This window comes from Piliocolobus tephrosceles, chromosome 10 (genome assembly GCF_002776525.5).
Source record: "Piliocolobus tephrosceles isolate RC106 chromosome 10, ASM277652v3, whole genome shotgun sequence".
NCBI lineage: Eukaryota > Metazoa > Chordata > Mammalia > Primates > Cercopithecidae > Piliocolobus > Piliocolobus tephrosceles.
In genome coordinates, this window is record NC_045443.1 from 66645885 (window position 1) to 66717973 (window position 72089).

Below are 72089 nucleotides of genomic sequence, written 5' to 3' on the forward strand. Positions count from 1 at the left end.
GTGTCAATTCCGTCCTTCTAAAGCAGTGTCTCCCAAAGATTTCTGACCGAATCTAACCTGGATGCTTTGCCGTCTATGCCTGTACACAGCTACCGTCTCCGGGGCTCTTTCAGTATCATCTTGGGATCTTATTATTTTCTGTGTTTGATATTTATTGTACTTCCTGTATTTCATAATTTCCTCCTTCTTGGCTTATTCCCTCATTTTGGTGGGTCAGATCTACAGGATCTTCCTGGAAGTACTGAGAAAAGTAAGATAGGTACTATTTTTTATGTGTAGTGATTTAGCACGTCTGAAACTATTCACACACTCGATTGGTAGTTGGATGAGTATTGAAGACTAAATCGGAAGTAATTTTCCCTCAGAGTTTTGAAGACAGTACCGTATGGCTTCCTAGAATCTACCTGAGCAATCTGAAGCCACTCTGATTCCACAGTCTTTATAACCTGGAAGGGTGTGGGATCTCTTTATCCTCGATGTTCGGAAAATTCACAACGATATGCCTTGACATGGATGCTTTAATATTTGTGCTGGGTGCTTGGTAGGATCTTTCAATGTGGAAACTCATATCCTTAACATCTGGACAACTTTCTGAACTCATTTATTATTTCCTTCCTTTCATTTTTTTTTTGGTTTGGAACTCCTGGACTGGTCTTATGATGTGACTGCAGCCGCCAGGCGCGTGCGCAGTGTACACTGCGTGGGCACACGCGAACCCGTTGCGCCTGCGCACGGTGCCGCCGTCGCCCCTCCTTCCGCTGCGCTCTCCACCTGCGCGGGGCTGAATGGCCTTCGGGAGCACTGTCGGCCTGAGGAGTTGACGGTTAGTCAGCGTTACGAGCCTTAGTAACTCGCCCTCCCTCGGCCAGAAACCCTCCGCCTGGGCCCGCGCGAGAGGAGCGCGGCCTCTGAGGGGAGCGGCGACCCCGCCAGCCCCGGTCTCTTTCCCTGGCGGCGGCGGCTTCTTCCGTGGGACAATATGTTCAAGAGAATGGCCGAATTTGGGCCTGACTCCGGCGGGAGAGTAAAGGTCAGTGCCCGGACCGCCCCTCTTCCGGGGTGGCTCTCCCGCCCCGGCTCCTCCCTGAGCGGCGCGGGGAGGTCACAGTGGGTTTCCTTTCGCGCCTTCTGTCCTCAGGTTTGAACCGTGGTTTCAAGGCGGAGAGCGAGTCAGAGTCATTGAGTCAAAAAACGGCGTTCATTGGGCCCCAACTTCCTCGCGTCACTGCCAACTCCCATCCCCGCCAAAAACCAAACAAATCAGTGGTGGCTTGGGGAAACCTGGACGTGGCTGCCGAGGAAACGTGCGAGTCCGAGGGCAGGGAAAGCTCAGCTTGGTGCACATTCGCTGCCAATCTAGGTTATTGGTAAAGCGGTGACGCCACCTCCCTGGTGTGAGGATAACAATAACTGTAGCCAGCAGTCGCTGAGCGCTTACCCACAGTATTTCCAAGTGCGGTAACTGAGGCACCGAGGCATACGAAAGCTAAGAAAATTTGCCGGAGTTCATGGTGTTCAGAAAGCCCCAAAGCAAGGGCATAACACTGCCTGGCACATGGGGAACATTCAGTAAATGTCAGCTTCTTTTGTTTTTAATGAAATTATCATAGAGCCTAGCGTAATGTTTGACATTGTGACATTTCCCTCACACATCCCCTGGCACGTTAATTTTTTTTTTTTTTTTTTTTTTTTTTTTTTTTGAGACGAAGTGTTGCTCTTGTTGCCCTGGCTGGAGCGCAACGGCGCGATCTCGGCTCACCGCAACCTCCGCCTCTCGGGTTCAAGCGATTCTCCTGCCTCAGCCCCCCAAGTAGCTGGGATCACAGGCGCCCGCCACCACGCCCGGCTAATTTTTGTATATTTAGTAAAGACAGGGTTTCACCATGTTGACAGCCTGGTCTTGAACTTCTGACCTCACGTGATCCACCCACCTCGGCCTTCCAAAGTGGTGGGATTACAGGTGTGAGCCACCGCATCCGGCCCTGCACGTTGATTTTTAAGCCAGGGCCCACTGGCTCCTGATAAAACAACTGTTTGTACGCCGTCTGATTTTTATTTATAGAGGAAAGGAAATTTTTCTTTAAAAAGAATCAACCACAGCCGGGCGCGGTGGCTCACGCCTGTAATCCCAGCACTTTGGGAGGCCGAGGTGGGTGGATCACCTGAGATAAGGAGTTTTGAGACCAGGCTGGTCAACATGGTGAAACCCTGTCTTTACTAAAACTACAAAAATTAGCCAGGCGCGGTGGAGGGCGCCTGTAATCCCAGCTACTCGGGAGGCTGAGGCAGGAGAGTTGCTTGAACCTGGGAGGCGGAGGTTGCAGTGAGCTGAGATGGCGCCACTGCACTCTAGCCTAGGCGACAGAGCAAGACTCTGTTTCTTCAAAAAATAATCATAATAATTAGTAGGTTTTAAAAATACTTAGCTGTGTCTTTTTTTTTTTCTTTTTGAGACCAAGTGTTGCTCTTGTTGCCCAGGCTGGAGTGCAATGGCGCGATCTCGGCTCACCGCAACCTCCACCTCATGGATACAAGCGATTCCCCTGCCTCAGCCTCCTGAATAGCTGGGATTACAGGCATGCGCCACCATGCCTGGCTAATTTTGTATTTTTAGTAGAGACAGGGGCTTCACCGTGTTGGTCAGGCTGGTCTCGAACTCCTGACCTCAGGTGATCCGCCCGCCTCGGCCTCCCAAAGTGCTGGGATTACAGGCGTGAGCCACCGTGCCTGGCCGCTTTTCTTCATTTCTTATTGTTGTTGGTTACACTCACTCAGCACTTTTCACATGTGGAAAATCTTGCTCTTTGTCCTTCAGATACATTTCTGTAACGGAGCCATTGGTTTCAGATTCATGTGAAACATTCAATATTTTCACTTAAATTGAAATTTTTTTATCTTTCCGTCATAATCTGTCAATACTCATTGCCTTTGCACTTATCAGGTATAAGAAATATGTATATTAAACTAAGGATAAATGTAGCAAACATGTCATCAGCCGTTATTTAACAAGCTTCAGTCATCCAAGTGACACTTGGCCATTTTTGCCATGTCTGAATTCAACTGTAATATTTATTGTAACATTTACATTTAAATCAATTTATTTTTTATATGCCTTTTTCTAAACGTTAATGTTTTTGAAATTGTAGGGTGGTGTTTTTTTGTTTTTGAAGACAGAGTCTTGCTGTGTCGCCCAGGCTGGAGTGCAATGGTATGATCTCAGCTCACTGCAACCTCCGCCTCCCAGGTTCAAGCAATTCTCCTGCTTCAGCTTTTCAAGTAGCTGGGATTACAGATGCACACCACCACACCCAGCTAATTTTTGTATTTTTAGTAGAGACAGTGTTTCACCATGTGGGCCAGGCTGGTCTTGAACCCCTGACCTCAGGTGATCCACCCGTCTTGGTGAAATTGTAGGTTTTAATTTCTAGTTACAGTTATTATTATTTTTAATACTGATTAAACACGTAAGTAAAAAAGTGAAAAATGTTTGACCTTTATTCTACCTCTCACAAATTACTCTTAATATTTACACTATACTTTGGGAAACACTGCCACAGATTGGGTGATAAGGACATTACCACAGGTGATGCCAGTCAGAATTGGCAATTTTTATTTCAATGCCTAGCTTTCAGGTGTTTAAGTAAAAGGCCTTTTGCATTTCTTTTAACAAAACTCAAAACGCTTTACGTGGTAATTTAAATAAAAGCATTTTCAAAGAGGGAGCATTGTAATTATTCTGGTGTTTTTTGTGTTAATATGAAATGAGGATAAGTGTCTGAAATTGATTTGAGAGAAATCCATTTTATAAGCAAACTATAGATTGTTAGACTGCCATTCTTTAAAACAAGTTTTCAGAGCTCTTATTCTGCTTATTTAGCTAATGGTACAATATTCATTTATTTTAAAATTATTTTTCTTTTAGGGTGTTACTATCGTTAAACCAATAGTTTATGGTAATGTTGCTCGGTATTTTGGAAAGAAAAGAGAAGAAGATGGGCACACTCATCAGTGGACAGTATATGTAAAACCATATAGAAATGAGGTAGGCACTTGTTTTTTCTGTAACCATTTTGCTTAAAGTTGTCTGTAATTTGTTTTGCTTAAAGACAACCTGTAGTTTTTTATAGTAACTTTCTGATTATAAAATTGGTCCATTGTAGGAATGTTGTCAAAAAGTTTTTGAAAAAATAGAGAACCGTCATCTTCATATGATACTGGAATTCAATTTTCCAAAAATGTTTCCTAATTAAAATTCAGATAAGAATTATTATGCTATAAATACAGTACATCTTCCTAACATCATGTCTCAAGTTAACATAGTATTTAATCAGAAGTTTCAGGAATAAGCAGCTAATCCTTAAAGTTATAATGGGGTAATAAGACCATCAAAATATGTGAAAGACAGCTCTGCTGTGTCATCCGATTGCTAGTAATTTTGTTTCACTGTGGAGTCTTTAATGCCTGGAACAGAGCCAGTATATAGTAGGTATTTAACTGATATTTATTGAGTGAGTAAATTATTCCTCCATTTAAAACCCTTCAAAGTCCACCCAAAAATTTGCATATGAGTATTGATACCAGTGTAATTCATAATGGCCAAAAAGTGGAAACAATTCATCTATCAACTGATGAATGGATAAATAAAATGTGGTATATCCATACAATTGAATATTATCAGGCAATAAAAAGTAAAGTACTGATAAAGATGCTACTACATAGATGAAACTTGAAAGCATTATGCTAAGTAAAAGAAGCCAGATATAAAAAAGGCCACATATTATATGCTTTTATTTATATGAAATGTCCAGAAGGGTCAAATCCATAGACAAAGAAAATAGATAAGTGGTTGCTAGTGGGTGGGGCAGAAGGAGTATTGAGGTAAGTGCTAATGGATATGGCTTTCTTTTGTGTGATAAAAATGTTCTAAAATTGTAGTGATTCTTATGAGACTCTGTAAATATAACTAAAAATCACTGGCTAGGCAAAATGTTTCATTCCTGTAATCTCAGCACTTTGGGAGGCCCAAGCGGGAGAATCGCTTGAGCCCAGGAGTTTGAGACCAGACTGGGAACATAGTAAGACTCCATCTCTACAGAAAAAAAAAAGATATCATTATGGTAAGATTCCAGTTTGTTTTTTAAATAATAAAGTTAGATATGAATGTAGATATAAGTAATTTAAAAATTCCTAAAAGTAAATTAAAAGGTTAATAAACATTACTATTGAATGTGACTTATTGCTTTGCATTTTTTATTCTTCTATGATGAATTATATGTTTTAAAAGCCACCTTCGCCAACAGAAGCCCTTTTATTTGCCATAACTAATGAATATACTTCTGTACTTTAAAATAAAGTTAAGAAAATGAGGAGTTTTTGTACTCAACAGTCTTAGATTGCTTTAAATTAGTTGTCCTTAGCTTTATGTAATGTAATTTTTTGTTTGCTTGTTTGTTTGTTTGTTTGTTTGAGATGGAGTTTCTCTCTTGTTGCCCAGGCTAGAATGCAATGGCGTGATCTCGGCTTACTGCAACCTCCGCCTCCTGGGTTCAAGCGATTCTCCTGCCTCAGCCTCCTGAGTAGCTGGGATTACAGGCGCCCACCGCCATGCTCGGCTAATTTTTTGTATTTTTAGTAGAGATGGAGTTTCACCATGTTGGCCAGGCTGGTCTCGAACTCCTGACCTCAGGTGATCCACCTGCCTTGGCCTCGCAAAGTGCTGGGATTACAGGCGTGAGCCACCGTGCCCGGCCTATGTGATATAATTTTGTTCTTTGAAATTGACTATAGATTTGCCTTATATTTCTGTAATAGTACCAAATATGTACTGTTGTTTTAATGAAAAAAATCAAAATTGATTTAGAATATTATCTATAGAGGTTTATGAAAACAAGATTTGCCAAAAAAAAGTGAATTTGGGACATGTATTTCTATATATTACAAATTATGAAAGAATTCAACACAGCCTTCCTTTGTTTTTGTTTTTTAAAAAAAGCAAAATAGCTTCGCAGGTATAATTCATATTTTTTAGAAAATTAGATTCCATAAAATTTGAAGGGAAGTATGTTTTTTATAAAATTAAGTATATAATATGCTCAGTGTATTTTTTCTCCTAGTTTTCATTTGTAGATCATAAAACTAATTCCTTATATTTTAGGATATGTCAGCATATGTGAAGAAAATCCAGTTTAAATTACATGAAAGCTATGGCAATCCTTTAAGAGGTACAGTATAGTCTTTTGATTCACAATATCCAAAGTTAAAAATGGCTAGGAAACTAAACCGATAATTTACTATTTTTTTCTGTCTTTAGTTGTTACTAAACCTCCATATGAAATTACTGAAACAGGATGGGGTGAATTCGAAATAATCATCAAAATATTTTTCATTGACCCTAATGAAAGACCTGTGAGTAGCATTAATCTTTGTAAATATAAAATAGATTTCTTCGTAAATATGAAAATGCAATATACTTAATGAATAGGGTTCATTCAGATGTGTTTTATGTAAATTTATGGTACAATGTATCTTGCCATGAGTTAAGTTTTTCATTTTTAAATGTAGTGCCTTTCAAAATCCTTTTTTTTCAAGTATGGAAAGAAAACATATAATATGAACATATATTGGAAAGAAACCATGGAAATCAGATGATTATTGCAGCAAAAATACTTAAAACTATTATTATCATTTGGGTATTAGTAATAAACAAGTTGAGCCCATATGCTGTGTAAAATGGTTTTTATAGTTTTTGGTAGTTAAACCCTAAGAAACAGTGTTTTTGCTTTTTTAAACTGTCATCAGTACTAGTGCTTCATTTGATATCTTATTTATGAGTCTTTATTTTTATAGCCACTGGCTTTTTCATCTTTTGATCTCTTCTTATCAAATTGTTACTTGATAATGTAAAAAAAATCCCTCCAGGCTTTTGCATTGATCCTTCAGCAACTTTGTTAGGTTGTGATATCCTCATTTTAGAGATCAGGATACCAAGGCTCAGAGGTCAAGTCACTGCTCAAAAACACTCAGTTAATTATGGTAGAGCTAGTTTTTGAACCCAGATGTTTGCATTCATACCTTTTTCTAGTATTTTTTCTTTTGAGTAAAACTACTAGGCCTTTTTTTTTCTTAAGCCCGTAGGGTCAAAACTCAGTAATGGCTCTCACATTCCACATATGTGACTGGGTTTTAACTCCAGTTTCAAGGCTTTCACATTCATCACCATTTTATCTTATTAGAATCTTATCATTCTTTTAGCACCAGACATTTACATTTTAATTATCAGATTATATTTTTTAAACTGTGTATGTATTTTTAAAGGAGCGGAATATCACTTGGACCAGTATTTTTCAGCAAACCAGTTCCTAACTGGCTGCATCAGAAACACCTGAGGTGCTTGTGTATTTATTTATTTATTTTTGTGAAGTGCTTTTTAAAAATTCACACTCCTAGACGTCACCTTTTGGAGAGTCTGATTCAGCAGTTTTGGAATGCGGCCAGCACCCCAGGTGATTTTGATGCACAGTGAGATTTGGGACCCATTGACGTAGACTTACTCTTCTCTTCCTACGTAGGAATTTATTTAGGCAATCTCTCAAATGAAAATCTAGTTTGGGCTTGCATATCTCCAATGTGGAGAAATAACTTATGTCACTAAGTAAAACATTCTATTCAAGGTTGGGGTAGTTTTAGTTTTAAGAAAGCTGTACTTCGTTATGCTTCCCTGAACCTTTTACTGATAACTATTCCTACATTAGTTTCCTTTTCTCAGGAGTGAGCATCCATAGCTCATTTAAACATTTTTCGTGTTTTCATGTGATGAAGTTTTTAGATCTCCTACCATCCGTGTTGTCCTTCAAGAAAACACACTCGTTATGTTTTGTTTGGCAAGAATTTTTTTTTTTTCTTTTGAGACAGAGTTACACTCTGCTGCCCAGGCTGGAGTACAGTGGCATAAACATGACTCACTGCAGCCTCCACTTTCTGGCCTCAAACAATCCTTCTGCCTCAGGCTCCCCAGTAGATGGGACCACAGATGCATGCCACCGTGCTGTGCTAATTTTTTATTTTCTGTAGAGATGGGGCTCGCTATGTTGCCCAGGCTGATCTCAAACTCCTGGACTCAAGTAGTCCTCTCGCCTTGCCCTCCCAAGGTGCTGGGATTACAGGCATGAGCCACCATGACCGGCCAAGAAATTATTAAATGTTATCTCTGCTATTTGCAAGATATTGTTTAAGGGACTGAGAAGGATACAAAAATGAGACACTGACCTTATTGAGAATGGTTTATTAGGGAAAAGAGAGCGTAGAATTTAGCAGATGTTGAGAGGGAGAGAGAAGCAGCCTGTGATGTTACTAGAGTAGAAGCTCTTTTTAACTTTGTAAGATTGCTCTGTTTTCATTTTTATTTTGAGAATATGCTGCCTTACCTCCCTGTCTCCTCATCTGTTACCTCTTATCCCCAGTTGGAAAATAAATCTGTGAAAGAAATCATTATATCCTGTAACCTCATTATGAGACAGCTCTTGAAGTCACTCTTAGGTAAAACAATATAACCTATTGCACTGCTGTAGTGATTAATCTATTGAATAGGTTCCCATATAGATCTACATAGGCCTCAGTTTTATTCTCAAAAAATATTGTAGTTTTTTTTAGTATTTTTTTTTTTTTTTTTTTACTTTAGGATTTTTTTTTTTTTTTTATTATACTTTAAGTTCTAGGGTACATGTGCATAACGTGCAGGTTACATATGTATACATGTGCCATGTTGGTGTGCTGCACCCATCAACTCGTCAGCACCCATCAATTCATCATTTATATCAGGTATAACTCCCCAATGCAATCCCTCCCCCCTCCCCCCTCCCCATGATAGGCCCCAGTGTGTGATGTTCCCCTTCCCGAGTCCAAGTGAGCTCATTGTTCAGTTCCCACCTATGAGTGAGAACATGCGGTGTTTGGTTTTCTCTTCTTGTGATAATTTGCTAAGAATGATGGTTTCCAGCTGCATCCATGTCTCTACAAAGGACGCAAACTCATCCTTTTTTATGGCTGCATAGTATTCCATGGTGTATATGTGCCACATTTTCTTAATCCAGTCTGTCACTGATGGACATTTGGGTTGATTCCAAGTCTTTGCTATTGTGAATAGTGCCGCAATAAACATACGTGTGCATGTGTCTTTGTAGTAGCATAATTTATAATCCTTTGGGTATATACCCAGTAGTGGGATGGCTGGGTCATATGGTACATCTAGTTCTAGATCCTTGAGGAATCGCCATACTGTTTTCCATAATGGTTGAACTAGTTTACAATCCCACCAACAGTGTAAAAGTGTTCCTATTTCTCCACATCCTCTCCAACACCTATTGTTTCCTGATTTTTTAATGATTGCCATTCTAACTGGTGTGAGATGGTATCTCATTGTGGTTTTGATTTGCATTTCTCTGATGGCCAGTGATGATGAGCATTTTTTCATGTGTCTGTTGGCTGTATGAATGTCTTCTTTTGAGAAATGTCTGTTCATATCCTTTCCCCACTTTTGGATGGGGTTGTTTGTTTTTTTCTTGTATATTTGTTTGAGTTCTTTGTAGATTCTGGAAATTAGCCCTTTGTCAGATGAGTAGATTGCAAAAATTTTCTCCCATTCTGTAGGTTGCCTGTTCACTCTGATGGTAGTTTCTTTTGCTGTGCAGAAGCTCTTTAGTTTAATGAGATCCCATTTGTCAATTTTGGCTTTTGCTGCCGTTGCTTTTGGTGTTTTAGACATGAAGTCCTTGCCCATGCCTATGTCCTGAATGGTACTACCTAGATTTTCTTCTAGGGTTTTTATGGTATTAGGTCTAACATTTAAGTCTCTAATCCATCTTGAATTAATCTTCGTATAAGGAGTAAGGAAAGGATCCAGTTTCAGCTTTCTACTTATGGCTAGCCAATTTTCCCAGCACCATTTATTAAATAGGGAATCCTTTCCCCATTTCTTGTTTTTGTCAGGTTTGTCAAAGATCAGATGGTTGTAGATGTGTGGCATTATTTCTGAAGGCTCCGTTCTGTTCCATTGGTCTATATCTCTGTTTTGGTACCAGTACCATGCTGTTTTGGTTACTGTAGCCTTGTAGTATAGTTGAAGTCAGGTAGCGTGACGCCTCCGGCTTTGTCCTTTTGACTTAGGATTGTCTTGGCAATACGGGCTCTTTTTTGGTTCCATATGAACTTTAAAGCAGTTTTTTCCAATTCGGTGAAGAAACTCATTGGTAGCTTGATGGGGATGGCATTGAATCTATAAATTACCTTGGGCAGTATGGCCATTTTCACAATATTGATTCTGCCTATCCATGAGCATGGTATGTTCTTCCATTTGTTTGTGTCCTCTTTGATTTCACTGAGCAGTGGTTTGTAGTTCTCCTTGAAGAGGTCCTTTACATCCCTTGTAAGTTGGATTCCTAGGTATTTTATTCTCTTTGAAGCAATTGTGAATGGAAGTTCATTCCTGATTTGGCTCTCTGCTTGTCTGTTACTGGTGTATAAGAATGCTTGTGATTTTTGCACATTAATTTTGTATCCTGAGACTTTGCTGAAGTTGCTTATCAGCTTAAGAAGATTTTGGGCTGAGACGATGGGGTTTTCTAAATACACAATCATGTCATCTGCAAACAGGGACAATTTGACTTCTTCTTTTCCTAACTGAATACCCTTGATTTCTTTCTCTTGCCTGATTGCCCTAGCCAGAACTTCCAACACTATGTTGAATAGGAGTGGTGAGAGAGGGCATCCCTGTCTTGTGCCAGTTTTCAAAGGGAACTTTTCCAGTTTTTGCCCATTCAGTATGATATTAGCTGTGGGTTTGTCATAAATAGCTCTTATTATTTTGAGGTACGTTCCATCAATACCGAATTTGTTGAGCGTTTTTAGCATGAAGGGCTGTTGAATTTTGTCAAAAGCCTTTTCTGCATCTATTGAGATAATCATGTGGTTCTTGTCTTTGGTTCTGTTGATATGCTGGATTACGTTGATTGATTTGCGAATGTTGAACCAGCCTTGCATCCCAGGGATGAAGCCCACTTGATCATGGTGGATAAGCTTTTTGATGTGCTGCTGAATCCGGTTTGCCAGTATTTTATTGAGGATTTTTGCATCGATGTTCATCAGGGAGATTGGTCTAAAATTCTCTTTTTTTGTTGTGTCTCTGCCAGGCTTTGGTATCAGGATGATGCTGGCCTCATAAAATGAGTTAGGGAGGATTCCCTCTTTTTCTATTGATTGGAATAGTTTCAGAAGGAATGGTACCAGCTCCTCCTTGTACCTCTGGTAGAATTCAGCTGTGAATCCATCTGGTCCTGGGCTTTTTTTGGTGGGCAGGCTATTAATTGTTGCCTCAATTTCAGAGGCTGCTATTGGTCTATTCAGGGATTCAACTTCTTCCTGGTTTAGTCTTGGAAGAGTGTACGCGTCCAGGAAATTATCCATTTCTTCTAGATTTTCTAGTTGATTTGCGTAGAGGTGTTTATAGTATTCTCTGATGGTAGTTTGTATTTCTGTGGGGTCAGTGGTGATATCCCCTTTATCATTTTTTATTGCATCTATTTGATTCCTCTCTCTTTTCTTCTTTATTAATCTTGCTAGCGGTCTGTCAATTTTGTTGATCTTTTCAAAAAACCAACTCCTGGATTCATTGATTTTTTGGAGGGTTTTTTGTGTCTCTATCTCCTTCAGTTCTGCTCTGATCTTAGTTATTTCTTGCTTTCTGCTAGCTTTTGAATGTGTTTGCTCTTGCCTCTCTAGTTCTTTTAATTGTGATGTTAGAGTGTCAATTTTAGATCTTTCCTGCTTTCTCTTGTGGGCACTTAGTGCTATAAATTTCCCTCTACATACTGCTTTAATTGTGTCCCAGAGATTCTGGTATGTTGTATCTTTGTTCTCATTGGATTCAAAGAACATCTTTATTTCTGCTTTCATTTCGTTATGTACCCAGTAGTCATTCAGGAGCAGGTTGTTCAGTTTCCATGTAGTTGAGCGGTTTTGATTGAATTTCTTAGTCCTGAGTTCTAGTTTGATTGCACTGTGGTCAGAGAGACAGTTTGTTATAATTTCTGTTCTTTTACATTTGCTGAGGAGTGCTTTACTTCCAATTATGTGGTCAATTTTGGAATAAGTGTGATGTGGTGCTGAGAAGAATGTATATTCTGTTGACTTGGGGTGGAGAGTTCTATAGATGTCTATTAGGTCCGCTTGGTGCAGAGATGAGTTCAATTCCTGGATATCCTTGTTAACTTTCTGTCTCGTTGATCTGTCTAATGTTGACAGTGGAGTGTTGAAGCCTCCCATTATTATTGTATGGGAGTCTAAGTCTCTTTGTAAGTCTCTAAGGACTTGCTTTATGAATCTGGGTGCTCCTGTATTAGGTGCATATATATTTAGGATAGTTAGCTCTTCCTGTTGGATTGATCCCTTTACCATTATGTAATGGCCTTCTTTGTCTCTTTTGATCTTTGATGGTTTAAAGTCTGTTTTATCAGAGACTAGGATTGCAACCCTTGCTTTTTTTTGTTCTCCATTGGCTTGGTAGATCTTCCTCCATCCTTTTATTTTGAGCCTATGTATGTCTCTGCATGTGAGATGGGTCTCCTGAAGACAGCAGACTGATGGGTCTTGACTCTTTATCCAGTTTGCCAGTCTGTGTCTTTTAATTGGAGCATTTAGTCCATTTACATTTAAGGTTAATATTGTTATGTGTGATCTTGATCCTGCCATTATGATATTAACTGGTTATTTTGCTCATTAGTTGATGCAGTTTCTTCCTAGGCTCGATGGTCTTTACATTTTGGCATGTTTTTGCAGTGGCTGGTACCGGTTGTTCCTTTCCATGTTTAGGGCTTCCTTCAGGGTCTCTTGTAAGGCAGGCCTGGTGGTGACAAAATCTCTAAGCATTTGCTTATCTGTAAAGAATTTTATTTCTCCTTCACTTATGAAACTTAGTTTGGCTGGATATGAAATTCTGGGTTTAAAATTCTTTTCTTTAAGAACGTTGAATATTGGCCCCCACTCTCTTCTGGCTTGTAGAGTTTCTGCCGAGAGATCTGCTGTCAGTCTGATGGGCTTCCCTTTGTGGGTAACCCGACCTTTCTCTCTGGCTGCCCTTAAGATTTTTTCCTTCATTTCAACTTTGGTGAATCTGGCAATTATGTGTCTTGGAGTTGCTCTTCTGGAGGAGTATCTTTGTGGCGTTCTCTGTATTTCCTGAATTTGAATGTTGGCCTGGCCTGCTAGGTTGGGGAAGTTCTCCTGGATGATATCCTGTAGAGTGTTTTCCAATTTGGTTCCATTTTCCCCCTCACTTTCAGGCACCCCAATCAGACGTAGATTTGGTCTTTTGACATAATCCCATACTTCTTGCAGGCTTTTTTCATTTCTTTTTCTTCTTTTTTCTTTTGGTTTCTCTTCTCGCTTCATTTCATTCATTTGATCCTCAATCGCTGATACTCTTTCTTCCAGTTGATCGAGTCGGTTACTGAAGCTTGTGCATTTGTCACGTATTTCTCGTGTCATGGTTTTCATCTCTGTCATTTCGTTTATGACCTTCTCTGCATTAATTAGTCTAGCTGTCAATTCTTCCACTTTTTTTTCAAGATTTTTAGTTTCTTTGCGCTGGGTACGTAATTCCTCCTTTAGCTCTGAGAGGTTTGATGGACTGAAGCCTTCTTCTCTCATCTCATCAAAATCATTTTCTGACCAGCTTTGATCCGTTGCTGGCGATGGGCTGTGCTCCTTTGCAGGAGGAGATGCGCTCTTATTTTTTGAATTTCCAGCTTTTCTGCCCTGCTTTTTCCCCATCTTTGTGGTTTTATCTGTCACTGGTCTTTGATGATGGTGACGTACTGATGGGGTTTTGATATAGGTGTCCTTCCTGTTTGATAGGTTTCCTTCTGACTGTCAGGACCCTCAGCTATAGGTCTGTTGGAGATTGCTTGAGGTCCACTCCAGACCCTGTTTGCCTGGGTATCAGCAGCAGAGGTTGCAGAAGATAGAATATTGCTGAACAGCGAGTGCACCTGTCTGATTCTTGCTTTGGAAGCTTCCTCTCAGGGGTGTACTCCACCCTGTGAGGTGTGGGGTGTCAGACTGCCCCTAGTGGGGGATGTCTCCCAGTTAGGCTACTCAGGGGTCAGTGACCCACTTGAGCAGGCAGACTGCCCCTTCTCAGATCTCAACCTCCGTGTTGGGAGATCCACTGCTCTCTTCAAAGCTGTCAGACAGAGTCGTTGGCGTTTCACAGGCTTCTACTCCTTTAGGTGAGCCCTGTCCCCAGAGGCGCAGTCTACAGAGACAGGCAGGTTTCCTTGAGCTGCTGTGAGCTCCACCCAGTTCCAGCTTCCCAGCGGCTTTAGTTACCTACTTAAGCCTCAGCGATGGCGGGCGCCCCTCCCCCAGCCTCGCTGCTGCCTTGCGGTTAGATTGCCGCAGACTGCTGTGTTAGCAAGGAGACAGGCTCCGTGGGCGTGGGACCCTCCCGGCCAGGTGTGGGATACAATCTCCGGTGTGCCGGTGTTACAGCGCAGTATTGGGGTGGGAGTTACCCGATTTTCCAGGTGTTGTGTGTCTCAGTTCCCCTGGCTAGGAAAAGGGACTCCCTTCCCCCTCGCGCTTCCCAGGTGAGGCGATGCCTCGCCCTGCTTCAGCTCTCGCTGGTCGGGCTGCAGCAGCTGACCAGCACCGATTGTCCGGCACTCCCGAGTGAGATGACCCCAGTACCTCAGTTGAAAATGCAGAAATCGCCGGTCTTCTGTGTCGCTCGCGCTGGGAGATGGAGACTCTAGTATTATTTAACTTTATACTTTTTCAGTAGTTGGCTCTTATAGAAAATGTCAAATGAAGATTTATTTAAAATATATGAGAAAGACAACTTGGTTGGAAGGTAACTTGTGATTTACTTCTGTTACCCAGTAACCTATTATACAGATCAAGCCGCTATAAAAAGAATGGTTGTTTCTAAAAGCAAAATGCCAAACTGAGTTTTCATTCCTAGAAATAGGGATTTCTAGGCAAGTAGAGGTAGTTTCATTGTTCTAAGAATTTTCAAACAGCACTCAAATTAGAGACATCTGTCTTGAAATGTTTTTATTGCCTATATCTGCATGAATGCCTCTAGAAGTCTGAATAATAAATTTAGGGAAGGACAGTTTTATGATGTAATTGTAAGAATTTTTTAATTATAAAAGTCAGATGTGCATATGGTTTTAAGAGAATATTTTTGAAATAAATGTGAGTCTTCTGTATTAGTTTTCTGGTACCACAAACTGTGGGATTAAAACAACAGAAATTGATTCCCACAGATCTGGAGGCTAGAAGTCCAAAATCAAGGTGTTGGCCATGTTTTTTCCAAAGCCTTTAGGGGAGCATCTTTCCTTGCTTCTTCCAGCCCCAGATGTTCCTTGGCTTTTGGCAACATATCTCTAATATCTTCCTCCATTGTCACATGGCCTTATCTTTCTCCCTGGTCTCTGTGTCTTCTTCTCTTAGAAGGACACCAGTCATTTTGGATTATGGTCCACCCTAATGACTTCATCGTAATTATACCTACAAAGACCCTATTTCCAAATAATGTCACATCCACAGGTACTGAGAATTAGGGCTTCATATCTTTTGCCTGCATTTGTAGTCCCAGTTACTTGGGAGGCTGAGGCAGGAGGATCATTTGAGCTCAGGAATTCAGGACCAGCCTGGGCAACATAGTAAGACCCCATCTCAAAAAAAAATTTACCTTTTGCAGGGAGGTCACATAATGTCTTCTTTATCCCATCTTTGACCTCTTTTCCAAGAAAACTACTTTTTAACAGGTACCTGTTTTCATTTCCTCTAGAAATTACTCACTCCCATGCATTTCATATATTTAAATCCCTAATGTTGGATTTCTCAACTTCAGATAGTGTCTTTCAGTGCGTGATGATTATAGATGATCCTTTTTCTTCCCCTTTCCAAGTTTCCTTTTTACATTTTGCTGAAGGAATTTTTTTCAGAAAGGATGCCTGAGAAATAAACTTTCAGAGCCATTGCCCATCTGAAATGTCTTTATTTTTTCTTCATACTTCATTGTTGGGGAGAAAAATTCTAGGTACTAAAGGTAGATATGCTTCTTGTCTATGACTGGAGAGAGAAGGGAAGGTCAAGAGGCCCAGCTACCCCATAGCGTTCTTAACTTTGACACTTGCCAACTCTGAGCTTGGAGCACTGCAGGGCTTCTGGGAGCTCTGGCTCCCACCTCTGAGGCAGTTTTCTTAAGTTTTCAAGTTGTGGTTTTTCTCTGTTATTGTTTATTATCCTTCTTGGTAGACTCATCTGCTTTCTGTCTGTTCCAGTAATTTGTTAAATTATTTGCTTTAAATAATTTGATATGTCATTCATGCTCTCTTATTTTGCAAATTGTCTGTCGTTACTGTTATTTTAGTAAAATTCTGTGCATTTCCCTCCTCCCCTTTCTACATTGTTAGTGCATCATCTAGAGCCTGGAAGATGTCCTTTAAGTAGGATATTTCTGCTTGCTGAGCCATGTCCAGGGAAATCTGACACTCTATTAATTGAGCTAAATTGTCTTTCTGGGGAGTTGATCATGCTTGTTTAAATTCAGTTGCAAGGAATTTTATATTTTCTGACTTTTTCAGTGTACCCTTCCTTGCTCCCTATTTCGTGACTTTTTTGGAGAATAGCATTCTCTTACAATTATGTTAACTAACTTTTTGAAAAATTATTTGAGGTCTCTGGTTTTCAGAACTTTAACATGAACTCTGATGTTTTCCCAACTAGATTTTATTTTGCTAAAATAATCACACATTGTGCTGCAAAGCTTTTCCCTTGATGTCTTACTATACCTGTTTTAAAGTATTTGAAGACACGTTGCTCTTCCCAAAGTGAATTATTACTGACCAACTTTTTATTTATTTATTATGTCATTTATGTAATAATCTTATAGATACCCAAAAAAATTATCTTGCCCTCACTGAACTTTTTCATTCCTTTTGAAAGTATCAAATCTTTTATTCCCCACAGTAAATTTGTAAACTCTAATCTTCAAAAGGAGTTGTCACAACCTACTTGTGTAAGTAAAATAATTCATCTTTTAGTGATTTCTCAGTTTAATTTCTATAACTTTATCTTGTGTTATTTTTATAGTTTCCTCTTTAGAGATTCTTCAACAGACTCTTCATTAGCCTCTAAAGAATATTCATGTTAGGTACATATGAATATATCTACTAGGAAAATAAAGGTACAGAAAATTTGGGTGATTTGCTGCAATCAGTTGCAGTTGCAACAAGATCATGAATTTGACATGTATATACTTACTTCAGTCTCTAATTCAGTTTAAAAAATGCCAGTGTCTTGTGATGATAAAAACCATTGCACAGATGTGACATCTGTTTTTATTTCACAGGTAACCCTGTATCATTTGCTAAAGCTGTTTCAATCAGATACCAATGCAATGCTGGGGAAAAAGACAGTGGTTTCAGAGTTCTATGATGAAATGGTAAGAATATTTTATAATGATAGTTTTAAAAGCATTTGAAGTTGGATAACTTTGAAGTTACTGGGTTTTTGTTCTTTCTATCCCATTAGATATTTCAAGACCCAACAGCAATGATGCAACAATTATTGACAACATCTCGTCAGCTAACATTAGGAGCCTATAAGCATGAAACAGAATGTAAGTGCCATGCATTCCTAATTCTGAAAAATAATGTATTCTGTAATGGTGTAAGGGTTGTATGATTAGTGCCTTTTAAACTTTAAAAAAATGATACAGGTAGGTTTTTTAGGTGTTAAAAAACAGTTTTTATTACAGTAGAACATGTAAGAAGGATGTTTTAAATTGTTCCTAAGTAGGCCTACTTTCAAGAAGGGTGAAAGACAGCCTCTCACATTCTCTGAAGTACTGTTTGTCTGTTTTATTCCCTAATTACATTTAAGTATAGTTTTCCATTAGTCTTGCTTAGCCTATCATTTTCTGTTGACTAGTCTTTACTAACAAAATCCGTGTGACAGACCTTGCAGAGCGTAATTATACTTTTATGTACTGTGAATTAGTTTATCTTGTATTTTTGCTGATGTCATTTTACATAGTTTTAGATTAATGCTCAAGTATTGACTACCTGAATGCCACATTGATAATCGGTCATGTTGTATTTTCTTTCTAAGCTGACATGGTCTCAGAATCCTGTACGCATTAATCCGTGCGTCTATTCTCAGTCATTTGTGATTGGCATTTAATATGAAACCTATTTGCCATCCCTGTGTTAACATTTATGTCACTGTTCAGTCATTTCTTTGATCATTCATTCATTACAATATATAATGAGTACCAGTTACATGCCAAGCATTGTTCTAGGTGCTAGGTGCTGAGGTTAGAGCAGTGTCCGAATCAGACAAAAAGCCCTATCCTCATGGGCCCTACATTCTAGTGGGAGGAAAACAGGTATTAAATAAACAGAACAAGGAAGTATAAGGTAGTGATTAGGTGCTACGGAGACAAAGTGGGGCAGGGAGCATCTTTGGTGGGAGGAAGTGATTGGAGTTTTAGATACTGATATCAAAATATCAGTCAGGAAATGCTTTCTGAGCATTTGGAGACCTAAAGGAGTAAAGGAGTGATCTAAGGGAAAGATGTTATATGTAGAGGGAGCAGTGAGGACAAAGGCCCTCGGGTAAGTGAATGGCTGAAAAACAGCAAGAAGTCCAGTGTGACTAGAGTAGAGTGAACAAGAGGACAAGGAGTGGGAGATGAGATCAGAGAGGTTAACAGGGGACTAGGTCATATAGGGACTTGTGGGTAACTATGAGGACTTCAGATTATTAAACTGAGATGTGAAGTCATTTTTGAGTTTTGAGCAAAGGAATGACATCAGATTTAACTTCTTTAAAATGTTTAATTTTGTGGGTATATAGTAGGTGTATATATTCACTGGGTACATGGGATATTTTGATACGGGCATACAATGTCTAAAAATTACATCCAGGAAATGAGATATCCATCACCTCAAGCATTTACTCTTTTTGTTACAAATAATCCAAATATACTCTTTTAGTTACTTTTAAATGTACAATTATATTATTATTGACTATAGTCATCCTGTTGTGCTATCAAATACTTAATCTTATTCATTCTTTATATTTTTTGTACCAATAGCCATCCTTCACCCACCTACCCACTACGCTTCCCAGCCTCTGGTAACCGTCATTCTACTCTGTTTTCTCTATCTCATGAGTTCAGTTTTTAAACTGTCTCTTTTAAAAGAGACAGAGCCTCGCTCTGTTGGCCAGGCTGGAGTGCAGTGGCACGATCTCGGCTCACTGCAACCTCTGTCTCCCAGGTTCAAGTGATTCTTCTGCCTCAGCCTCCCGAGTAGCTGGGATTACAGGCGTGTACCATCATGCCTGGCTAATTTTTTTTTTTTTTGTATTTTTAGTAGAGACAGGGTTTCACTATGTTGGCCAAGCTGGTCTCGAACTCTTGACCTCAGGTAATCCACCCACCTCAGCCTCCCAGAGTGCTGGGATTACAGGCATGAGCCACTGCGCCCAGCCTACTTGTTTTAATTTTTAGCTCCCACAAATAAATGAGAATATATGATGTTTATCTTTCTGTCCCTGGCTTACTTCACTTAACATAATGACTTTCAGTTCCATCCATGTTGTTTGGAATGATAGGATTTCATTCCTTTTTTATAGCTGAATAGTACTCTATTGTGTATATGTACCATATTTTCTTTATCCATTCATCTGTTGATGGACACTTGGGTTGCTTTCAAATCTTGGGTATTTTGAATAGTGCTGCAATAAACGCAAATATGGAAGTGCAGATATCTTTTTGATATACTGACTTATTTTCTTTTGGATATATACCTAACAGTGGGATTGCTGGATCATATAGCTCTATTTTTAGTTTTTTGAGGAACCTCCAAACTGTTGACCATATTGGTTTTACTAATTTACATTCCTACCAACAGTGTATAAGGGTTCCCTTTTCTCTGCATCCTTGCTATTTGTTATTGCCTGTTTTTTTGATAAAAGACATTTTAACAGGCATGAGATAACATCTCATTGTAGTTTTAATTTGCATTTTTCTGATGATCAGTGATGTTGAGAACCTTTTCATTTACCTGTTTGCCATTTGTATGTCATCTTTTGATAAATGTCTATTCGGATCTTTTTCCCATTTTAAAATCAGATTCTTAAGGAGTTGTTTGAGCTCTTTATATATTCTGATTATTAATTCTTTGACAGATGGGTAGTTTGCAGATATTTTCTCCCATTCTGTGTGTTGTCTCTTCACTTTGTTGATTGTTTCCTTTGTGGTGCAGAAGTTTTTTAACTTGATGTGATCCCGTTAATCTATTTTTGCCTTGGTTGCCTGTGTTTATAGGGTATTACATAAGAAATCTTCGCCTAGTCCAATGTCCTAGAGAGTTTCCCCAGTGTTTTCTTTAGTAGTTTAATAGTTTGAAATATTAGTCTTCATTTTAATTTGATTTTTGTATATGGCAAGAGATAGGAGTCTAGTTTCATTCTTCTACATATGGATATCCAGATTTCCTGGCACCATTTATTGAAGAGACCATTTTTTCTGCCAAGTGTATGTTCTTGGCACCTTTGTCAAAAATGAGTTCCCTGTAGGTGTGTGGATTTGTTTATTTGTTTCTGGGTTCTCTAGTCTGTTCCGTTGGCTTATGTGTCTCTTTTTCTGCAAGTACCATGCTGTTGTGGTTACTGTAGTTCTGTAATATAATTTGAAGTCAGGTGATTCCTCCAGTTTTATTCTTTTTGCTGAGGATAACTTTGGCTATTCTGGATCTTTTGTGGTTCCACATAAATTTTAGGGTTTTTTTTTCTATTTCTGTGGAGAATGTCATTTGTATTTTGATAGGGATTGCATTGAATCTGTAGATTGCTTTGGGAAGTATGGGCATTTTAACAGTATTGATTTTCCAGTTCATGAACATGGAATATCTTTCCTTTTTGTGTGTTCTCTTCCATTTCTTTCATTACTGTTTTATATTTCTCATTGTACATATCTTTCACTTCTTTGGTTAATTCCTAGTTATTTAATTTGTAACCTTGGTAAATGAGATTACTTTCTTGATTTCTTTTTCAGATCGTTCACTGTTGGCATATAGAGATGGTATTGATTGTTTTGTATGTTGATTTTGTATCCTGCAACTTCAGTGAATTTATCAACTCTAATAGCTTTTTTGGTGGAGCCTTTAGGTTTTTCCAAATATAATATCATCTACAGGCTGGGCTTGTGGCTCACGCCTATAATCCCAGCACTTTGGGATGCCAAGGCAGTCGGATCACCTGAGGTCAGGAGTTCAAGACCAGCCTGGCCAACATGGCAAAACCCTGTCTCTACTAAAACTACAAAAATTAGCCGAGCGTGGTGGCATGTGCCTGTAATCCCAGCTACTCGGGTGGCAGAGGCAGGAGAATTGCTTGAACCTGGGAGGCAGAGGTTGCAATGAGCCGAGATTGTGCCACTGCACTCCAGCCTAGGCAACAGAGTGAGACTATCTCAAAATAAATAAATAATAATAATATCATCTACAAACAAGGCTAATTTCACTTCTGCTGAATTTTATCAGATCCTTTTTCAGTATCAATTGAAATGATCATATAGTTTTTGTCCATCATTCTGTTGATATGATGTATCACATTGATTGATTTGTTTATGTTGAGCGGTCCTTGCATCCCTGGGATAAATCCTGCTTGGTCATGATGAATGATCTTTTTAAGGTGTTGTTGAATTCTTTTTGCTAGTGTTTTGTTATGGATTTTTGCATCAGTGTTCATCCAGAATATTGGCCTGTGGTTTTCTTTTTTTGATGTGCCTTTGGTTTTGGTATCAGGGTAATACTGGCTTCATAGAATGAGTTTGGAAGTATTATTTTCTCTGTTTTTTGGAATAGTTTGAGTAGGGTTGGTATTAGTTCTTCAAATGTTTGGTAAAATTCAACAGGGAAGTCATTGGGTCCTGGGCTTTTCTTTGACTTTTTACTACAGCTTCAATCTTGTTGCTTGTTATTGGTCTGTTCAGGTTTTGGGTTTCTTCATGATTCAATCTTGGTAGGTTGTATGTGTCTAGGAATTTATCCATGTCTTCTAGATTTTCCAATTTATTGGCATATAATTGCTCATAGTAACCACTAAAGATCCTTTGAGTTTCTGCACTATCAGTTTTAATGTCTCCTTTTTCATCCTTTATTTTATTTGAGTTTTCTCTCTTTTTTCTTAATCTGGCTAAAGATTTGTCAATTTTGTTTATCTTTTCAGAAAACCAACTTCTTGTTTCATTTTCTTCATTTCAATTTTATTTATCTTTGCTCTGATCTTTTTTCTTCTACTAACTTTGGGTTTGGTTTGCTCTTGCTTTTCTCATTCTTTACAATACATCGTTAGATTTTTTATTTGAAGTTTTTCCTCTATTTTGATATAGACATTAAAAGCTACACATTTCCCTCTGAGTACTGCTTCTGCTGAGTTGTGTTTCCATTATCTGTTTCAATAAATTTTTCAGTTTCCTCCTTCCTTCCTTTCTTTTCTTTTCTCTTTTCTTTTTCCTTTATCTCTCTCTTTCCTTTTTTTTTCTCTCTTTTTTTTCCTTTCCTTTCTTTCTTTTGAGCTGGGGATCTTGCTATGTTTACCAGGCTGGTCTTGAACTCCTGGCCTAAAGTGATCCTCCCATCTCAGCCTCCCAAAGTGCTGGGATTACAGGTGTGAGCCTCCAAACCTGACCCAATTTTTCAATTCTTAATCTCTTCATTGACCCACTGGTCATTCAGAAGCATATTGTTTAAATTCCATGTGTTTGTATAGTTTCCAGAATTCCTCGTTATTGATTTCTAATTTTATTCCATTATAGTCAGAGAAGATACTTCACATTACTTGTTTATTTGTTTTTGTTTTAAATGTTTTATGACTTGTTTTGTCACCTAACATATGGTCTTTATCCTTGAGAATGATCCATGAGCTCAGGAGAAGAATGTGTATTCTGTAGCCATTTGATGAAATGTTTTGTAAATACCTATTAGGTCCATTTGGCCTATTGTGCAGATTAAGTCCAATGGTATTTTTTGTTGATTTTCTGTCTGGATGATCTGTTCAATGCTGACAGTTGGATGTTGAAGACTCCAGGTATTATTGTATTAGGGTCTATCTCTCTTAAGCTCTAATAATATTTGCTTTATGTATCTGACCACTCCACTGTTGGGTGCATGTATGTTTACAATTGTTATAACCTCTTGCTGAATTGACTCCTTTATCGTTATATAATGACCCTGTCTCTTTTTATCGTTTTTGTTTTGCAAAATCTGTTTTGTCTGATGTCAGTATTGCTATTCCTGCTTTTTTTTGGTTTTGCATGCAATATTTTTTTTTTTTTTCATTTGCATGCAGTATCTTTTTCCATCCCTTTATTTTCAGTCTGTGTGTGTCTTTAGAGGCGAAGTGTGTTTCTTGGAGGCAGTACGTCATTGGGTCTTGTTTTTTCATCCATTCAGCCACTCTGTGTCTTTTGATTGGAGACTTTAGTCCATTTACATTCATTGATATTGATATTTACATTCATTAGTATTGGTGAGTAAGGACTTACACCATTTTATTTTTCTGATTGTTGGACAGTCTTCTCTTTCTTCTTTCCTTCCTTCCTGTTTTCCTTTTAGTGAAGGTGATTTTCTCTGGTGGTATATTTTAATTTCTTTTTATTTTCTGTGTTTCTTTTTTATGTTTCTAGGTTTGAGCTTACCATGAAGCTTGCAAATAATATCTTATAACCTGTTGTTTTAAACTGATGACAGCTTAACACTGATTGCATAAACAAGCAAGCAAAAAGAAAACAATGAACACTTTATATTTTAACTTCATCTCCCCACTTTTAACTTTTTGTTGTTTCTATCTTATTGCTATCTATGTCTTGAAAAATTGTAGTTATTATTTTCGATCTGTTCATCTTTTTATATTTCTACCTAAGACATGCATAGTTTACAAACTGCAATTACAATGTAATAATATTCTTTGTTTTTCTGTTTACTTACCAGTGAGTTTTGTATCTTCAGATGATTTCACATTACTTATTAACGTGCTTTTCTTTCAGATTGAAGAACTCTCTTCAGCATTTCTTGTAAGGCAGCTCTGGTGTTGATAAAATCTCTCAGCTTTTGTTTGGGAAAGTATTTTTCCATGTTCGAAGGCTATTTTTGCCAGATATACTATTCTAGGACAAAAGTCTTTTTTTCCTTCAGCACTTTAAATATATCATGCCGCGCTCTACTGGCCTGTAAGGTTTCCACTGAAAAGTCCACTGCCAGATGTATTAGAGCTCCATTGTATGTTATTTGTTTTTGTTTTTGTTTTTCTCTTGCTTTTAGGATCCTTTCTTTATCCTTGAGATTTATGAGTTTGATTATAAACTGCCTTGGGGTAGTCTTCTTTGTGTTAAATCTCCTTGGTGTTCTATAACCTTGTACTTGAATATTGATATTTTTTCCTGAGTTTGGGAAGTTCTCTATTATTATTCCTTTGAATAAACTTTCTACTCCTGTCTGTATCTCCTCTTTAAGGTCAATAACTCTTAGATTCTACCCCCACCCCACCTTTTTATTTTGAAACAGGGCCTGACTTTGTCACCCAGGCTGGAGTGCAGTGGCATGATCTTGGCTTGCTGCAACCTCCACCTCCTGGGCTCAAGCAGTCCTCTCACCTCAGCTTCCTGAGTAGCTGGGACCCACAGGCACATGCCACCACCACGCCCAGCTAATTTTTTTTTTTTTTTTGGAGATGGAGTTTTGCCATGTTGCCCAGGCTGGTCTCAAACTCCTGGGCTCAAGCAATCCTCCCTCCTTGGCCTCCCAAAATGCTGGGATTATAGGTGTGAGCTGCTGCACCTGGCCTAGATTTCCCCTTGTCTAGGTTATTTTCTAGATCTTGTAGATATGCTTCATTTTTTTTTGTCCCCTCTCACTGTGTATTTGCAAATAGCCTGTCTTCAAGCCCACTAATTCTTTGTTCTGCTTGATCAATTCTGCTATTAAGTGACTGATGCATTCTTCCCATATGTCAGTGGTGTTTTCAACTCCAGAATTTCTGCTCAATTATTTCCATTTATTTATTAAATTTATATGATAGGATTCTAAATTCTTTCTCTGTGTTATCTGGAATTTGTTTTGAGTTTCCTCAAAACAGCTATGTTGAGTTCTCTTTCTGAAAGGTCACATATCTCTGTCTGTTAGAGATTGGTCACTGATGCCTTATTTAGCTTGTTTGGTGAGGTCATGTTTTCCTGGATGGTCTTAATACTTGTTGAAATTCATCAATGTCTCGGCATTGCAGAGTTAGTTTTTTGTTGTAGTCTTTGCAATCTAGGCTTGTTTGTACCTGTCCTTGAGCAGGCTTTCCAGGTGTTTGAAGGAACTTACGTGTTGTGATCTAAACTTTTGGTCACTGCAGCCATATCTGCATTAAGGGATACCCCAAGGCCCAGTTAATGCTGTGGTTCTTGCAGATTTGTAGAGTACCACCTTGGTGGTCTTGGATAAGATCCAGAAGAATCCTCTGGATTAGCAGGCAGAGACTCTTGTTCTCGTCCCTTACTTTCTCCCAAACAAACGGAGTTTCTCTTTCTGTGCTGAACTGTCTGTACCTGAGGAGGGATGACACAAGCACCCCTATGGCCACCACCACTGTGACTGCCTTGGGTCAGACCTAAAGCCAGCACAGCACTGGGTCTTGCCCAAGGCCCACTGTAACTGCTGCCTGACCACCACCTATGTTTGCATGAGGCCCTGAGGCTCTATAATCAGCAGGTGATGAAGTCAACCAGGCTTGTGTCCATCCCTTAAGGGCACTGAGTTTCCCCGGGCCGCAGGTAGGTTCCGAGATTCTGTCCAGGAGCCAGGGCCTGGAGTTGGAAACCTTAGGAATAATCCTGATGCTCTGTTTTACTGTGGCCAAGCTGGCACCCAGGCTATAAGACAGCGTCCTTCCCATTCTTCCCTCCCCTTTTTCCAGGCAGGTGATTCTTTCCCTGTGTCCACCAACTACCACAGGCCCACAAGGAGTTCTGTCAGGGTACCACCAATGTTTACTTAAGGCCCAAGGGCTCTTCAGTCAGCTTGTGTTGAATACTGCCAGGCCTGGGACTTTCCCTTCAGGGCAGTGGGCTCCTCTCTGGCCAAGGTAGGTCCAGAGATGCCATCCACGGGCCAAGGCCTGGAATTGGGAAGTTGGTACCAAAGCTTGAGACAAAGTCCCCCAGTTGGTACCAAAGTAAGACAAAATCCCCTTTACTCTTTCCTCTGCTTTTCTCAAGTAAGAGAGGTCTCTCCTTGTCACCACAGCTGTGAATATGCTGGGTCACATCTGAAGCCAACATATTCTGTGTCTTGCCCAAGGCCCCCAGCATGTACTACATGGTTGCTGCTGCTGCTGTTTATTTAGGGCCCAAAGGCTCCTTAGTCAGCAGATGATGGATCCCGCCAGGACTAGTTCCTTCTTTTCAAGGCACTGGGTGCTCTTCTGGCCCAGGGTGTGTCTGGAAATGTCTGGGAGCTAAGGCCTGGGGCCTCACAACTCTGCCCAATGCCCTATCCTGCTGTGGCTGAGCTGCTATCCAAGTTGCAAGACAAAGTCGTCTTTTCACTTTCCTCTCCTCAAGTGGAAGGGAGAGGCTCTCTTTCCGAGCCATGAGCTGTGTTGCCTGGGGCTGGGGGAGGAGTGGTGCAAGCACCCTTAGCTGCCCCAGCTGGTGTCTCACTAAGCCAGGTGTCCCCCAAGTCTACTGGTGTCAAGCACAGCACTCGCCTTGCCTAAGAGTTGCAGTCCTTGTGGCCTAGATGGCCTTTCAAGTTTATTTAGGACCCCAGAGCATTTTATCCCAAGGGGGTGAGGCTTGAGGCTTGCCAAAACTCAAGTTTTGACCACAGGGATGGGCAGTTCTCTGGATAGGGCGTGTAAATACTCTTTCTGTGGGCGCTGGCTGAGTTCTGCCCAGTGTTGGGAGCACTGTATTTTAATGCAAAGTCCCCCAATCACTGTGCTCTCCGTCTCTTAAGTGCACAGATTCTCTCTTTGCACTGTGCAGCCGCTGCTGGGGGTGAGGGAGGGGTGGTGTTGGAAATTCAGTACTGTCTTTCCTATCCTCTTCGGCACCTCTTTCAGTGATATGAAGATAAAACCAGGTACTGTGATCATTCACCTGATTTTTCCTTCTTATCAAGGTGCTCTTTTGTGTAGATACGTGTCAAATTTGGTATTCCTGTTGGGAGGACGATTGGTGGAGGCTTCTGTTCCGCCATCTTGCTCCACTTTCTCCCCAAACTAACATCACCCTGGTTCTGCAAAGCAGATGTAATAGAAGGAGAAGTTGTAGTTTGGAGGCTGTCCCAATAATTCAGATTTGGTAGAATGGTGGCTTGGACCAGAGTGATAGCAATGGGAGAAGACATTAGATTTTGGACCTGTTTTGAAAATAGGTACAGTAGGATTTGCTGATCCTTTGAATAATTTGGAGAAAGGTATTGGAGAAAGACAAGCAAAGGATGACTTACATGGTTTTGGGCCTGAGGAACTCCAAAAAAGTCATTGCTTTTTACACAGATGTTTTTGCGATTCAGAGTACAGCTTTGGCTGGCCAGGTGTGATGGCTCATGACTATAATCGCAGCACTTTATGGGGGCCAGCGTGAGAGGATTGCCTGAGCCCAGGACTTCAAGACTAGCCTGAGCAATGTAGCGAAACCCCATCTCTACAAAAATTTTTTTAAAAATTTTCTGAGTGTGGTGGCACATTCCTGTAGTACCAGCTACTCAGGAGGCTGAGGTGGGAGGATTACTTGAGCCCAGGAGGGCAAGGCTTTAATGAGCTGTTATCATGCCACTGCACGCCAGACTGAGCAATACAGCAAGATTCTGTCTCAAAAAAAAAAGTGCAAGTTTGGACATGATGGGAGTGCGATGCCTGTAAGACATGTAAGTTGAGATGTTGAGAAGGATTGTTGCACACTGGCATTCAAAGAGAGGAGAGGTCTAGGCTGGAGACATAAATTTGAAAGTTAATAGAATTGTAAATCATGAGACCAAATGGTATCATCAAAGGAGTAAGTGAAGATAGAAAAGAGGTCCAAAGACTGAGAGACATAGGCACTCCAAAATTTAAAAATTGAGGAGATAACCAGCAAAGGGAATGAAGAACAAACAGCAAATATGGAGGGAGAAAAACTAGGTGCATGTAATGTCCTCAAAGCCGAATGAGAAAAGTGTATCAAGAACTAGAGAGTGTCTAATACTGCTGGTAGGTCAATTAAGATGAGGGCCCAGTAATTGGATAGAGTAAGATGGAGCTCCTTGATGATCTTAACAGGAGCAGTGTAAGGAGAATAATAAGGTCAGAAGATCAATTGAAGTGGATAAGAGAATATCAGATGAGATAAATTGGAGACAGACACTGTAGACAACTCTGTCTTGAAGCCTGGCTGTAAAGGGGAGCAGTAGTCTTTGAAGCAGTAGCAGAAGCAAGATATGGGATCAAGAGGGTATTGTTTTCAGGGGGAAATAAACTAGTATATTTGTAGGCTGAAAGGGAGTGATCCAATAAAGGAAGAGGTGGAGGAATGGTAATGAAGTGGGGAGGGAATTGCTGTTTAACAATTAGTGGTTATAGCAGTTGTTTTGTTTATATTTTCATAAAACACTTGGTTAGGACTTAAAAGATCTGGGTACTAATTATAATTTTGCAACTTGGGTAGTCATTGAAAATTTGTATGCCTTAATTTCTATATCTGCAACAAATGTTATGAACATAAAACAGTTAAGTATATGATCACTTTGAAAAGGTAAAAAGCACTACTGTGTGCTTCATTATTGATCACTTTCTTCTTTCTCTCATACCATGAAATGTGCCCATTCATGGTGGAAAATTCTTTCAAAATTCAAGTGCTCACATTTTTCTGTTTTTGACAAAACTATTATTTATTTATGTATAACAAGTAGGTATAAATAATGTATTTTGTGAAAAGGCTGTAAATCTGTTTCTATGTGTTAAATCTTATGTATGGAGCTGTATAACCTTGGCAAGTTTTTATCAATAAGTTACATTTTCTGTGCGATCTTTAGTTCATTTTCTTAACAGTACCAAATCAATAAGGGAGAAAAGTCTAATTCCATAAATGGTGTTGGCATAATTGGTCAGCTTTTGGGAGGAAAACTTAATTTTGATCATCACTTTATAGTACTTACCAAAACAAATTCCAGTTTCGTTAAAGATATTTAAATGTTTTTTGAAAATCAGTCAGCCTGTTTTTCGAAAAATTAGATTACTGGCTATCCTGGCTAGGGAGGACTTTCTAAATTTAAAGTGTGAGAAAAATCACATTAAAAGAAGGATAGACTTTATTAAATATATTTAATTTCTACATTTCAAAAAGGCAAAGAAGAAAAGTTTGCAGAAAATATGGCAAAGAATTAATTTTTTTAATGCTAAAATTGATAAATAGAAAAACATGTTAAACCTCAGTAGATAAATGGGCGGAAGATATGGACAGACAGACAGAATAAGAGAGCACCAGTAAATAAAATGATAAAATATTTGGCCCTGCTAATAACTTTAAGAATGCAAACCAAACAGTAATGAATGACTACATTTGTCCTATCAAATTAGCAAAAGGATTTTTTTTTCCCCTAGAGACAGGGTCTCACTCTGTCACTCAGGCTGGGTTGCAGTGGCGTGATCATAGCTCACTGCAGCCTCAAACTTGTGGGCTCACATGATCCTCCTGCCTTGGCTCCCCAAGCAGTAGCTAGGACTACAGTTATGTGTCACCACGTCTGGCAATTTTTTTTTTTTTTTTTTTTTTTTTTTTGTAGAGGCAGGGTTCTCCCACCTCAGCCTCCCAAAGTACTGACATTACAGGCATGAATCACCGTGCCAGCCAGGAATTTTTAATAGTTGTACCGATTAAGAATATGGTAAACTTTGCATTCTCATGAATTGTTTTGTGAGTATAAATTTAGCTTTTTAGGAAAGCTATCTGGGAATATTGATCAAAGGTCTAAAAAATGTATATATAGTTTTAACAATTTGAGGGCATATGATAGTCAATACTTAGTAATAATAAAATATCAGACTTAGTGCTTACTATTTGTACTCTTCTGAGTCTGTACATATATAAACTCAATTCTATAACAACTTTATTAGGTAATATTTAGAAAAGGAAACTAAGGTACAAGGAGGTTAAGAAACTTGCCCAGGGTCACACAGCTAGTTAGTAGTAGAATCAGAACTTGATCCCCGGCAGTCCTCAGAACTTAGGCTCCAAAAATTTAATAGTATTTTTATATAGAGAATATTTATTATGGAGTATATTAGAAGTTTATTTAAGCACTAATGATCCAGCTTTTTAGTTGCTTCTTCAAGAAGTAATAAAAATGATAGTGAACACTTACTGAGAGTTTACTATGTACCTGTCAAGCACTTTCCCTTTCTTAACTTGTTGAATACTCTAAATAATCCTAGGAGGGAGATACTATGACTAGCACCATTTTGTAGGTAAAGACTCTAGAAAGATTTGATAACTTGCCCAAAATTACCCAGTAGAGCCTGCATTTTAAACCCCAAATCTGTCCGCTTAACTAATAAGTTGTAAAAAGCCTGATAGTCTGTCTCCTAACCAGTAATTTGAACTGACTTTATAATAGTAATTCTTTGGATTTGTTTTCTCGAAATTGAGACTTCTTTGAGAAATTAAAAACAGAAACTTTTCTTTTTTTGTGTAAGCATTTAACACATAGGAAGCAGAACACTGGAACGAGCTAAAAGAAGTTTTAAAATGTTTTCCCCCAGGATCTCATTGCTAACTAACTCATGTCTTCTTCCAAACATCTAGTGCCCTTTGCAGTCTTACAAGTTGTCAAAAAATAAAAAGTATCATGAATCATACAACATAAATCTATGTTACATCTGCAGTGAATGCCGTCCTTCTGACAATTGAGTTAATCAGGTCTCCCTGGCTAGTTTTAAAACTACCGCTTATAGCTATACAGGACTCCTTGTTTTTATGCTGCTTCCTGGGCCTGTATGCCCGCTTCATTTACCTAACTCCTTTCTCATTGTTTAAAATTTAGTTTAGATGTTACTACTACCAAGAAGCCCCCCTTCATAAAACTCACCCTTTCTACTTGATTTGAATCCAATCTACTCTTGTCGTTCCCTATGATTACCTCATGACATTAGTGCATTTTTTTCTTACCTGTTTCCTGTCTCTGTACCCCAGCATCTAACAAAGCTCATATCATTCAGTGTGTTTTTTAAATTGATGTGGGGAGAGAGGGTACAGGGGAATACAAATTTCTGTGTAGTAAAAAGCACTGGGAACAAACTCTAAAGACTGACAAGCCATAGAAAATGTACTCATGTCACACATGACTAGTTTCTTAACATACAGTAGTCCCCCTTTATCTGGAGAGGACACGTTCCAAGAACACCAGTGGATGTCTGAAACTGCAGATAGTACCAAGCCCTATATACTGTTTTTTCCTATGCATATGTACCTATGATAAAGTTTAATTTATAAATTAGGCACAATAAAAGATTAACAATGATAATTAATAAAATAGAAGAATTATGACAATGAACTCTAATAAAAGTTATGTAAATGTGTGCTCTTCCCCCACCCCACCCCCCCAGAAAATCTTATTCTACTGTACTCACCTGTTTTCAGACCGCTGTTGACAGTGGGTAACTGTAAGCATGGAAAATGAAACCATGGATGAGGGGGTGCTACTGTATAAAGCTGTATATAGCTCTTATGAATCAATAAGAAAGGCCAACAACCCAATAGGAAAATGAGCAAAGGGAAAACAGATCATTTGTAGAAAGGGAGAAATGTCTCAAATATTATAACAAAGATGAGTCAGCCCCAGTAGTAATAAGATGAATGCAAATTAAGACTATACTGAAATACTGTTTTTAACCTTTCAGGTTAGGTAAGACCAAAAAGTTGATGCAGTAGGGAAACAGACACAATGCTAATGGGATTATAAATTGGTAGATCCTTTTGAGTTGCTTGACATTCTTCTAGATTACAAGTACATATATATTCTTTTCCAGGAATTTATCCTACAAATATACTAAAATGATTATTCACAGCATACACATTATTGCATTGTTTGTAAAAGAAAAAAATGGAGATACTCTGAATGTACATCAATAGGGGGCAGACTAAATGAATTTTGTATATCCATTCAATTAGGTCCTCTGTAGTCATTAAAAAGAATGAGACAGCTCTGTGTTACAGGATGAGCTTCCAAGTATAATGTTAAGTGAAACAGCAAGGTGCAAAACAGTGTGTATAGAATCATACCACTTGTGTTGGGAAGAAGAAGAAACTGCACTTGGGTATATGCTTTGTATAATAGCAGACTATTTCTGGGAAGATATCAGAGAACCCAACAGTGATTATCTCTGGGAAGAAGCACTGATTGATCGTGGCAGGCTGGGGAACAAGTGTAGTAGAAGGGCATATTTTTTCACTATGTACTGTTTTTAACCTTTTAATTTGTAATCTTGTATGTACTACCTATGTATAAATATAATTTTTAAGAGAATGAAAAGAATTACGAAGTAAAATATGAATTGTTTTGGCAGTCACAAAAAGCAAGTCGCCAGCAATGAGCAAAATAAGGAAAGAATTCATTAATATTTATTGCATGTTTTTTATGTGTTAGATGCTTTACATATAATTACTTCATGTAATCCTCGTAAATCCTCTGAGAAATACCTAGTTTTAACTGTATCATATAGACAAAGAGATTGATGGAGACTTAGAAATGTCAGTATTCAGCTAATAAGGGAGCAAGGGTTTATTTGAACTCAGGTCTTTTCTGATTCCATAGTTGGGTTTTTTTCCCACCAAACCATCTGGCTTCCATTAGTGACCATCTTATATTAGTGAAAATATAAGTATACTTTAATAGTGAGCAGCAGCAGTTACCAAAAATGTCCACAAGATGGAAATGTTAGACACAAGAAGATATTTTTCTCTGTAAAACATCATGCTGCATATCCAAGTGGCATATTTAAATAGATGTATCCTGTTTTGCAGTAATGTTTCTTTAGTACTTTGTCCTGGATAGTTTCAAATATCATTTAATGTTTCTCTGTTCTCATAACAATAGTTGATAGGGCTTTTTCTGTACCAGGCAGTATTCTGGGTACTTTGCATAAATTAATTCATTAAGTCTTCTTAACAGGTTGGGTGTGGTGGCTCACACGTGTAATCCCAGCTGCTTGGGAGGCTGAGGTGGGAGGATCACTTGAACCCAGGAGTCAGAGTTTGCCGTGAGCCAAGATCACACCACTGCATTCCAGCCTGGGTGACAGAGTAAGATCCTGTCTCAAAAATTTTCTCAACAAATAATATTACGAAGTATTTTCCATTATCATTTCTGTTTCATAAGTAAGGAACATAGGTGAAATAGCTTACAGTGTCACAACTTGTAAGTTGCAGAGCTGGGATTCAGCTTTTAGCAGTTATTGCTACCTATTTGAAAAAAAAAAAAGGTATTGGCTTGTTTTGATAGTGTGATTTTGTTTATAAAGTTTCACCTGGGCCGGGCACATTGGCTCACACCTGTAACCCCGCACTTTGGAAGGCCAAGGAGGGTGGATCGCCTGAACTCAGGAGTTCACAATCAGCCTGGGCAACATGGTGAAACGCCGTCTCTACTGAAATACAAAAAATTAGCTGGGCGTGGCAGCATGCACCTGAAGTCCCAACTACTCGGGAGTCTGAGGCAGGATAATTGCTTGAACCTTGGAGGCAGAGGTTGCAGTGAGCCGACATCGTGCCACTGCACTCCAGCCTGGGTGACAGCAAGACTTCATCACAAAAAAAAAAAAAAAAGTTTTACCTGTATATAAATTTAAGAATACGTGTAGTTAGCGCTCCTCCCCTCCCCCCCCGCCACCTCCTTTAAGACAGACTCTCACTCTGTCACCCAGACTGGAGTGCACTAGCAACATCTTAGCTCACTGCAACCTCTGCCTCCCAAGTTCAAGTGATTCTCATGCCTCAGCCACCAGAGTAGCTGGGATTACAGGTGTGCACCACCACGCCCTGCTAATTTTGTATTTTTGGTAAAGACAAGATTTTGCCATGTTGGCCAGATTGGTCTCGAACTCCTGGCCTCAAGTGATCCACCTGCCTTAGCCTCCCAAAGTGCTAGGATTACAGGCATAAGCCACTGCACCCAGTCACCTCTTATTAGCTGATATATCTTGGGTTTGTGTGCCCCCTTATTTCAATCTTAGTATGTGTATGGAAAAAAGGACATTATGTCTTAAAAGTTTAACTGTGAGTTGGTGATCAGAATTTTTTTTTTTTTTTTTTTTTTTTGAGACAGTGTCTTGCTCAGTCGCCCAGTCTGGAGTGCAGTGGCGCGATCTTGGCTCACTGCAAGCTCCGCCTCCTGGGTTCCCGCCATTCTCCTGCCTCAGCCTCCCAAGTAGCTGGGACTACAGGCACCTGCCGCCACGCCTGACTAATTTTTTGCATTTTTAGTAGAGACGGGGTTTCACTGTGTTAGCCAGGATGGTCTCGATCTCCTGACCTCGTGATCCGCCTGCCTCAGCTTCCCAAAGTGCTGGGATTACAGGCGTGAGCCACTGCGCCCGGCCCAGAATTTCATTTTTAGTTGTAGTAAACATCTTAGATCCGCTCTTGGGAATTCAGACATTCTTCCCCTTCCCCAACCTGCACCCATATTTAATGTTGTAATTCTTAAGTTATCCACATTTCATCATGGAAACATTGTCGCCAGGAAATGCCATATTTATTACCCTATCATATATCTTAAACATGTGAGAAAAATACTTTAGTCAAATATTTGTTTTCTTTAGTTGCAGAGCTTGAAGTGAAAACCAGAGAAAAATTAGAAGCTGCTAAGAAAAAAACAAGCTTTGAGATTGCAGAGCTTAAGGAGAGATTAAAAGCAAGTCGTGAAACTATAAATTGTTTAAAAAATGAAATCAGAAAACTTGAAGAAGATGACCAAGCAAAAGACATATAAACAGTTCTCATGAGAACTTGGTAGTAAGCTAAACTGAAAATAAGGTGGGCTTCACTGGAGAAATGGACTTACTGCAAATGCTATGACGTTTCTTAGAGGAACTTCATATATAGCTGTTGACCATGAATTTCTCAGCAATAGGAATTTGTACTGTTTAAGCAATCTTTAATGGAAAGTACATGTGTAAGAATGGATGCATATAGACATTTTACCAACCCATTTTAAGGAAATTCTATGATATTAAGTGCAATTTTAAAAAATGTTTATTGTAGTGTATGTATAGCTTATTACCCTTTTGACAGGCATCAGCATTTCATTATAAAGTATTACTTGTACAAATTTTGTACTTCTCTAGTAGTTAGAATTAGTGATAAACTTAATGTATATATTTAATTTCTTCAGGTTCTTACCTGCCCCCATCCTATCTTTTTTGTATATGATGTGTCCAGTAAGTAGTCAATAAATATAGTTTATTGATCCTATTTCTCCCTCCTGATGTGTTTCTTCCTCTTTGAAGACTTTCTGGAACACCCTCAATACAATTAAAGTATCTTTATAGTATTGTGACCTCACATCTCTTATTGGCACTCATTGTCACATATAGAAGCTCTTTGGTGGTAAAGATTATATCATAAGTTTTCTTCTGCCTATCACAGTGTCATTATTCTTCACATACAAATGTATTAATTATTAGGGGCCAGGCACGGTGGCTCACGCCTGTAATACCAGCACTTTGGGAGTCCAAGGTGGGCGGATCACCTGAGGTCAGGAGTTCGGGACCAGCCTGGCCAACATGGTAAAACCCCATCTCTACTAAAAATACAAAAATTAGCGGGGCTTGGTGGTACATGCCTGTAATCCCAACTACTTGGGAGGCTGAGGCAGGAGAATTGCTTGAACCCAGGAGGCAGAGGTTGCAATGAGCCGAGATTGCGCCTCTGCACTCTAGCCTGGGCAGCAGAATGAGACTTCATCTCAAAAAAAAAAAAAAAAAAATTTAAATATTTCATAGAGACATATGGGAAGCAGCTGCAGCTGTGCATTAGCTTCATGCACTACTCCCACCCTCTCCTCTTTAGCCTCTTCTGTTCAAATCCACACAGCAAGTCCTCTACTTTTGGATTCATCTACTTTTAACATTCATTAATACCTAATCTTTAAAGGTATGTTGGCTGAACTATCTTGGCAACCTAGGAATAAAAATACTTTCTTATCTGTCTGCCCTGATGGATTGGTTACTTTTTACTTTGTGGCTTTATTTTTAAAGTTGTGACTTTTACAATTATTATGGAGAATGTACAAAGGCCTCTGTGGTCTGAAATTTCGGCCAGAGCCCTCTGAGGCTTCGTAGTGGTACTTTTAATTGTGCCAGGCATCATTCATTTTTCTCTGCACCTTTTATCTCCATGCCTACCTACCAGGCTCATCATGATAAGATTCCCCACACTACAGCATAGGACCTGGGGATAGATCAGGAAAATGACATGAGGGAAAGCCCCATTCTACTTGAGGAGTTGGCACAGGCAATCATTATTCTAGTTAGCCCCCCAAGAATGTATTGGTTCAAATGTATTGGTTCATAAAACTAAAGTCCATGTAGGTAGGTCTGACTTCATGCATATGCATACAACGGTTCAAAATATGTGCTCATGGCTCAGTCTTACTCTACTGGCTCTTATTTCTTTGTTGGCTTTAATCTTGGTGGGATTTCACTGTGACATTGCAAAGAACTCCTATAAGTCAACAAAAATTTTTTTAATGGGCAAAGGATTTGAACAGAGATTTCTCAAAGGAAGGTATCGAAATGGTCAATAAGCATATAAGGAGATGCTCAGCATCATTCATCATTAGGAAAATGTGAATTATAACCACAATGAGATACCACCTCACATCCACTATTGTGGCTATAATTTTAAACAAAATACCCAAAAAAGTTGGGTGAGGATATGGAAAAATTGGAACCCTCATATATTGCTGGTGAGAATGTAAAATGGTTCAGCCACTTTGGGAAACAACTTGGCAATTCTTCAAAAAGTTAAGCATAGTTATCCAGTGATACAACAATTCCACTCCTGGATATGTACCCAAGAGAAATGAAAACATATTCACACAAAAACTTGTACATCAATGTTCATAGCATCATGTATGACTGCCAAAAAGGAGACAATTCAAAATGTCCATCAACTAATGAATGCATTTTTTAAATGTGGTATCTCCATATGATAGATTTTCCCATTCTTTTATAAGTAGAAAGAATATTTATTTCCCAAGGGATAATTTATTCATCTAGACAATAAGAAGAATTAAAGAAACTCAGCTAATTAGGCCGCTCACTTCTTTAAAGAAGATCAAAGTATTAGTCTCGTTTTTTCTAACCAATGTAGGTGGTTGGTGCTGTTACTCATGTTTTACAGATAGCAGATTAAGGAACTATACCTTGGTGTTGAGTCAACCAGCAGTGACTCAGATGAGTAATCTGCTATGGGCTTTTCTGTCTCATTAATACTTAATTCTCATGTTCAAAGTGTTAGCATTTTTAATCATCTGTTGCTCATGACTAAATACTTGTCAAACCTCCTTCCTTTAACTAATTGGAGTAACTTAATACTATATCAAATATGAACATCAGGTAGCATAAATGCAAAACACTGTAGATAAAAATCTTGCTAGCCTTTAATAACATGTAAGACAATTCTAGTGTTAATTCTATTGGATGGAATGCTAAAGCATAGATATTTGAAATCTCTTTACAAAACATTTCAGGTACCTGTTCCTTAGCATTACCCCTAATGTCTTCAGTTTTGTTTTGTTTTGTTTTTTAATAATAATAGATTTCAAGCTCTTGAGATCGAAACCAAGGAAAATGACTGGGCATGGTGGCTCACACCTGTAGTCCCAACACTTTGTGGGGCTAAGGATCTCTTGAGGCCAGGAGTTTGAAACCAGCCTAGGTCACATGGTGAGACCTGGTCTCTACCAAAACACACACACACACACACACACACAAACAAAAAACAGAAAAACTGGCCAGGTGTGATGGCATCCACCTGTAGTCCCAGCTACTCAGGAGGCTGAGGCAGGAGGATTGCTTGAGCCCAAGAGTTTGAGACTGCAGTGAGCTATACGTGGGCCACTGCATTGCAGCCTGGTGACAGAGCAAGACCTTGTCTCTTAGAAGAAGAAAGAAATAAAATGAGATCATACAGGTACCAGCTAGGAAAAAAAACGAGTAAGTTGCTTCCCCTCAACCCAGTCCCTGCCAACAATTGATAAAGAAATGAAAAAAATATATATATATTATTTTCTTGGAGTTGGAAAGTACAATGCAAAACCCAGAAATCATAAAGTTTGGGATCTCAAATTTGAATGAGTTTAGGAATCTCCTGAGAGTTGCTAAATCTGGGGAAAGGGGATGGTAGGGGGAATAGGAAATACAGATGAAACAAGATTGACCGTTGCTAATTATTAAAGCTTGATAATAGGTACATGGGAATTTATATTATTTTCTGTATTCTTATGTATGCTTGAGATTTTTCATAAACAGGGTTTTTAATAATGTCAGAGAAAATCATGTTTTCTCCCTGAAGTCAACTGATGAAGAATAAGTCAATCTTATCTTGATCTTACTGGATCAGCACACTGTCCCACAAGATAACAGTAGCTTCCAATTGCATGGTTAGCATGTTTACTTGTATGTTTTATTTTAATAATTCTAGCAAATTCTTCAGTAGATCTTTGAATGTAATAGAAGTTTGGAAGAATGGATGGGAGAGAGGAAAAAATAAAGGGGGCAGTTAGGGAAGGAGAAAGAAAACCCCTTAGGGAGCTTCTTAATAGTTTAGAGTACAATAGTAAAGACATTTGATTAGGTCTAGAACAGCTCAGAAATTTGCATTTGTACAAGGCATCCAGGTGATTTGAGAAACGGCATAGTGGCACAACTGCACAAGCTGTATTACATAAAATGCAACACTTCTAGATGGAGACAAAAAATAAAAATAGCCTAAAGGAAAACGGACATATACGTGTCTAAAGCTTTAAGACTAAAAGAATTATTATAAATCATTAAGGAAAACGAACCACTGGCCAAAGCAAAAGACTTGAACAGGTAGTTCACTAAAGAGGACACAAAAATAACCAATTTTATGCTTCATCTCACTAAATCTTAAGAATATACAAATTTAAATAGCAAATATTTCTCATTCATGTAGGATGAGATAAATGGTACAGCTAAATTGATAACAGAGAAGACACCACTGATGATACCAACAGAGAGACCAGAAACAGGCCATCTGGAAGATGGAGATAGTTTTTGTTTGTTTGAGCCTGAATCTCACTCTGTTGCCCAAGCTGGAGCACTGCAGCCTTGACCTTTGTGGCTCAGGTGATCCTCAGACTATAGGCCTGCACCACCACGCCCAGCTAATTTTTTGTATATTTTGTAGAATTTTGCCATATTATTGCCCAGGCTAGTCTTGAACTCCTGGGCTCAAGCAGTCGGCCCAAATGCTGCGATTACAGGCATGAGCCACCATGCCTAGCCTGAGATAGAGTATCATTTTTTATCTGAAATTCAAATTTAACTAAACATACTATATTTTTATTTGCTAACTCTACTTTTTAAATTTTAGACTTAAAAAAGCAAAGCAAAACAAAAAAAGACAGTGATAGCAAGAGAGCGAGGAAACAGCTACTCTCATACAATGATGGTATTATAAATTAGTTCAGTGTTTTTGGAGGATAATTTAGGAATATCTGCTAAAAGACTCTGACTCAACAGTTTCACTTTTAAAATTCACATTTGTTTACTTTTATAATTGAAAGCAAGTAGAGTTTTAGGAATATATTATTTATTTTCACAGAAGGAAGAAGGGAAAAGGAAAAAAAATAAGAAAAAAATGTATTACTTACAAACATTTATCCAAATATGCAAGATATGCACAAGAATTTTCACTACAGCATTATTTACAATGAAAAAATAGAAAAAAAATTGGAAGCAAGGCAAATGTCTGTCAATAGAAGCTGTATAAATTATATATCATGATACAATGGAATTCTCTGTGGTTGTCAAAATGAATAAAGCAGATCTATGCGCTTTGTTGGTAGGGGACGGAAGGCAGTTTGAAAAACAGTGTTTATGATTCAATGTTTGTACGTAATATGTTAGTAAGCAAAGAAAAGTAACTTGGAGGAATGAATCATCACCAATCTTTTTTTTTTTTTTTTTTTTTTTTGAGACGGAGTCTCGCTCTATCGCCCAGGCTGGAGTGCAGTGGCACAATGTCGGCTCACTGCAAACTCCGCCTCCCGGGTTCACGCCATTCTCCTGGCTCAATTTTTTGTAGAGACGGGGTTTCACCATGTTAGCCAGGATGATCTCGATCTCCTGACCTTGTGATCCACCCACCTCGGCCTCCCAAAGTGCTGGGATTACAGGCGTGAGCCACCGTGCCCGGCCACATCACCAATCTTAACAGGAAGAATTATAGGGACTGTAACTATCTTCATTATGTGTCTAAATATTTAGCTTTTAAAAAATAAGAATGCATTTCCTTTGAGTGAAAGAGAATAAAAATAGTTTAAAAATTAAATGAAAAGGAAAAACAGATGTCTTGATTATCAGAACATTGCCTCCTATGATGAAGTATCGTGTAACAGTTCAAAGAAATTAAACATGACCTGTAAATGATGTAAGGGACCAGGGCCAGGACTCCTTCAGGAACTTTATTGAAGGGACTTATGGGTAAAGTCCTTGCTCTCAGTGCATTGTCCAGTGAACTGGGATAAATAACACTATGATCCTAATGTAAAAATAAGCAGTTAAAGATATGGGTTTCATCTGTATCCTGCCCCAGTCTGGACTCTCTGATCTGGCTTTTAAATTATTTTTAGTTATTTTTACTTAAGATAAATTTTAACCAATTGACCACCTAGTTTTCAGTAGCCTTATATAATGTGCCTCATGTCAGTCCCCAACTCTAGGTAGCCTTCCCCAGTCTCCACCCTAGCCTGTTTACTTTTCTCACTTTCACTGGCTATCCTGAGTTAACTGTTCTCTACTCTCAACAAGGCTTCATTGCTCTTTAGTAATTCCTTAGTCTACCCTTAGTAAATTCTTCATTGTTGCTGTCTGAAAATTTCCAGTCTACTGAATCACCAGTCTGCTTATTCACTAAATGAATAGAGTCATAAAGCTGGGAGCTAATCATCTAACCTAATTCCCTCATTTGATAAGGGAGTAAAGTCATGAAGAAATTAAATGACTTTCAGAGTCACACAATCTGTTGGGACCAGAGATTCAATTTTAATTCAGTATTTCCTGACTGAACAGTCATGGTACAGCTCCCCCAAAGCTTAGAGAAGAGTGTGCAAACTGGAAATCAACTGGGAAACAAACTTTCCAAGAAAGAAGGAATCTGTAAGCTGAGGTTTACTGTTACTGAGGTAGTCAAATTCCTATTACTAAAATTTTGGCTCATTCTCCCACCAGTTAATCTGGTTAAATCATGTTCTCAAAATTAATGAGAATTGTCACTCCTATTTGGTTTAATTACATGCATGAATTGAAAACACAAATCTATTTACTCTTATTCTGCACATCAGCAGATGACCTCAGTTATTACATCATTGAGATCACTGATGCCATTCAAATTGATTCTGTAAACTTCCATCCATACAAAGTTTCTCTTTGTTCTCACCAAATCCTGCTTTCTTTCATCTCCCTAAATGTTCTCCCCATCTGTAATTTTAATTCCAATTTATACTATGTACTACTGCAAGTTTATAATTAGGGGAAAATAAACTTTCCTGAGCCTCAGTTTGCTGTGGTAAACATACTACCTACTTCACGGAATTCTGTTTAAGGGTAAATAACATAGCACATGTAAAAGCATGTTGAATGGTAAGAATAAAGAGGATAATAATGCTGGCCATCTGCTAAAATCCTTGATGAAATACTAACACACCAAATCCAGCAACATAAAAAGGATAAAAAGGCCCATTATCAAGCGAGATTTATCTCAGGAATGCAAGGTTGGTTTGGCACATACAAATCAATAAGTACACATACACTATTATGAGCTGAATTGTGTCCCTCTTCCAATTCACATGTTGAGCCCTAACCCCTAGTACCTCAGACTGTGACTGTTTTTGAAGATAGTGTCAAAGAAGTAATTATAATCATTAGGTTGGGCCCTAATCCAATATGACTGGTGATATAGTTAGGCTGTTTCCCCACCCAAATCTCATTTTGAATTGTAGCTCCCATAATTCCCACTTGTTGTGAGAGTGACCCAGTGGAGGTAATTGAATCATGGGGGCTGGTTTTTCCTGTGCTGTTCTCATGATAGTGAATAAGTCTCATGAGATCTGATGGTTTTATAAAGGGTAGTTTCCCTGCACACGCTCTCTTGCCTGCCACCACGTAAGACATGCCTTTGCTCATCTTTCACCTTCCACCATGAGGCCTCCTCAGCCATGTGAAACTGTGAGTCCATTAAACCTCTTTCTCTTTATAAATTACCCAATCTTGGTATGTGTCTATTAGCAGCATGAAAATCGACTGGTGTCCTTATAAGAGGAGACTAAGACACAGACACTCACAGAAGGAAGACCATGTGAAGACACAGGGAGGAGACAACCATCTACAAGCCAAGGAGAGAGGCCTCAGGAAACTAATCCTGCCCACAACTTGATCTCAGACTTATAACCTCCAGAACTGTGGGAAAATAAATACCAAATACCCATATGTGATAGTTTGTTATGGCAGCCTTAATGAACTAACATATACACTATACTAATAGAACAAAGGACAGAAAATACACATGATCATCTCAATAAATGCAGACAAATCATTTGACAGAATCCAATACCCCTTTATGATTAAAAAAACACTAAACAAGTCAGTAATATAAGAGAACTTCCTCAGTGGGAAGCATCATATATAGTGGTTAAAGACTGGATTCTTTCCCCATAAGATCGGGAAAAAGATAAGGATGTTCACTCTTTCCACATCTATTCAACATTGTGTGGGAGGTTCTAGCCAGAGCAATTTGGCAAGCAAAAGGAATAAAAGTCATCCAGATTAGAAAAGAAGAAGTAAAGTGATCTCTATTTGGAGATGACATAATCTTGTACAAAGAAAACCCTAAGGAATACACACACACACAAAAACTAATAGGGGTAATAAATGGATGCAGTAAAGTTGCAAGATGAATGATTATATACAAAAATCAATTATTTCCATACTCCAGCAATGAACAATCTGAAAATAAAAATTAGAAAAACAATTTCATTTATAATAACATCTAAAACAGTAAAATACTTACGAATGTAACACCTAAAGTGCACTCAACCAAATAAAAAAATAGACAAATTGACCGGACACAGTGGCTCAAACCTGTAATCCCAGCACTTTGGGAGACAGGGTGGGTGGATTGTTTCAGCCCAGGAGTTCGAGACCAGCCTGGGCAACATGACAAAATCCTGTCTCTACTAAAACAATACAAAAATTAACTGGGCATGGTGGTGTGCACCTGTAGTGCCAGCTACTTGGGAGGCTGAGTTGGGAGGATCACTTGAGCCCAGTAGATGGAGGTTGCAGCGAGTCAGGATCATGCCACTACACTCCAACCTGGGCAACAGAACAAGACCCTGTCTCAAAAAAAAAAAAAAAAAAAAAAAAAAAGACATATTGATCTTCATCATTAAAAACTTCTGTGCTTTGGCTGGATGTGGTGGCTCACGCCTGTAATCCCAGCACTTTGAGAGGCTGAGGTGGGTGGATCATGAGGTCAGGAGATTGAGACCATCCTGGCTAACATGGTGAAACCCTGTCTCTACTAATACAAAAAATTAGCCGGGCATGGTGGTGGGCGCCTGTAGTCCCAGCTACTTGGGAGGCTGAGGCAGGAGAATGGTGTGAACCTGGGAGGTGGAGGTTGCAGTGAGCCAAGATCACGCCACTGCACGCCAGCCTGGGTAACAGAGAGAGACTCTGTCCTCCCCCCACAAAAAAAAAAAAACATTTCTGTCCTTCAAAGGACATTCTCAAAAAAGTGAAAAAAAACAACCCACAGAATGGGAGAAAATATTTGCAACTCACATATCTGACAAGAGTCAAGTATCCAGAATATATAAAGAACTCTTACAACTCAACAATAAAGAGACAACTCAATTAAAAATTGGACAAAAAATTTGAATATACATTTCTCCAAAGAAGATATTCAAATGGCCAATAAGCATATAAAAAGATGCTTAATATCATTTGGAAATACAAATCAAAATGATGATAACACTTCACATCCACTAGAATGGCTGCAATAAAACAGACAGACAATAATAAGTGCTGATTAGGATGTGGAGAAATTGAAACTCTCATATATTTCTGGTAAAAATGTAAAAAGATGCAGCTGCTGTAGAAAAAGTTTCAGAGTTCCTTAAAATGTTAAACATAGGCCGGGCGCGGTGGCTCAAGCCTGTAATCCCAGCACTTTGGGAGGCCGAGACGGGTGGATCATGAGGTCAGGAGATTGAGACCATCCTGGCTAACACGGTGAAACCCCATCTCTACTAAAAAGTATAAAAAACTAGCCGGGCGAGGTGGCGGGGGCCTGTATTCCCAGCTACTTGGGAGGCTGAGGCAGGAGAATGGCGTGAACCCGAGAGGCGGAGCTTGCAGTGAGCTGAGATCCGGCCACTGCACTCCAGCCTGGGCGACAGAGCGAGACTCCGTCTCAAAAAAAAAAAAAAAAAAATGTTAAACATAGAGTTACCATCTGACCTCAAAATTCTTCTGGATATACACCCAGGAGAATTGAAAACATGTCCACACAAAAACTTGTGCATGAATATTTATAGCAGCATAATTCAGAATAGCCAAAATTGGAAACAATCCCAATGTCCATCAACTGATGAATGAATAAATCGAATGTGGTGTATCAGTACAATGGATTATTACTCAGATTATTACTCAGCAGTAAAAATGAATGATGTACTAACCATGCAGAATGAACCTTATAAACATGCCAAATGAAAGATGCCAGACACAAAGGCCACCTACTGTATGACTCCACTTATATGAAACATCCAGAATAGGTAAATCCATAGAGACAGAAAGTGATTAGTGGTTGCCAGGAGATGGGTGGTGAAGGGAGGATGGGGAGTGACTGGGTACAAAATTTTTTTGGTGGGGGTGATAGAAAAGTTCTTGAATTAAATAGTGGTGATCCTTGCACAACTTTGTGAATATACTAAAAATGACTGACTTGTACACTTTATGGTATGTGAATTATATCTCAATTTAAAAAAAAAGCTAAGTGTTACCATTTACTGAATATGTGCCCCATACTCAAGACAAGCCAGTGAGTACATCTACCATCCCCACTTAGTAAAACAGGTTCAGGGAGATTAAGTGCTTTGCCCAAGGTCACGTACTAGGAAGTCATAGAGCTGAGACACAAGTCTAACTCCAAAGCCCTGACATTCACTTAGCCACCAAGCTGTACTGATCAAAAGTTTTTAATAGTTTCCATTACATATCTAATAATACTCAATAAAATAGAAATATCGTGTGTATATAAACAATACATTAATATGTATGCCATATATATATATATATATCCTCTACAAATCAATGAAAAAAGTCAATTCAATAGAAAAATGGGCAAAGAATATGATCAAGTAATTCACACATAAAAAAATACAAATGGTGATTAATAAACATTGGAAAAGGTATATGGCCAGGCATGGTAGCTCACGCCTGTAATCCCAGCACTTTGGGAGGCCGAGGCATGAGGATCACATGAGCCCAGGAGTTTGAGAAAAGCCTAGGCAACATAGCAAGACCCCCCTCTCTAATTTAAAAAGTTTAAAAAAACAAAAAACAAAAAAAGGGTGTATGAACTCACTAGTAATCAGAGAAATGCAAATTAACAAAAGACAATTGTTGGTTCGTTGTAAAGACAAAATTTAAAGATGTCTAATATTCAGTCACAGAAAGGAAATTGGTACTCATACATTGTTGGTGTGCATTAAGATTAATAGCCACTTAATATTACCTATCAAAATTTAAAAGTTACTGAGTGCAGTGGTGCGTGCCTGTAGTCCCCGCTATTCAGGAGGCTGAGGTGGGAGGATTGCTCAAGTCTAGGAATTCTGAGCTGTAGTGCACTATGCTGATCTGGTGTCCACACTAAGTTTGGCATTAATATGGTGACCTCCGGGAGCAGGGGACTACCAGGTTACCTAAGGAGGGGTGAGCCAGCCCGGGTCAGAAATGAAGCAGGTCAGAGCTCCCATGCTGATGAGTAGTGGGATCATACCTGTGGATAGACACTGCACTCCAGCCTGGGCAACATAGTGAGAGCTTGTCTCTTAAAAAAAAAAAAAAAAATTGAAATTTACCATTTGATCAAGTAATTTCACTGATAGGAAATACTTTCATGTGTATGGTAAGGATGTTCATTGCTTGTTTTAATAGTGAAAAAATAGATATAAACCAAATGTCTACCTATATCTACATAAATTTCATGTAAATTCTCAGAAAAATATTACCAGGAGTTATTTTGGGGGAAAGCAGTGAAACTGGAGCTGGTGTTGGGGAGCACGGGTAAAGGGCTAGCAAAACTGTTTCCCTTTCTACATGAGAACTCAACCTTTGGTGGCTAGTAAGGATCTTGCTGTGGGAACCTAAGCAGCGCTGCCGGGTGGACGGCTGCAGGGAGTCCCGGGAGGACATGTCCATGGCCCAGTGGCAATCTATGCTTCCTCTGTAGTATCCGCTGCAGTATCTGAGTGTGGTCTAGATTGTGAGTTCATGTTTAGTTGAATCTAAAAAAGACCTCCTGTTGTGCATAGCTGGAAATTGAAAGTAAATTTGTAAGTTAAAAATTGTTCATACACACCCTCCATTTCAGCCAGTAGGATCTTCATGCTGTTCCTTAAAGGTACTCTGAGGTTTCTTGTCTCTCACACTCTCCACTTTCTTTTGTTAAAGTATTTCCTTCCTTCCAGGCTGAAATTGCCTGCCGGCAAGTAAGCTCACCCTCCTTTAAACTACCTTAGCATCTTGCTTGCCTCTGTTTCATGGTGTTCAACTCACCCAGAAAGGGAAAACTGGAATGGGTGATCTCCCAGATCCAGCTGTGAACCTAGGATTTTTAACCCTAGATTTGTATTCCCACTCCTCAGACGGTAAGCTTTTTGGTGAAAGAGGAGGCCGTTGGTCTTGTTTATCTTGGTAAATGTGTGTAAAGCCCTTGGTAAGCCTCTCATCTGGGAAGTGCTCCACGGCATTTTTGTTCCCTACCACTTAACTTCCAGGACCCGTCCTGAAACTATTCCACACCAGGGCCTAAGTCTAGTTACAGATCTTGGCTTTTCCTCTCTCTATTCTAGCCTGTCCCAATGCCAGGCACAGAGTCTTGTCCAGTTGTGTTCCAAGATACCACAAATGAGTACATAGTTCACTACATGTCAAAAGTGAAAACTCCGAGATGTGTATGGTAAGGATGTTCATTGCTTGTTTTAATAGTGAAAAAATAGATATAAACCAAATGTCTACCTATATCTACATAAATTTCATGTAAATTCTCAGAAAAATATTACCAGGAGTTATTTTGGGGGAAAGCAGTGAAACTGGAGCTGGTGTTGGGGAGCACGGGTAAAGGGCTAACAAAACTGTTTCCCTTTCTACATGAGAACTCAACCTTTGGTGGCTAGTAAGGATGGGGCCTTTGGTGGCTAGTAAGGACTAAAATGGGGCCATTCGTGTGGCCTAATTCTGTTAGGGTTGTTCCTATACCTAAAATTTTAGGAGATTAAATAAATATATAGTATGCTTTTTGTTGAGGTTTGGTGACAATAACTAAGCTATTTTTACATCTCCAAAGAGCAACCTTAAGTCCCAGGACTGCCCTGTCTAATCGTCTAGTGTTGGGATCCACAAACTTTTTCTGAAAAGGGCCAGATAGTAAGCATTTTATGGTCTCTGTCATAGATATTGAACTCTGATATTGTAGCACAAAAGCAGTCAGACATAGATGAGTGCTGATAAAATTTATTTATAGACACTGAAATTTTGTGATATATGACATTATATGATTTGATATTTTGTCAAACATTGAAAAAATGTAAAAAAATATTCTTTATTCACAAACCATACAAAACCTTGCAGCAGGCCAGATGCAGCGCAAGGACTGTAGCTGGCTGGCCCCTGTTCTGATGTTTCTGTAGACTGGGAGTATATAAGAATCACCAATCCCAAGGGGACCTTTGTGATTTGCTCTGTGAATTCAAAGTAAAAACCTGAGATTTGGCCTTTGTAAATGTTCTGAACTGACGAGATTAGTCCAAGTTACCCTATTAAAAGGGATTTGCATCCAGGTGTGGTTGCTCACACCTGTAATCCCAGCACTTTGGGAGGCTGAAGCAGGCAGATCACCTGAGGTCAGGAGTTTAAGACCAGCCTGGCCAACATGGCAAAACCCCATCCCTACTAAAAATACCAAAATTAGCCAGGCGTGGTAGCGTACGCCTATAATCCCAGTTACTTGGGAGGCCAAAGCAGCAGAATCCCTTGAACCTGGGAAGCAGAGGTTGCAGTGAGCCAAAATCGTGCCACTACACTCCAACCTAGGCAACAGAGCAAGACTCTGTCTCAAAAAGAAAAAAAGGGGGGGGCGGAATTTGCAGAAAAACCGTGACATACAAGCACAATGGCTTATTTCTTCTATTTAATGTTATGCAAAGCTTGTCACCTACCTGTTCATGAATGTGGCAAGGGAATTACATCATGAGGAATTCATCTCCTAACCTCCTAAGTGCATTGCAATTTGGCTTCTTCCTTCACTTTGATACCCAAATTATCAGATATCTTCTTGGGACCACATCCAAGCAAGCAGTTTTCAGGGCTTATTTTATATGACCTCTCAGAAGCATTTGACAAAATTGACTACTTTCTTTTACCTGAAACTTCCTTTCTCTTTCTTCTGTCTCTTTCACCATGATTTTTTGTTTGTTTGTTTCTTTTTTTTCCTCCAGTCCTTTTGGCCAATTCTTCTCAGTCTCTTTCAGCATTTCCTCTTCCTCTGTTCATTCTGTAAATGTATCTTATTCCCTAAGGTTCTATTCTGAACCATCTTCTTTTCCCCTTACTTACCCATGGTTTCAAACACAATTTTACGCTATTGTCACAAGTCTAGATTTCCAGCCCAAATTCCCATGCTGAGCTCTAGACTCTCCATTCTGTTACCTCCTAAATGATATATTTGGATGTTCTGCAGGCACCTCAATTGAGCATGTTCCAAGCTTAAGTTATCATCTCCTATTTCAAACTTCTCCCCATCATGAATTTCCTGCTCTGTTAGATGGCATTAGTACCAATGAAGTTGCTCGTTGCTATGGTTTAAATGTCCTCTCCAAAACTTGTGTTAAAATTTGGTTGCCACTGTGACAGTGTTGGGTGAGACCTTTGGGAGCAGAGCCCTCATTGAATGGATTAAAGCTGTTATCTCAGGGGTGGGTTAGTTATTTTGGGAGTGGGTTAGTTATTGTGGGAGTGGACTCCTGATGGAAGATGAGTTTGGCCCTCATTTTCTCTCTGGCTCTTGCACTCACTTGCCTTTCTGCTTTCATCGAGGGGATGATAGAACAAGAAGACCCTGACCAGGTGGCCAAGCAGCTGCCAGTGCCATACCCTGAGACTTCTCAGCCTCCAGAACCATGAGCCAAATCTATGCCTTTTCTTTGTAAATTACCTAGTCTGTTATTCTTTGTAAATTACCCAGTCTGTTTGGCAGTTGAAAATGAACTAAGACACCCATATTGTCAACAGTAGATAGGATCTCTCCATTCTAGGTTCCTCTGGTGAGAACTGCAACCCTCCACTCACAAAGGTGGGTTCTGTGGCCATGTTTATATTATGTGAACCTTCCCCCTACCTTGATTGGACGTGGGTGGGTGCTTAACCCAATCTGGATTAATCAGACTGTCTCCTGGGGTTATCTTCAGCTATCGCTAATTCTTGAACTAGAGCTGGTATGGCTATATGCATGGAGAAGAGCAGAAAGCTGGTATACAGAGAGAGATTGAAGTTGATACACAGAAAGAAGCAGAGAGAGATAGGAAGATATGGCCTTGGACAGAGTAATCTTGGCCCTGCTCTTCTCACTCACCACCTGCCTGTGTCAAAGCCTGCAGGGCAGCCCGTGTACCCAGATTACCACTTTCTGGATACAAATAGTTTTGCCTCTAAACCTTTGTAATTGATTCCTATGCAGTAGTTCCCACCCTTATCTGTGGGGGATACATTCCTAGACACCCAGTGGATGCCTGAAACTTCAGATAGAACTAAACTCTATAAGCACTATTTTTTTCCTATGCATGCATGTCTATGATAAAGTTTAATTTATAAATTAGGCACAGTAAGAGATTAACAACAACAATAATAAAATAGAACAATTATAACAATATACTGCTCACAATTTCATGGATAGATGATTCATTCTTACTAAAGAAGACCTTTAGCAACCTCAACATACAATTTTTTTTCTTTCCTTATTAAGTCAAAAACTTTCACCTTTTCATTTAAAAGAAGCACTTACAGCTTGTCTTTGGCATATCCAAATTGCCAGCATCACTACTCTTGCGCTTTGGGACCATTATTAAGTAAAATAAGGCTTACTTTGAACACAAGCACTGGGATACTACGACAGCGAATTTGATAACGGGCTGACTACTAGGTGACTAACAGGCGGGTAATGCAGACAGCGTGGATCTGCTGGACACAAGGATGATTCATGCCCTGGGCAGGATGGAGTGGAACTGCAAGAGATTCCATCCTGCTACTCAGAACAGTGTGCAATTTAAAACTTTATGAAACTTTCTGGAATTTTCCATGGAATATTTTTGGACTGCAGTTGACCACAGATAACTAAAACTGAAATGGAAAGCAAAACTGTGAATACGGGAGGACCACCATATTAAATTCCATCTATTGAATTATCTGACATGAGTTTTGTGTTCCTGGTTGGATCTTGACTGATGTAGCTAATTTTGCAAATAAGCACATACAACAACTCTACATCATTTAAGACCTGCCCATGTTCCACTATATGAATGTTTTACGATTTATTTAATCATTTGGCTATTGATAAACATTTGTTTCCAATTATTTTGCTACTACAATCAGTGGTATAATGACCATCTTTGCATATTTGTGTATTTCTATAGGACAAATTTCTAGAAGTAAAATTGCTAGGTCAAGAAGAGTATGTATCTTACTTTTATTATTTTTTTTTTTTGAGACGGAGTCTCACTCTGTCGCCCAGGCTGGAGTGCAGTGGTGCGATCTCTGCTCACTGCAAGCTCTGCCTCCTGGATTCACACCATTCACCTGCCTCAGCCTCCCTAGTAGCTTGGACTACAGGCACCCACCACCACGCCCGGCTAATTTTTTGTATTTTTAGTAGAGACAGGGCTTCACCGTGTCAGCCAGGATAGTCTTGATCTCCTGACCTGGTGATCCACCTGCCTCGGCCTCACAAAGTGCTGGGATTACAGGCTTGAGCCACTACACCTGGCCTTAAATTTTTAATAATATTGTCAAATTTCTCTCAAAAATTGGTACCAAATAATACTTTCAACAACTGTGTGTTAGAGTACCTGCTTCTCTACACCCTGCCCAACTCAACTGTGAATCTCACTGATAAAAGTATTACATCAATTTTGTTTGTTTGAGTATTTTGTTTGTTTTGAAACAAGGTCTCACTATGTGGCTCAGGCTAGAGTGCAGTGGCAGGAAAGTGTTTCAGTGCAGCCTCCACCACCTCGGTTTAAGTGATTCTCCTACGTCAGCCTCCTGAGTAGCTGGAACCACAGGTGTGTGCCACTATGCCTGGCTAATTTTTAAATTTTTATTATAGAGATAAGGTTTCACCATGTTGCCCAGGCTTGGCATTTTATTGTTTTACTTTGCATTTTTAAAAATTCTGAGTAAGAGTGAGTATTTTTGTATATACTTATTGTTCATCTGCATTTCTTTTTCCGTGAACGGCCATGTAACTGGTTTTATTTTTTGCTTTTTTTTCACTTAATATTATATGTTGTGAACTTTATCTAGAATAGTTAAAAACATGATCAACAAGAACTGCATATTATTCCATTCTATGATTATACCATAATGATTCTTTTATTATTAGACATTTAGATTGTTTCCAATTTTTCTTTTTTCTTTTCTTTCTTTTTTTGAGACAGGGTCTTGCTCTGTCACCCAGGCTGGAGTGCAGTGGTGTGATTACAGCTCACTGCAGCCTCGACTTCCCAGGCTCAAGTGATCTTCCCATCTTAGCCTCCCAAGTAGCTGGGGCCACAGGCATGCACCAGCACACCTGGCTAATTTTTGTATTTTTTGTAGAGACAGGGTCTTGCTATATTACCCAGGCTGGTCTTGAACTTCTGGCCTCAGGTGATCCTCCCACCTTGCCCTCCCAAACTGCTGGGATTACAGGTGTAAGCCACCACGCCTGGCCCAATTTCTCTTAACATTTGTACATTCTTTTTTTTTTCTCTCTCTCGAAGTAAGAATGATTGAGAATAGGAACGGCTCAAGACGTTCACAACTAAGGTCATTAATAGCTAGGAATTCCCTTTAAGAGCAAAGGTTTTATCATCAGACAGACCTACTTGCAGGGTGAGTAACTTCTCTAAGCTTCCATTTCCTTCTCTGAGGACTAAATGAGAAAGTGTATGGAAGGTACTTTGCACAGTCCCTGGTACATGGTAGGTGCTGAATACATATTAATTAATTTAATGTAAAATGAAAAATGGGCCTGTATTTTATGAAAAATATTATAAGAAATACTTTTGATCTAGAATTCTTTTGTTTGTTTTTCAGGATTAGCATATATTGAGGCTGGGAATTGTTTGCAATATCCCTATTTCCTGGATAGCTAATGTGAAGTCCTGCAGTGCTGTAATTTTCTTAACTGGACTTGTGAAGGGCCCAGAAAACTCCATGCAGGATACTGGGAACCATAGCACTGGGAATGTCATGATGCAGATGGAGGCTTCTGATACTAGTGGTCCAGTGCTGTATTCTAAGTACAAATACTTTTTGTCTTTTTTTTGTGAGATGGAGTTTCGCTCTTGTTGCCCAGGCTGGAGTGCAATGGTGCAATCTCAGCTCACCGCAACCTCCGCCTCCTGGGTTCAAGCAATTCTTCTGCCTCAGCCCCCCAAGTAGCTGGGATTACAGGCATACAGGCAAAATTAGCCACCATGCCCGGCTAATTTTGTATTTTTAGTAGAGATAGGGTTTCTCCATGTTGGTCAGACTGGTCTTGAACTCCTGACCTCAGGTAATCCGCCCACCTCAGCCTCCCAAAGTGCTGGGATTACAGGCGTGAGCCACCCCGCCTGGCCACTTTCTGTCTTAACAGTGGTTCTCACTGATTATTATGAGTTACGGATTGTTATGGTAACCACTGGGGTGGTGGGCTGAATCAGAAGAGCACTATCAAGAGTGTCTTACATGGAGAGGATCATAGGTTTTACAATCTTCTGGGAAAACTACTCCTGGGAGATGCTGTTGGGCATTACAAGATCATCAGAGTCATCAAAGATCCTTCAAACTTACTAGTGACCCTTGGAAAGTTGAGACTAAAGAGAGTGTTGATCTAGTGCTAGTAACATCTTACATTTCTTTAGATTTGATACTAATTTCCCATTTTTATAGACGAGTGAATTCAGGGTGGATGACAGGAGAGAGATTGTAATGGTATAAATGCTTTGCTTGCTGTAGGTTGAGTGTAGCTTGCCAAATGGGAGGGATTAACACTTGTAAATTTGTAGATCAGAAATTATTGGGAAATAAAGGATGTGCGCATGTGCGTGCGTGCGTGTGTGCATGCTTGTGTTTAAAGTTTTTGATACACGTTGCCAGGTTGCCCTGTGAAAAGTTTACTCCAGTTTGCCCTGGCACCAGCAGGCTGTGAGGATGCCTATTTCCTCAGACAAATTTCTCCAGTAAAGAGGTACCTTCCGGAGAATTGTATGATGATGCAATTGATGAAGCCCTGGCCTGTGGCCCAAGTAGTCTCCAGAACAGCAGGCTTGAGGCAGCTCATTGCTCCAGCGTGAGTAGGTTCCTTTGTCCATCAATGTGAAGTTAAAACGACAGACTAGACCTTTCAATATGTTCTCATTCCTCTCACAGCTATTTTTGGAGCATCTATTGCGTGTCAGGGGGCCTTTTCCTGTCGTAGAGCTTGCCCATCAAAAATAGCGAGACCCACAGTTGCACATCATTAGAAATGCCATAATATTTAGAAACTACTTAGATCTTGGAGAACCCCAGTTCCAGATTGTGTGAACTTGAGTAGGTTACTGGATTTCTCTGAGGCTCGGTTTTCCCTTGTTTACAACTGAGATTATAATATGTATATCAGATGACTGACTTACAGTGTCTGGCCTATCTGGACACTGTGGTTATTAGCATAGGGATTAACAGTGTGGGCTTTGGAGTCAAGTTACTTGGTTTGAATTGTGGCTTCGTTGCACATTGGCTTTGTGATCACAGGCAAGTTATTTAACCTCTTTGTGCCTTACTTTCCTCATGTTTAAAGTGGTCATAATCATACTTGCATCATGGTGTTATTCAGCAGATCAACTGAGAGATGTTTGTAAAGTATTTAGCTTAGGACTTAGAACCTAGTTAATGCTCAATTAATATAAGTTATTTTTGGCCAGGTATGGTGGCTTACACCTATAATCCCAGTACTTTGGGAGGCTGAGGTGGGCGGATCACTTGAGGCTAGGAGTTAGAGACCAGCCTGGCCAAGATGATGAAACCCTGCGTCTACCAAAAATACAAAAATTAGCCAGCCACAGTGGTGCACACCTGTAGTCCCAGCTACTCAGGAGGCTGAAGCAGGAGAATCACTTGAACTCGGGAGGCGGAGGTTGCAGTGAGCCAAGATTGTGCCACTGCACTCCAGCCTGGGCAACAGAGTGAGACTCTGTCTCAAAACAAACAAACAAACAAACAAAATATATACATATGCATGCTATTTTTAACAGCCTTATTGAGGTATAATTTACATGCTGTTATGGACTGAATTGTGTTCTCTCCAAAATGTATATGTTGAAGTCCTAAACCCCAGTATCTCAGAACATAACTGTATTTGGAGATAACATCTAAACATCTTTAGCATGCATGTGTGTATCTATATGTAATTAAACTAAAATTAGGTCATTAGGGTGGACTTTAATCCAATATGACTGATGTCCTTACCAAAAGAAGAAATTGGAACACAGCCACATACAGGAGGAATATGATGTGAAGACAAAGGGAGAAGACAACCGTCTGTAAGCTAAGGACACGGACCTGGAACAGATCCTTCCCTCCCAGCCCTCAGACAGAGCCAGCTCTGCAGACCAACACCTTTCAGCCTCCAGAACTGTAAGAAAATTTCTCCTGTTTAAGCCACCCAGTCTGTGAAACTATATTATGGCAGCCCTAGCAAACTAACACACAAACCATAAAATTCAGCCCTGTTAGCGTATAATTCAATGGTTTTTAGTAAATTTGCAGAGTTGTGCAGCCACTACCACGATCTGATTTTAGAGTATTTTTGTCTCCTCTAAAGAAGCCTTTTTGCCATTTGCAGTCACTCCCTCCTCCCACTTTCAGCTCCAGGCAACCACTCATCTTCTTTGTACCCCGACAGATTTGCCTTTTCTGGGTTTTTCATATAAATCCTCTCCAATGAATAGGAAATTCTATATATTAAGAGTCAGCTCATTCTATATTCTTCTCAGCTTCATATTAAAACTTCTTAGAATGAGCCCAAATCTACTGCTTTGTAACTTATTCTACACAGTTAACATATTCCTATCATAGTTTATTTTTAACAGAAATCAGGCAAAAATTATTATATGTGCCACATAATTGTTGGAATGAGGATGGAAACATTTAGTCAAAATGACCATTGTCATCATAATTTAAGAAACAACCACTTTATTTTTAGCAGTCGATAAGGAAACAGATTGACGAAAGAAACTATAAGCAAGCTTGCTGTTTTGAGTCGCCAGAGGACATAAACGGCCCAAGAAGAATTTCAAGAGAACTACTAATGAGAAACCTTCCATGGTGAGACTTGAACTAACAAGCTATTCCCCTGGGCTTCTCGGGAACATCTCATAACTAATCAGGGCATTCCGTCAAGACCACATACACAGGGCCACAGCCTAGACGGCAGAGTGTCCAAACCACCAAAGAAAATGTTGAGGCTGCACCAATGAGGAACTTTGTGCAATGCCTCTGTTATTGAAAAAGTCTATTTAAATGAAATCTTTCTAGGACATTATGTCGAAACTGCAACTGGAAAAGTCTGCTTTCCTCACCTGGAAGAATTGCCCCTATTAAACCATAGTAAGTATAAACAGAAATTATGTATAGCTGTGCATAAGCATGCATGTGTGTTTCTATAAGTAACCATGTATTTAACAATACGTATTAAGCACCTTGTGTGTGCCAAGTACTATTTTTTTGTTGTTGTTAGTTTTGTTTTTGAGATAAGGTCTCACCGTGTCACCCAATCTGAAGTACAGTGGTACAATCACATTTCACTGCAGCCTCGACCTCTCTGGCTCAGGTGATCCTCCCACCTCAGCCTCCCGAGTAGCTGGGACCGCAGGCCTGTGTCACCACACCTGGTTAATTTTGTAGTTTTTGTAGAGAAGGGGTTTCGCCATGTTGCCCAGACTGGTCTCGAACTCATGGGCTCAAGCAATCCACCCACCTCAGCCTCCCAAAGTGCTGGGATTATAGGCATGAGCCACCATGCCAGGCCCAGGTACTGTTATAAGTGCTTGTGAATATGTCAACGAAGAAACAAATGTCCGTACCATTGTAGTGCTAACATTTTAGAAGGGAAAGTCAGAAAATAAACAATAAGGATAATAATTAATTAATTAATTACAGTGTTAAGTTAGAAGGTGTTTCATGATACAGGAAAAAGAAAATTTGAACAAGGGAAGAGAATTGGAAGTACTGAAGGGGAGTGTGGACAGGGTTGCAACATTAAATGGAGTGGTCCATGCAGGCCTTATTGAGAAGGTGGCATTAGAGCGAGACATGAAGGAGGTGAAGGAGTGAGTAGGCAATTTTCTCTGGGAATAATGGTCCAGGCAGAAGAAACTACCAGGGCAAACTCTCTGAAGCGAAAGCTTTCCTGGTGTGTCTGGGGAGCACCCCAGGGGCCAATGTGGCTGATGCCAAGTGAGCAAGAGGAATATAGCAGATGAGGTCATGGTGGATACTAGGAACCAAACCACGTAGGGGTTTGGGGTTCATTGCAAGGACTTTAGTTTTTATTCCAAGTGAGACAGGAAACTCAAAGAGCAACATGATCTGACTTCAGCTTGGAAAAGATTCCTCTGGCTGGTTTAGAAAGGAGCAAGGGTAGAAGCAGGGCTGAGGGACGGGAGCCTATTTCGGAGTCCAGATACGAGGTGATGAGGGTCAGGAGCAGTACACTTAATATGTCTGTGCAACTACAGATTCATTTATCCAGCAGATATTCATAGCCACTATACCATGTGCTGGGGTGCTGTGGCAACCAATTTGCTCACAGTCTCTCTTCTATTACTGTAAACAACATAAGAGTTGACATGGATGGAAGGTTCCCTGCAGGTCAGGCTGGCTCTAAGCGCTTGAAAGGTATTTTCTCAGCCAACCTGAACCTTATCTCAAGGGCTCAGGTGCCACTATTGTCCTCATTTAAAGGTGAGGAAAGGCTGGCGCGATGGCTCACACCTTTAATCCCAGCACTTTGGGAGGTCGAGACAGGTGGATCACAAGGTCAGGAGTTCAAGACCAGCCTGGTCAATTTAGTGAAACCCTGTCTCTACTAAAAATACAAAAAAAATTAGCCGGGCGTGGTGGCTGGTGCCTGTAGTCCCAGATACTCGGGAGGCTGAGGCAGAAGAATCTCTTGAACCCGGGAGGCGAAGGTTGCAGTGAGCAGAGATCGCGCCACTGCACTCCAGCCTGGGCGATAGAGCAAGACTCCATCTCAAAATAAATAAATAAATAAAAATAAAAATAAAGGTAGGAAAGTCAAACACTGAGAGAGTTGGCAGCCCAAAGTTGTGCAAACAGGCAAGTCAAGATTCAAGTGCACAGGCTTGGGCTACAGAGTGCCTTCCTGAAGATGGCGGTGTGATGAGGGTTAGAATAGGATGACGTGGGAGGGAGAGCAGGAGGGCCACCTGGAGGAGGTGACATTGAAGCTCAGGCTTCTTAGGAGTTAGCCAGGGCAAGAGTGGATATAGGGAGGAAAGAATACAGTGGTGGAAGGGGGAGGGAAGAGCATGTGCAAAGAAAGACCTAGAAGTGAGAAAACAGGACATCTGAAAGAAAGAAAAAAAACCCAGATGTTGCTGGATCCTAAGTGTGCTAGGGGTGGTCACACAGAATGAGCCAGAAACACTGGCAGAGAGTAGAAGTTTGGGTTCATTAAATCTGTTGACCAAAAGTCTACTAATTGGCTGGGCGCCGGGTTCATGCCTACTATCCCAGCACTGAGAGAGGCCAAGGTGGGAGGATCACTTGAGGACAGGAGGTCAAGACCAGTCTGGCCAACATAGTGAGACTTTATCTCTACAAACAAATTTTTAAAAAAATATTAGCCAGTAATTTGAGGCTACAGTGAACTGTGAACACGCCACTGCACTCTAGCCTGGGCAACAAAGTGAGACCCTGTCTCTAAAAGAAAGAAAAAACAAAAAAAACTACTAATTGCAGATTTGTCTTTAAAATTTTCTTCCTGGGATCTCACATTGTAAAACATATCAATTGAAAGAGTGGATCTTAGAGTAACAAAAGAAATGGCAGCCTAAGAAGTAGCTTGCAGTGAGATCTTCAACCCCCCGATCTCCATCCCTCCCTCAATCTAACCCAAAATGTACTAAGTAAAGAAATGAGGCTGGGCACAGTGACTCACACCTGTAATCCCAGCACTTTGGGAAGCCGAGATGGGCGGATCAGTTGAGGTCAGGAGTTCAAGACCAACCTGACCGACATGGCGAAACCCTGTCTCTACTAAAAATACAAAAATTAGCCAGGCATGATGGTACACGCCTATGGTCCCAGCTACTCGGAAGGCTGAGACAGGAGAATTGTTTGAACTTGGGAAGCGGAGGTTGCAGTAAGCTGAGGTCATGCCGCTGCACTCCAGCCTGGACAACAGAGCAAGACTTCATCAAAAAAAAAGAAAAGAAAAGGCATGAGGTAGCTATGCAAACAGCTTCAAGAAAGTCTCCTGCTTACATTTCCATCAGAGAGCTATAATACAAAAATTTTGTAGCCCCTGTTACAGACAAGTCTAGTTGAATCCTGCTCTCCCATTTATAGATAAATGACATCTATAAACTTCATTTATCTGCTCTCTAAAATTGACATGCTATTGCTCATCTCACAAGATCATCTTCACTCTCTACTGAGCTAACGCATACAAATTGCATGTTTGATACTTTTTATTCATTTGCAGAACTCAAATATCTAAACAATGATTGCATGTTCTGAAAAAGAGAACATTTTAATTGTATTTTTTAATTTTAATTTTTTAAAAGAGATACGGTCTTGCTGTGTCACCCAGGCTGGAGTGCAGTGGCACAATCGTAGTTCACTGTAGCCTCAGGCTCCTGGGCTCAAGTGATGCTACTACCCCAGCCTCCCCAGTAGCCGGGACTACAGGAACATGCTACTGCGACTGGCTAATTTTAAAATTTTGTTGTAGATACGGGGTCTCACTTTGTTGCCCAGGCTAGTCTGAAACTCCTGCCCTCAAGTGAACCTCCCATCTTAGCCTCCTCCCAAAGCACTGGACTAGCAGGCATGAGCCACCATATGCCCAAAGAGTACATTTCTTATTGTCCCCAAAATTGGACAAATTATTTAGTCTTAAGTGACACAGGTATAGGAAAAGACTCAGATTCCACGAACTCTATCCACTTCTGTCCAGAACATTTTATTGAGTTTGCTTCAAAATAAGATGGGACTTTCTTGGCATATAACATCTGGAGGTCGGACAGTGCACTGACTTCTTAAGCACAGAATCTCCTTGACTTCCAAAGTGAGACCTGGCTTGGCCCACTGAAAAGTGCCTAGACTTTGAAGCCAGATGGATTTGAGATTAACTGGGGTGATGTAGTTGATTGCTCATCAGTGGCACTGGGAATGAATTCGCACTGCCTTGTACTTACATGGCTTTCTTTCTCAGTGGAAATGTTGCCATCAGTTCTTTTTGGGATATCAATAGTTTGGCAAGAAAGAAGGTCTCCATCAATGTATTATAGTGATAGGGGAACAAAAATCTGGGAAATGCTACCTAAATTCCTGCAGGATGCATGCAGGTGTTCACAAAGAACATACACTGAGCAATTCAAAAAGCCACAGAATCATGCTTGCTGAGCGCACACTTGCCTACATAAGGAGCGGCACTTTGACCTAGAAGCCAGGGACCAGGAAGGCAGTAAGAGAGAAAGAAACAGGGGATGTTGATTCCCCTGTTGCCCTTTGCACCCCTCTACTTAGTAGATCTAACTTAAGTTGTTCAGGGAGCAAAACTCCAGTGTACTCAGTAGCTCCAAAGCAACATTTAGTGTCAAAAAGGTATTTGGGGCCAGGTGTGGAGGCTCACGCATGTAATCCCAGCACTTTGAAAGGCTGAGGCGGGCGGATCACCTGAGATCAGGAGTTTGAGAGCCTGGCCAACATGGTGAAACCCCGTCTATACTAAAAATACAAAAATTAGCCGAGTATGGTGGTGGGCACCTGTAGTCCCAGCTACTCAGGAGGTTGAGGTGAGAGAATCTCTTGAACCCGGGAGACGGAGGCTGCAGTGAGCTGAGATCATGCCACTACACTCCAGCCTGGGCGACAAAGGGAGATCCTGTCTTAAAAACAAACAAAGAGGTATTTGGAGCAAGCAATGGACCCAGTGACGATAACAATTTCAAAGCAAGTAGAGATCCAATGGCAAAGATGGGAGAGGAACAGCCTCAATGCATAGGAAAAGGTGGCTATAAATATGAAAGCCAAAACTGTGTCGGGACAGGTGAGGGGAAGGATTCACTGCCTGTGATCCCCTGGCCAGTCAGGGATCCACCCATTTCACACATGGATGCCAAGAGAAAGATGTCTGAGAGGGCAGTGGGTAAGAAGAACAGTTGTGGCCGACTAGCGAAGGGATCACAGGCAGGAACATCAACCCTTTAAGATGCCATGAGCATTGCTGCCTGCAGGTGGCGTCTCTCACTCTGAAGAATTCCTGTGAAGATTAAGAAGCCTTGCAATACATTTTTGGAAGGGCAGTTCACATCTGTTTTCTATTTGTCATATTCTGTCAGCACTTCTGTGAGAACTGAGCCATTACACCAGCCTTGGAAGCCAGAGGCAGCTGGATCCTTCAGGCCTGGCATCTCCCAGGCCCGCGGTCCTACTTTAGTGGAGGAAGAGTGGGAAGCACTGTGCATCCCAACTTCATTTCCCTGTGTGTGCCACTGCCACCATCGCTCCCTGCAAACTGCTTCAAAGAGCAAACAGGCACTAGGAATTCAGCCTGGTGAATCCATTGTTCGCCCCATAAAACAACAAACTACTTAGAGGCTTTTCAATCCTCTGATGTGTTTAATTTGTTATCTAGCAACAAAAAAAAAAAAAAAAAGAAAAAGAAAAAAAGGAAATTCTCCGAAATTCTATACAATTTACAGTCCTCCAACTACAGAACTGGGATTTGCCCGAGAGACCTACTGCAAAACGATCGGCCCCAGGGAAAAATCCAGAACTCAACAACACTCACAGTGGCCTAGTGATGGTTATCAGAATGGTGTTTCTAAATGGTGCTTATCAGTGTGCAGAGGCACTTATCACCAGTAGGCAAAGAGTTCCATGGATGTGGTTCAAAGGACAGCCCAAGAAGCACCTGGGTCACATTCCTGCCCATCTCCCTGCAGCCCTCCCACACCGGTAGGTAACCTAGACTTGCTTCCCAGGGTTGGGGTTTGGGATGACAAAGCATCTATGACAGGCTACTTCACTCAGATCACTGTGTAACAATTGATGCCCAGTGCTTAATTTTAACAATAAGAATGTTTATGGTGAGAGATGAACAGTCAATATTTAAGTTGGTCGGCCGGGCATGGGGGCTCATGCTTGTAATCCCAGCACTTCGGGGAAGCTGAGGTGGGCGGATCACCTGAGGTCAGGAGTTTGAAACCAGCCTGGCCAACATGGTGAAACCCCATCTCTACTAAAAATACAAAACTTAGCCAGTCATGGTGGCGGGTGCCTGTAATCCCAGCTATTCGGGAGGCTGAGGTAGAATCACTTGAACCTGGGAGGCAGAAGTTGCTGTAAGCCGAGATCGCACCACTGCACTCCAGCCTGGGCAACAAGAGTGAAACTCTGTCTCAAATTTAAAAATAAATAAGTAAATAAAAATAAAATAAAATACTCAAGTTGGTCATGGCTTAAAAATTTTTTTAACTTTTTTTTTTTTTTGAAACAGAATCTCACTCTGTTGCCCAGGCTGAAGTGCAGAGGTATGATCACGGCTCACTGCAGCCTCAACCTCCTGGGTTCAAGTGATCCTCCTACCTCAACCTTGCTCAGACTACAGGTGCATATGCCCTCACACCTGGCTAATTTTTTATGTTTTGTTGAGACAGCATCTCACTATGTGGCCCAGGCTAGTCTTCAACTCCTGAGATCAAGTAATCCTCCTGCCTCAGCCTCCCGAAGTGCTGGGATTACACATGTGAGCCACCACACCTGGCTAGTCAGGGCTTAAATTATCAAGATCTTGGGTGATTACTTTGAGGCTTCTGAGCAGATGAGAAAGTATGACCAATGCCAGAACATAAGGCTGCCTTGGCAGGAGGCTGAAAATCCTGTGACTCTACGGAAATTGGTTACTTGTCAAATCTAATTATTTGTGTTCACAATAATTCTGTGTTGTTTCAGAGCTAGCTTTAAAATGAGGAAATAATTTTTTGATCACTACCCATGTACTGTGTTTCTGTGACCATTTATTGGTGTTTGTGTGAAAACAACAGCAACCACTTGTTACTGCAGAAATGGTCGCTTTGGAAATCAGCAGCACTTAATTTAATGCTGGCATTTTTGTTGCATGTCTCCCCACAAATGCTTGACTTAATATTCTTACAATAGAGAAAAAAGAAAGCAATAAAAGCTTTTGAAGCTAAATGTCCCTTTAAAAAAATTGCTGATGGGGAAGTCTTTTCTCACATAGAAAGAGATTTTAGTTAAGATGATCAAATGAAATAAGCTATATTTAAAGTTTCTGGCTCTTTCATTTGCCTTAGTCAAATAAAGCTTGTGTATTTTAGAGATGAAATCAAAGGTCATTCTTCTGATAGAGACAGATTCTGAGGATTGTCTTATATTAGGGAAGCCATTTTAGCAGTGACTTCAGCCTTGGCAGATGATAATGCTGTTCAAGTCATATTCAGTAAATGGAAGAGTTCTAAAATCTTTCATTTCTGGACTGAAGATCCTATGCTTGCAATACGTATAAGACATGATTTACTAGCCAGCCTGGCCCATGAAGTAATGTGGCGAAGCCCCGTCTCTACTAAAAATACAAAAATTAGCTGGGTGTGGTGGTGCACTTCTGTAATCCCAGCTACCAGGGAGGCTGAGGCACGAAAATTGCCTGAACCCGGCAGTTGGAGGTTGCAGTGAACCAAGATCTTGCCACTGCACTCCAGCCTGGGTGACAGAGTGACACTCTGTCTCAAAAAAGACATTGTTTACTGGTTTTCTGATATGCACCCAATCTTGATTGTCAGTTTGCTCTCCTTCTTTGTTAAATGTCTGTGATAAACAAATGCTCATCTAAAACATTCATTTGTCAACAAAGGAATGTATGTGTTGGAGAGAGTCAACAACCAAGAATTAGAGTAATTTAAGTTGGTTTTTTCCTCCCACGTATTTCCCTTGGTAGAATCTATCCTTGGGTAATAGTATTAACTCTCATCTGTTTCATACCAAACTAAAACCTATGTAATCTAAATGCACTTGAGCTAATCCTTCAACTTTTGCTACCTTCATCATAATTGCCAGTGAGTTATAAATATAGCTGGCTTGAGCCAGGCGCAATGGTGCATACCTGTAGTCCTAGTTTCTTGGGGGGCTGAGGCAGGAGGATCGCTTGAGCCCAGGAGTTCAAGTCCAGCCTGGGCAACATAGTGAGACCCCGTCTCCTAAAAAAAAAAGATATATATATATGTTTAATGTATAAATATATATACTAAATATGTTTTATAGATAAATATTTTTATATTAAATATATATATAATTTAAGCCATATGGGTCATTTCCCCTGCTCACCTCTGCTCATTCTTCCTTTAGTGCCCAATTCAAATGTCACCTCCTCTGAGGCCTCACTTTCCTGTTCTCAGTCATCCTCCATGAATAAATCCTCCCTATGCTTTGTGTATACATCTACTGTGCTCATCTTACTTTACTTTTTTTTTCTTTAGAGACAGGGTCTCACTCTGTTACCCAGGCTGGAGTGCAGTGGTGCAATCATGACCCACTGCAGCCTCAACCTCCTGGGCTCAAGACATCCTCTTACCTCAGCCTCCTGAGTAGCTGGGGCTACAGTTGTGCCCCACCACTGCTGGCTAATTTTGAAAATTTTTTGTAGAGACGGGGTCTTGCTATGTTGCCCAGGCTGGTCTTGAACTCCTAGTTGCAAGTGACCTTCCTGCCTTGGCCTCCCAAAGTACTGGGATTACAGGCGTGAGCCACCACCTGGCCTCAGCCAACTTTATAGTCATGTGTTCATGTGTCATTCTCATTAGGTTGAATCAAGACAGGGACTATGCCTCATTCATCTTTGCATGCCAGGCCCTGGCTCAGTACCTGCCATTATAGAAGATTTATATAAATAGTTGTTGAAGGAAAGAATATCACGTGTTGAGCACTCTGATGGGACAAAGGATAGAAAAGGAGTCAGTCCCTACTCTCAAAGAGCATACAATATAGTGAGCCAGAAAAGACCTGGGCATAAATACGATATGAGAATGTGTGTGACAGGTGGCATTGCCAGTAAGACATTTGAGAAAGGCCTCAATGAATGCTGGGAGGACCTTCCAAACAATAGACCTGCATCAGCAAAGGAAGAAAAAGCATGAGGTTTCTTTAAGTTGCCCAGGTGATGTTAGGTAGGTGTCAAAAAGCGGTGGGAGATAAGGTCGGAAATCTGGCTGGGTCTGGGTGGTTGAAGGTCAGAAGCTTCGGAAATTCTTCTTCAAGTGATAGAGATCCACTAACAGTCTTTTAAGCACCAACAATGGTGTGAGAAAGGTGGGTTGTCATTGCTTTGAGGGTAAAATGTAACTGGATTGTTGAGAAGAAAGCGGACAAGAATCCTGACTAATCATCATGTCCCATTCCCTCAGTTGCTGAATAGAGAGCAGGAGAAAGACATTATCACAGCAATGTTTTAAAAAGATAATTTTTCCAGGATGCAAGGAAGGACATTTGGATGAGAGGCAGGAGGCAGGGAGACCAGTTGGGAGGCTAGGTATTATAAAGGCCTGAAGAAATGCTGTGGAGGTCAAAGGAAGGGGATGTGCAAAGGAAAGGGTTACTATAGAACTCCATCAACAGTTAATTAATTGAAAGGGACCTGGTTTGGTTAGGGGGAGGGGGATGGAGGCAAGATGACAAGTTGTGTTTCAGATATAATGTATATAAGGTGCTAGAAACACATCCAGGAGGAGATTTCCGTCAGATCATTGGAGATGTGTAAAAAGAACGTGAGAGAGAGACAGGGACAGAGAGAAATTTGGCAGCTCTTCATAAAAAGGGATGGATGGCAAAAGCCACATGACTCCACTCATCCCATGAAGATGAGTGGGATCCTAGCTGGAAAATTCCAGGACCAGACCTTAGGAGAAGCCTTCATTTAGGAGGCAGAAAGAACACAGCCAGCAAAAATGGTCAAAAGTGATAAATGTCATGTTACGTGAACTTTAACACAATAAAAAACACTGGGGGAGAAAAAGAGGCCCGTTAGCTACCACTCCTTTCCCCTCCATCCCCTGCCTCCCAGTCCCCAGTACCCACCAATCTACTTTCTGTCTCCATGAGTTTGCCTGTTCTGGATGCTGTACATGGATGGAATAACGATGTCATTTGAGGTCTTTTGCGTCTTTCACTTGGCATAATGTTTTTAAGGTTGGTCCATGTTGTGACTGGCATCACTACTTAATTTTGTCAACAAATAATATTCCATTCTATGGATATTGCCACATTTTGGTTTTTGTTTTGGGGGGATGGGGTCTCGCTATGTTGCCCAGGTTGGTCTCAAACTCCTGGCTTCAAGTAATCCTCCCACCTCAGCCTCCCCAGTGGCTTGGATTACATCTGTGAGCCCCAGCACACAGCTCCGATACGCCACATTTTGTTGATCTATCTGCCAGTTGATGGATATTTGGGTTGTTTCCACCTTTTGGTATTAGAGATAATGCTGCAATAAACATTCCTGTACAAAAAAAGATAGATATTAAGAATCACCATATGAGAAGGTTATCAATGAATGTGAAGCCAAAATTAGTAGGAAAAAAAATTATAAAGGTGTGTCAGGCAATTACTGAGTAAAGCATTATTTTTCTTTATTATATAATGTTTTAGTATTTGTCAGCTATTAAAATTTTATATTATATCGTGTTTTCTTTTCTATTGCAAATTTGTGTTCACATGTGTACCTTAAAAAAATGGCATTAGGAATCTAAGAGAACCAGGAACATAAGTTCTAAGGAAGCCAAGCAGCGTGTCATTTCTAGAGAGGCGGTCAGGAGGTCCAGAGAGTTCAAGGACAATGGAGATGGAGCAAACACCTGTGCATCTCATGACTAAGAAATCACCGATGACTTTCAAGAGGGCACTTCCAGGTGAAAGACAGGGACAAGGCCAGGCGCAGTGGCTCACTCCTGTAATCCCAGCACTTTGGGAGGCCAAGGCAGGCGGATCATGAGGTCAGGAGATCGAGACCCTCCTGGCTAACACAGTGAAACCCTGTCTCTACTAAAAATAAAAAAAAAAATCAGCCGGGAGTGGTGGCACGCGCCTGTAGTGCCAGGTACTCGGTAGGGTGAGACAGGAGAGTCGCTTGAACCCGGAAGGCAGAGGTTGCAGTGAGCCGAGATTGCACCACTACATTCCAACTTGGGCGACAGAGCAAGACTCGGTCTCAAAAATAAAAAAAGACAGGGACAAAACCACAGGTCTAGGCAACTGAAAATTCAAATGCTTACACGAAGGGTACTCTGACAACCTGGTGACCACATGTCCCACCCAAAAGTAGCAGCTAGAGGCTGTGCCCACATCATTGTTGCCATGTAGAAAAGGTGGCCCAGACCAGTCAGCTGTGTGACCTTTGTGGAAAAGACTGGAATCCTCATTTTTAAGTGAAATTTCCCACTTTTAGAAACACCGTGAAGGTTGAGTAAAACACCCCTATAGACTCTATCTAATATTTGAGCTACCAGTTTTAGCAACCCGTGCTCTAAGGGCTTGGTTTGAGGCATTGACAACAGGACATGCCTGTAAGACATGTGCAAGGGTATCCAGTCTGATGGGTGTGTTAGGGTTGGGAGGAGACCAGAGTGCTAATAGGTATCAAAGGGAAGATAGAAGATTCTGGAGAAAGAGGTCCAAAGAGGGGGTGGAGGACGTGAGATCCTTGGGGAGAAGACAGACCTCTTCCTTTGGGATGAGTGAGATGAAGAGAGTGAGCAACAGAAATGTTAGGTGTTGAGAATGAGGGTCAAAGTTAATGAAGGAACATCGAAGACCCTGAAATTAGTGTCTCAGTGAACTCTAAATAGAAGGTAAGCTCTCTCAGGTCCTCACTTCCAAGATGACAAAGAAAAGAAGAAACAACGGCCAGGCGCAGTGGCTCACGCTGATAATCCCAGCACTGTGGGAGGCTGAAGTGGGCAGATCACTTGAGTCCAGGAGTTCGAGACCAGCCTGGCCAACACAGCAAAACCCTGTCTGTACTAAAAATACAAAAATAGCTGGGTGTGGTGGCACACACCTATAGTCCCAGCTATGTGGGAGGCTGAGGCGGGAGGATCACTTGAGCCCTGGACGCCAAGGCTGCAGTGAGCCAAGATCACACCACTGTACTTCAGCCTGGGTGACAAAGTGAGACCCTGTCTCAGAAAAAAAAAAAAGAAAAGAAGAAACAATGGTTGTGCCAAGAAGGGCCAAGGCCACACGTAGCCTGTTCCCTGTGCAACTGCACCCAATGTGTGCCCATGGACAAGGCCATTAAGCTCATCATTAAAAACAAAGTAGAGGCCATAGCCATCAGGGCCATTTCTGAAGTGAGTGTCTTCAACATCTGTGCTTCCCAGCTGTATGGAAACTGTATTATGATATGAGTTGTGCCATTCATGGCAAAGTAGTGAGGAGTCGTTCTCTTGAAGCCTAGAAGGATCCAATACCCCTCTCTGAGTTAGACCTACAGGTGCTGTTCCATGACCTCCGCGAAAGCCTGTGTAAGGTGTTTTCAGTCTTAAGGATGGAAAACTATCCTCTGGAAAAAAATAAAATGGCAATTATTCTTTTTTTAAAAAAGTAGACATTGAGATCATCTGCTGAGGATGAGAGAGACAAAGACTGGACTTTATGCTGTGGCAGGATGAGGAGTGTCTGAAACAGTCCCCACGGTCAGGATCTAACCAGCAACAAATCAAACCAATAAAGACCTGGTTGAGGTTGAAAGCACACAACCATAGGGATTTTTCACTTAATCGTCACTTTTTAAGTGGCTGCTGCATTCTGGGAACTGGGCTAAGCTCTAGGGATTTTCAGTCAAGTGAAGGAGATAGATGAAGAAACAAGTGATTACCACAGGGCTGTATATGTCATAAAAGGGGTATAAACAGGGCACTTTTGAGAAAACTAAGGAGGAACACCCTGGAAGGCTTTCTGAGGAGGAGGCATTTAAGTTTATATTTGAAAGATAAGTTGTAGTTGCTATGAAAACAATGTGGAAGGCCAGAAGAGACCATCTATACAAAGCACTAGAAGGAGCAACAAGCATGGGGCATTCCGGGAATCTCAGCTAATTCCACAGATCTGAAACAGCATGCCTTGGCAGATTAGGAGGGGGTGAAATTGAAGAGCTGACATGAAGAAGCATAAATAGTCATGGAACTTCTATTTGCCCTATAGACAAGAAGGAGCCGTAGAAGAATTTCAGGCATAACAGTGGCATCATCAGTTTGTTAGAAAGAACACACTGGCTCCATCAACGAGGAGGCCAATTTTGATGTGCAATTATGAACCCAGCCCCAGCAGATACATCTTGCTGGATCTAACTAAATCATGGCACTCTTTTTTTTTTTTTTTTTTTTTTGAGACGGAGTCTCGCTCTGTCACCCAGGCTGGGGTGCAGTGGCCGGATCTCAGCTCACTGCAAGCTCCACCTCCCGGATTTATGCCATTCTCCTGCCTCAGCCTACCGAGTAGCTGGAACTACAGGCGCCCGCCACCATGCCTAGCTAGTTTTTTGTATTTTTTAGTAGAGATGGGGTTTCACCATGTTAGCCAGGATGGTCTCAATCTCCTGACCTCGTGATCCGCCCATCTTGGCCTCCCAAAGTGCTGGGATTACAGGCTTGAGCCACTGCGCCCGGCCAATCATGGCACTCTTAATCTCTTTATCCACTAATTAATCTAGGTTGGGGACATGCAACCCAGTTCTGGTCAATGGGGTATAAATGGATGTCTAAGGGAGCCTCTGGGAAAGAGTTATTTGGTAACAGAAAAATGCTGGAGAAGAAAGCATTTATTGTCCCCTTGCTTCCTTCTCTTTCTAGATATTACTCTATGAAGATGTAATGTTTGGAGCTGCAGCAATCATTTTGGAATCACAAGGCAATCAACCTAAGAATGAAAGGCAACAAGTTGAAGATAGCAGAACAGAATAAAGACCCTGGATTCTTGGTGACACTTTTGGTTTCCAAAACTACTCTGAGTTGGCCAGCTTTGAACTTACCAAGTCAATGATGAAAGCTCTTATGGTTTAAATCATGATTAATTGGCTTTTTTGTTAATTGCCACGATGCCTTATATGTGGCCATCACAGTAGAAAATTGAGGGAGCAAAAGATCCTAACCTGCTACAGGGGTCACTCAGAGATAGCCTCATTTCCATACTCAGGAGATAGGACGCATACTCTTGGTTAATCTTCTATGTGTCTCATTAGTCTTTATCCTTCCCTTTGACAGTCTCAGCTGAATCATATGAAGCTACTTTATTCATCTACATTCTCTTCTTTGTTGCTTTCCTTGTTCTCTCCCAGACGGAATTCAGTTTTCTCATTTAAAGTCTGATATGGTTTGTCTTTGCATCCCCACCCAAATTCCATCTTGAATTGTAATCTTCAGGTGTTGAGGGAGAGACCTGGTGGGAGGTGATTGGTTCATGGGGGCAGATTTCTCCCATGCTGTTCTCATGATAGTGAGTGAGTTCTCACGAGATCTGATGGCTTTATAAGGGGCTCTTTCCCCTTCGCTCTCCCTCACTTCCCTCCTGCCATATTGTGAAGAAGGTGCCTGGTTCCCCTTTGCCTTCTGCCATGATTATAAGTTTCCTAAGTCCTCCCAAAGCCATGCAGAACTCTGAGTTAATTAAACCTCTTTCCCTTAGAAATTACCCAGTCTCGGGTATTTCTTTATTGCAGTATGATAACAGACTAAGACATAGTCCCAGGGTCTTAGTGTATATATTTTTATATACACTATATATATATTTATTATATTTATACTATATACACTATATACTATATACACTGTAGTGTATATAGTATAATATATATGCTATGTAGCTATATATATAGTGTAAGTATATATAGTGTATATAGTATAAATATATATGCTATGTAGTATATATATGCTATATATATACACACTACATATATGTATACACTATATATATATATATATTTTTTTTTTTTTCTTTTTTTGAGATGGAGTTTCACCCTTGTTGCCCAGTCTGAAGTGCAATTGCTTGATCTCGGCTCACCACAACCTCTGCCTCCTGGGTTCAAGCGATTCTCCTGCCTCAGCCTCCCGAGTAGCTGGGATTACAGGCATGGGCCACCATGCCCTGCTAATTTTTTTGTATTTTTGGTAGAGACAGGGTTTCTCTGTGTTGGTCAGGCTGGTCTCAAACTCCTGACCTCAGGTGATCCATCCACCTCGGCCTCCCAAAGTGCTGGGATTACAGGCGTGAGCCACCATGCCCAGCCGGGTCTTAGTATTTATTATAATAAATTGTAGTGCATTCTGAGGCCAGGGACTCTGTTTTCTTTATCTTAGTGCTTATGGCAGAAAGACTGGCAAATATTAATAATAGGTGCTCAGAAAGTGTGTTTTAAATGGAATTTTGAGAAAGGGGCCTGAACAACAACAATAAGGAGAATCATGGGCTTTTTCATGAGCTTCCCCAGATTTGCCAGACTGGATTCTGAGCTGCTTGCAGAATGGACAGCTCTGATGGTGCACACCTTCTCCTGTGGAGTGACTACCTCAGGCATAGCCTCCATTGCGCCCACACAGTGAGAGCTGTAGCAGAACTGGTTCTCAAGTCAGTCCAAGCAGACTGTGGAGTCTTTGGCACCTCCCCTGACTTCCAGATGCAGAGATAGCACTGTGCCTCAGGATGTGGCTTCCCCATTGGCTGCCTGGAGAGGTCTTTGGTTACACAGCCTGAGAGTGCTAGAGAGTTATCACTCTGTGAGGTCTACTTGGACCAAAGAGAGACAGGAGGTGCAAAGGAGCCCACACATGAAGTCATCCCCCTCACTCCTTGGTGGACCACTCTGTGCACCATAATTCCATACAGCCCAACCAAGCAACCCACTGTATGATCTCATGAAGCTATAGCCC

The 72089-nt window shown here is 40.3% G+C and overlaps 1 protein-coding gene across 1 annotated transcript; it reads left to right on the plus strand.

The window, feature by feature from the left end:
• The first annotated feature begins 708 nt into the window (after positions 1-708).
• YEATS4 (YEATS domain containing 4) lies at positions 709-35569 on the plus strand. The gene is made up of 7 exons (XM_023226553.1): positions 709-1030; positions 3923-4042; positions 6155-6221; positions 6311-6405; positions 17414-17506; positions 17596-17683; positions 34918-35569. Exons 1-7 carry the CDS (start codon positions 980-982, stop codon positions 35085-35087), a joined length of 684 nt encoding a protein of 227 aa, XP_023082321.1. The 5' UTR covers positions 709-979; the 3' UTR covers positions 35088-35569.
• Positions 35570-72089: the final 36520 nt, after the last annotated feature.

Excerpts from the sequence above, each read along its gene's own strand:
- YEATS4 (XM_023226553.1), top strand. The coding sequence starts at position 980 with ATGTTCAAGAGAATGGCCGAATTTGGGCCTGACTCCGGCGGGAGAGTA. Across the intron at positions 1,031-3,922 it reads ACTCCGGCGGGAGAGTAAAG|GGTGTTACTATCGTTAAACC; the intron begins GTCAGTGCCCGG and ends TTTTTCTTTTAG. Across the intron at positions 17,507-17,595 it reads CAGAGTTCTATGATGAAATG|ATATTTCAAGACCCAACAGC; the intron begins GTAAGAATATTT and ends CTATCCCATTAG.